Raw genomic sequence first — 72,089 nt, 5'->3', positions numbered from 1 at the left:
GTGGATGCCTTGTCCCTGGAGGGGCTCAAGACCAGGTTGGAGGGGACATTGTAAAATGTGGTCTAGTGGACCATGTCCATGCCAATGGCAAAAGGGTTGGAACTAGATGAGCTTTAAGATCCCTTTTGACCCAAACCATTCTGAGACCTAATACTCCATAAAGAATAAAAAAAAGAATTCTTTTTCTTTTTAAATAAGGGCTAAGTGTGAGTTAAGATGACATTAAAAAAACCAATCCAGATGCTAGCAAGATTAATGGGCAGAAAAGCAAGAAAAATATGGTTTTCCAAAATACAAAAAAGTCTGCTTAAAAGCTGTAGCTGAAAGTCCTTCTTAGGTTTACAGGACAAGTTTCTAACACAACATACTGAAAAAACTGCAAGAGGTAAGCTGTATGTTCATGAGTAATCAACCAGATAAAGACAGAGTAAATGCTATTCAAAAAAAAAGGAAAATGAATTTTTTAAAACTAAAGACTGATATTTTTATATATAGCAATATTTGTATTTCTATTTATTATATTGTAGTAGTAGTCAAATAAAACAAATCAAAATCAATTTTTTGGTAACAAATTCTTAGCTATTCCTCAATAACAATAGCAAAATCAAAATCTCATTAATAAAACTTTCTAAAAGAAATCCGAAACAAAACAGATTTCCCACAAGTTTCAGCTTTTTCTACTGACTGACCTGTTATGCCTCAGCCCTAAAATACTGTGCCTTATCAAATTAGAGACCTAGTTATGTCCAGGGCAAATTAGATATGTCTGTACAGAAAACACCTTGAACAAGAGCAGTTGCTTCAATATATTCTTGCTCTCAGTAACAGCAAATCTCCAAGGATCTCCAACTCTCCAACATCCTTTCCCTTCACTGAGCAACTTCAGAGCAGCAAACATTTCCTTCTCATTCTATGAAGCATGAGAAAGTGTTGAGTTTCCATTTTTTTTTTCCCTAGTCCAAAATTTCATATTTAAATAACTTTTTGCTTCCAAGCCTAGCCTGGGGTCAGGTTATGTATCCATTTACCCTCTAAACCAGTTTTTATCTGCCAGTCATTTGCTTGTTACTTTTCCCTCATCATAAATGCATCTCTGCAGCTTCTTTTATCACCTGGAAATTGGGTACAGTAGGACTTAAAATATTCTCATTCACTTGACGGCAGAAATCAACACAGTTTTCTTCAGAGAAGTGTCCTTTCTTTAATAACACCTCAAAATCCCCTCCAAAGAGAGAAAACAGAGATGAGATGACCTTAGATGAAGGATTCCATGAGTGAGACAAGAGCTGTCTATCTTTCCATTCTGCTTCTGGCAGAGCACAGGGAGACATTCATCATGATGGGTCTGTTGAACAATAATAATTGCTGATAGCAACTAAAGCAAGCAAGATACTACATGGACTAGGTTGAAAAGTTCTGATCACTAAAAGCAGAAAAACAACAGTGCTAGTTTACTTCTTACATATATATTAAATATACAAGAAAGTCTATAAAGAGGCAATGACTGCCATATAATGCTGGCTTTTTTACGATTTCAGAGTTCCATTATTATCCTCGAATGTTCAATGAAGACTTTGCTGCTACTCAGTTCTTATTCTGTTTAAAATATTTCTTTTGTCTTTTTCTTTAGAGGAAAAAAAATTGAGATCAAACTTATTTTTTATTAAATTGTACAAATTCTCTAAAATATTCTTGGAGGTTTTTATTTAAATGAAAAATCTATCAGTGAAGTTCTGCTTTCTTGTGTGTTTCAGTTGTTTTGGGAATAAGTTATTCTTGGATGCTAAGCTATTATTGTAATATCCATCACAGTTTTCAATATGACAAAGTTACAAAACACTGGCCAACAGAAAGGACTTCTCATTTTTTAGCCTTCAATTCTGAGAGATAACGTCCAAAAGGATTTCACAGATATGTCTCATATTTGCCCTGAGGCATCAGTTCATATTTCAAAAATTATCTACTTTAGAAAATTCAGTTATCCCACTGTTCTAGTGCAGAAAGTAGAGAAGAATATTTTTTTTAAAAATCCATTTTGGGATAATTTACCCTTTTAAAACAATGCTCATGAAAGGACATTAAAAATGTACAAAAATAAAATGTTTACATGCACACATGAACATATATAGTTGCTCATACACACGCATGCATCTGAAGTCCTGTTGAAGACTGAAGCTTATAGACTATAATTATAGACCTTAGTTATGATTTATCATGAAAATGTTTTCATTCTGTCTGTCCCATTTCATTGGAATACAGGCACCTCAGTGCCTCAACAGCTGCAGAGAAAGTGCAGAAAATGTGTGAGGTCATTTCTCTGCTCCTTATTTCTCTGCAAATTTAGCTGTGGAGAGAAACAAGAACAAATTTGCTCCCATCAAAAAGAAGATATTTGTAGATACCTTGTCTCACTGATGGTTTTTAGAGGATATAAAAAATACAGTAAATATGACTGAATTAAACTACAGAGAGCACTGGGGAAACTGGGTACAGGTCCACCCCTTGATGGTAACTAGTGTTATCTTAGCTCCATACATTCATGCCCACACATGATTCAGGTCACACACACTTCAGTTGTTTCAGCAGATTTTGGTAGATAGCATAATTTTCAGTTAGACTTGGAGCCAAAAGGTCTTCTCCATTTGAAGGAATGTTATCCAAGCAATGTTGCAGAAAAAGATTAACCAAATAACACACACCAACAATAAGAGGTCAAAAACTACTTTTTCACTTACTGTTAAAAATAAAACTGGTTTTCCACTGTCTAAGATGTATGTAGGAACATACCTGTGAAGACTTCCACCCTAACCATAGAAAAGGTATCTCCATTAAAAAATAATATTGGAAATATTCTGTCTGTTCTATACATGTGTTGACCTCTATGCCTGCTATGAGGAGAAGAAAGAATAAAACAGAAAACAGAAAGAGATAAGAGAAAACTAGCAACAACTTCCTACCTTCTTACTTCAGAATACTTGTTGACTGGTAAAACTTCCTGGTACTGGAAGAGGGAATGATTATTATTTTTTTATACTGAAAGTAATTACTGTATTTTCTTTTAAGGGGTCTGAGATCAGTGGTTATTCAGCTAAGCACATTTATTAACTAATCTGCTGAAGTGATTTCTTCTCCAAGCAGGAGCAGGCTCCAGCTAAAGAAAGGCTGACAGAATAAGTTATTGCCTGACCAACAATATTCACCAGAACAGTCACTCTGCTTACACTTTCTTCTGTTTTATTTGAGAATATTTTCTTAATACTGTGGTTTGGTTGCAGGTTTCTTGTTTGTCACCCATCTACCACCTTGATCACAGTGTCGTGGACAGGTCCAGCCATCCTGTGAACGGGAGCAGCGACAGAGAGGCAGCTGCAATTAAGTCAGGTGACACGAACCAGCAGTGTTAATTGGAGGGGCTGTGACTGCCTTACCCACCCCAAATAAATCCACCCCTGAGTAATCCTTTATTTTATGCCCAGCAGACAGGTTCCTGTGCAATAACTTCTAAAAGAATCTCGGGAGTGTGAGGTAGATTTAAGGATGATGTTTTGCTGGTTTTATTATCATCAAACACTTGCTTTCCTGACCTCACTGGCTTCAGGAAAGACTTTTTATTGTGTAAGATTTTACTCTGAGTATGGGTGGTAGAATCTGATCCAAAGGGATTTAAAAAAACTTTTGGGTCTTCGTATTATTTGAGTCATGTTTTTACTGCTTTCCCTTTTAACACTGGGTTTGAATTCAAGTATCATTTCCAAAGAAACAGCTATGATAATCTGTGGTGAGCTGATTAATAGCACTTACGCAAATTTCAATGACCACAAAGTTGTGAATGTGTCTGAGTGATCTACTTCTTATAAAGTAAATGAGTCTTCTTTCACATATTTAATAATACTCAGAATTCCCTTCTCCTCCCCTTCCTCTCTGCATTCACTCTGAAGTCCTTTCTTTCTCTCATTTGTTGTTGTTGTGGTAAAGTTATGTTTTTCTATACTATTTCCACTCGCCCACAGTTAATCATTTATGGTCTTTTCCACTGCAAACATGCAGAAAACACGTAAAAAGGAAGTCTGTTATCACACAATCAGCAACTGCGATTACAGCTTGATCAGAATTGACATCACTGTGGTTTCATTAGCGATATTAGATAAGTGCAAACTATTTTCAATCTCCTTTTTTTTGTCTTTTGCAATGTCAAAGGAGACACTCACCCTGCCCCAACTGGTTCTGTTTGACAGTGACAGGAGTGCATAAAGGATTCCTTTCACTTACCATCTCAGGACCATTTTACGTGCCAAACAAATCAAATCGACACATCTCTCACCATCTTTATCAACCTGCCCAGGCAAACTGTTGGAAGCATTACAACCTTTGACTTGTTAACTTATTTTTCTCTCTTTACAGCCTAAAGCAACTCTTAAAATGTAGAGGATGTACGTGCAAACAAGTAAGTTTTGCAATATAAGTACTGGGGTAGAGAAATTCTCCCACTGACAAGATCTGATGATGAAGATGATCTTCTCCCCCTGTGTTTCACGTTACATAGTCTACCTACGTTTGGCAGATATACTTAAACCAATTTTTACAGTTAAAATAAAATAAGTTCTCATCCCAGAAGATTTATATTTTAGTCTTAATATTTTTCTTTTGTTACTTCTATAGTTAGAAAAAATGAATGAGAAAAAGTGCTCTCAAGTGGGGAATTCTGGATCCCTTAGAAAAATAGCTTTTTTCCAAGGAAAAAACAGCATTATTAATTTTACAATCTCTATTTTTAATTATAAATCACTGTTACAAAAATCTTCTTCAACGCTGTTAAAAAGAAATGGGACAGACCCTGGCTGCAAATATGATTCTTTAAATTTGTCTTTCTGTATGAATTTTTTTCTGCTGTTGACTTTTGTGAAGAGCAACGCCATTCTGAGTTACAGCAAGAGCCTCTTTTCCTTAGATGTTTCCCACTAGACTGAATAAGGAATGTACTTTCACAGACTCACAAGAAGCAAGGTATTCTTTTTGAGGAGCCTGAGAAAACCCAGAGATCCTGACAAAGGGAGATGAAGCTCTATGATCTGCTTAGAGCAAGGCCTGGGGAAAGTTTTTTAGGTTTTATGGGTACTTAAGAGTACACCTACAGGCATGTTTGGACAGTGAATGTAACAATTCAGGATCTGATGGTTAAATTGAGATATTGTTTGCTGTGACATGGGAAGATTGACCAGGAGAATGAAGATTCTATGCCTTTCCTCATCTCTCTCCTTGGGTAGTTTCTACTGTCCCTGTCAGAGAGGCCATATGGTATTAGATGGAGCAGGTATAAACTGCTGTGGTAGCTATTCTGGGCTTGGTCCACTTGAACTCCAAAGTACAACATCACGAGGAAGGATATTTGTAGCATTGCAAGATTATACCCTAAGGTCATACTTTAGAGACTCAGAAGACTAATGGATGTTCTTGTACCAAACTGGCTGGGAAGTTGAGTGGAATCCCATGACAGGTCCAATTTAAATATGCAAGTGGTCATGCACTAGGCAGTCAGCCTCATCTGTGCTACTTATATCAGTAATAATTAAACTGTTAAGTGAAGAGACTTTGGAAAAGAAGACTGGATGTAAAGTTGCATTAAGTTTTCATTGTATTATTTGGCATAATATTCACAGTGAAATGTCTATTTTAAATCTTTCATAGAATCTGTATTCATTCTATAAAGAAGAGTGAGATGGAAAGTTTCTCCTTTCCATAAAAGGAAGGAAAGGAATTTAGAGAAGATGAAACATTGATTCTGGCTAAATGTAGAATGCAGTCAAACATGGAAATTATTTAGAGATAGACAAATATTCAGTCTGGCTAGGTAACTGTATGCAGAAAAGCAGCCTTCCTCCACATCAGGTCTAAATCAAAACAACAAAACACAGTCCAGTTTCTCCTGCCTTGACAAGGAGAAAGGACATCTGGAGTTTCCCATGGGAATATTCTTTTCTTCAAAATGAGGGACTTGAAATACCAGAAGTATAGAATTCAAATGGCAGAGTGAAATCTACTAAAGGCAAACACTGCAGTCCCAAAAAAAGCACTGGTCAAAGTCAAGACAGCAATACCAAGACCTCTGCATGAGGTGAAATGAGCACACTTCTGTACTCCCATTAACTTTAAAATCCCAGCTGGATATAACACCTGTGCAGACACTGCATCTCTTCCTTACTCATATCTTTCCATAATCACCTCCTTTCATTTACCTATAACCTTCTATTCTCATCCAGACACACCTATTCTTTGATCTTCATTCAGGTCTTTCCCCCACTCACATACACTTCTCATTAGCAGAGGGAAGATGCATCTGACAAGGAGAAGGGTTTCTGTCTGCAACGAGAGTTCAGCTGTGTGAAGGAAGGGGCTGGGTCTTTGGAAAAGGAGATTAAAATTTTTTTAACAATACAGTAGCTTTGGGAAACAGATACATGTCTGAGTGGGGGAGGAGGTGGGAACAGTTAAGCGAGGAGAGCTACAAAGATATTTTCATACAGGTAAAGATAAACACAGTAAAACCATTGAAGTCTAATTTTGGAAAAACTTCTTAGAAGCCATTCCCGGCTAATTATTCTCTAGTAATAAATGAATAGAATAGTAAATGTTATTAGAATAATTTACTATTCATCAAGAATAAAAAATGAATAGAATAATTCATTATTCCCACATCCTTGTTCTTTGCAAGCTCTGGCAAGCTAACTAGGGCACTAGGAGGAGTGTCTCAGGAAGAACAGGGAAACAATGAACTCAGAACTTGGAAAAGAGGTTTTACTTTTAGGTGAAAAGTTCACATATCTATCAGCATTTTGTAATTGCACTACTGAGATGAACTATTACATTTGAGCCATATTCATCTTGCCATACTGTGTAAAACCAACTTAGCTAGCTATTGCATAGAGAGCCAAAGTTATGGAATAGGACTCTGATCTTTTCATACAGACAAAATTTTTTTCAGTGATTTTTTTCTGGTCATACTTTTGTTGGCACAAACAGGCTAAGCAAACTGATATGGCATTTGGACAGGTAAAATAAATTATAATTAACATTGCCCACATCCAATTCTCTTGCCCAGTTTCTTGGCTCCCTGTATTTTATATAGATATATGATGTATATATTTTTTTTATTTTCAAATGTGCATAACACACAAAAATAGTTTCTTCCATCAAATAATGTATAAATCCTTTCTTCTCTCATGCTCCCCAGACAGGTTTCTCTGTATCACAGGCCCAGTTATGTCCATAGACCCACCAGGTGCTGTTTCCCAGAGCTCCATTGGCTTCATGCTCCATTTGCTAAGCATGCTACTCTCCACCAGCAGCCAAAGGTTACAATGTATCACATCAACTGAATTTGTCTAGGACAAAATCTATGTGTGTTACACAGATTCACAACAGTAATGCTTCTAGGCCTTTCTGTTTAGAAATAGTTAAATGTTAAGAGTCACGAAGGTGCTCTTATTAAGGGAAATATTCTGGTTTTTACAGGGTCTAAGACTTTTGTATCAGCAGACACTGCTTCTGTCAGACTCAGTTCATTTGATAACATCTATGTTTCTAGAGCTTCTCAGCAAGTGAAGCTAAATCCATTCATAAACAGTTTAGCCCAGAAACATACAGTGAAAGATTTTTTTCTGTTTTGGGAATACTTCTCTCATACGAAGGTAATATTGTGCTTTAGGAAGGGTAAAACAATAAACTGAGTGTTGATCAGCTTAGGGTAGGGCACTGAGTATCCATACAACCTTGGGCAAGGTAATCTTTCTATGACTCAGCTTCTAAGATGTAAAATGGAAAAAAAAATCTTTATCTTACTGCATATCTTCCTTTTTTGCTGTTGCTTTAAACTCTTAGTTCAGTGGGTTGAAGGCTATCTCTTGACACTCATCTTGTAAATGGACAGTTTTGAAAGATTTCTACAGTCAGCACAGCTCATCTATGTTCTGGGATGTGTCTGTGTTTTGCAATCTGTTTTACATAGCAGGTAAGCATTAGCTTTGCTCCATTCTCAGACCTCACTAGACTATGGGAAGAGATAATAGGCAAGCCTAAGATAATTCATATGCATGAACAATTTTAAAAGATGATAAAATTTTATTTATAATATACATTGATCATTTAAAAAAAAAAGGAGAGGTTGGAACTCAGAGATCAAGCTTACATCATAATTCTGCTGTAACCATATATGTTGGGTGATATTGCAGTGTTCTGCCTTTTGCTGTGTCTTTATTTTTATAACTTTACTGAAATTTTAAACTCAGGGAAAGCTGTCATGTCCTCTCTCTAAACTTAATACATAATAGTGATTCAAGGAAAATCTTTAAAATGTGGCATAAGCCAAAATTTTTGGACAGTCCTGGCCAAACCAGGCATCTGATAATTGCAACTGAAAAAGGAGAGACAGCAGAACGATGTAAAGAAGAGGTTCAAGAGAATTTCTAATGCAGAACTTCAAATGCATGTGAGAGGAAACAATGTTTTTCCAGTGATTAGGAGATGAGAACATATTCAAATACTTTTGGTACCTATAACTAAGGGTTGTTTCTTATAAATGTTGCTCAAAAATTCTAAAATCTGTAGAGATGTTCATGAAGTTTCCTAACAGAAGAGCTCAGTTTGTCCCAGCTATAAAAATTATGTCTTTTGAGAGTAGCATGTTATTTTTTATTTGGTTTTGCAAAGAAACCTGCTCACCTAAATTGCAGAATTTTTTCCAAATTTGAGAAATATTCCTATTCTAGACAAGGACAAAAAAGTTTGTTTGTTAACATTTTCATGTTGACCTAAGACACAAAAGCCATTTCATGTTAGTCAAGATACTCTGCTTAACAAGAAAAAGAAAAAAGAAAAGAAAAGAAGAAAAGAAAAGAAAAGAAAAGAAAAGAAAAGAAAAGAAAAGAAAAGAAAAGAAAAGAAAAGAAAAGAAAAGAAAAGAAAAGGAGTTAACATAAAAGTTGCTCTAAATTAAAGTCCTTTTTTACTCTAAAATGTAATTTCTACCTCTGTAATGTCTTTGTGTTTTTAAAATGTAAACATTCTTTGAAAATTTCTAATCAGCAAAGTTCCTAAGAAGAGTATTCTGTAGTTTGTGAAATGTCACCTTTTGGTAAAAACAAAGTTGGGAGAAAAAAATTGAACTGTTTAGCTCATTTCTCTTATCTTTCTGCACATTCTGACCTACACTTTTTATTCTTTGTTTCACCAAATTTTCTTTTTAATATTACTGTTTAAATGTAAACATAATCTAGTTGATGTTACCCCTAATTTTGCCACTACAGGGATATAAATTTCTTGACACTTCCTCTTAGAGGGGAGGGAGGATCAGGAGAAGTTTCTTGCAGAATCACTGCTTGTCTTGCCTAACAGTTTTTATTACTCACCTAAATACTTGAAAATAGTAGGGAATATAAAATAATGCCAAGAACTGAGGAACATCTCATGAATTTAAGTTGATTTAGATCAATGTTCTCTCAGCTAAAGAACTCCTGATATGAATTTACTAATTAACCAACACGGAAAGAATGAGAAAATGAAAGTCTCTCACCCTGTCCCTGGGGGAAGACGATCGACAAAAAGAGGCAAGGTATGAAGTGTGCCATAGGTGTGGTATGCTTGCAGGTGCACTTCATGCATTCATAACACCTGGGAAGGCAATTCCCATAACTTTCTTTTTGGAATGATTCTCAGAGTATTTGTGGTTAAAAGTACCCACAAACCTTGTGGGAGAGAGTGGGAAATTTGAGCTTTGACAGCTGACGGTCAGTCGCTACAAACTCAGTATGTTGCACATTGCTCAGTGAGTATCTGAAATCTGAATTAAAAAATTAAGGTTTGGGGTTGAGTACTGTTCTTGCTAATTCAAGTTCCAGTTTAAAAAAAAAAAAAAAAAAAAAAAAAAAAAAAAAAAAGAGACGCCTCTTTACTTTTTTTATGGTTTTGGCTCTGATCATGCAGGGATGATGTGCACAGTATTTTGTTGTCATTTAAGAAACACATGCCATTTCTACTTTTCTTTCTTCTCCTTTTTAATTTTAATCGAGATATACTTTGCAGTCTTCAAATCTGCAAGCAGTAAAAAATAAGCACTACACCAACTTGTTTATCACAGTTATCAGTGCACTTGTTTGTGTGAGATTTCCTGTGTTAACAGAAGCGAAACATACCATAATGGGTGACAAATATATGTTTTGAAATTTGTGCAACTGGGATTACTACTTATATTTTGTGCAACTTAATTTACTATGCACTTGGGAAAAAAACACCAAGGAATCCAAATCTAAGGTGAAACAATATGCCTGTCTATATGGCTAACTTTTCACCAGAACTAAATTTAATTGAGGAAAAAATGAACACATTTTGACACCTGTAACTACCAGATAAATATCCATTAGCTTTGAGAAGAGGTCAAAGGTTTTCTTCAAAAACTTCAGAGGAAAATATCTTAAACTTTTAGTTTAAAAGCACAACAACAAAATAGGTAAACTATTTCAATAACTATTTTAATCTGTTGTTTGGGAATCAAGCAGTCATTTTCTTCTCTAATATCTCTGTATACTCACCAGCAAATCCAGCATATTTCCCAAATACATACAACACTCTCCCTACTAAGTGGTTTCAATAAATATATCATTTTTTAAATGCCATAGGTTTGCTTATTTTTAAGTAATTGGAAACATTTTTCAAGTAAATATTTTCTAAAAGTGCTCATGTTTAATAATTTTTAAGAGAAGAGGTTTCCCATCCCACCTCTATTGCTTTCAGTGCATAGCAGAAAACACTTTCCACTTGAAAGTCACCTTGACCTGGATGCCAGCAGCCTTCTGTCCCATACGTCACATGTTATTTAACAGTGTCTCCACAATATTTTGCCACTTAGCTTTTTTGCTTCCATGACCAAATTCCCTTATGATTGCTTCCTTTTAGGTTTAGCTGGGCTTGTTTGATCTACCACCCACAGAAAAGACATTCCTAATACAGGCTGAAAAACTGCTGTCAGTCACCTGCATATAGCCACCCAAGGATTTTATCTCCAAGAGAGAATTTGGGAGTAAAGTATCCTTCTTACCTGACTACTTCTAACCAAAAACTTCCTAAGTTAAATCAGTGACAGCAAAGTCAAAAGTCATTGTAGGCTTCTTTGCTAATCATCTGTGAAATAAATAAATAAAATTTTCTCAGACTCAAAAAATACCTTAAGCCAGATTTTCTATTTTAGACATGAATGCCTCATACATTCTTGCAAATATATGATATATGTATGCAAATCAGATCTTTACATCTGCCTACTTCAGGGTGTAGATATTTCTCTATATATGTGCAAATAAGCAAATAACTCTGACTAACACTGAAAAACAAGTAAATTAAAAAGATATCTATGTCCTTACATCTGAAATGAATAGTTTTATACACGTTATCACCTGTCTACTGGCCAACATTAAAAATTGGTTTGTGGATTTTAACCTAGGAATAGGATTTATCTGGGGAAATTCCTAAATCAGGCTGTGTTGTTGGGGCTCTAGACCACATGAGCAAAGGGGAATCCTGACTGCCTTGTCCTAGAGAGAATTCAGATCTGTGATATCAGACTAAAAACCAACAGCACCAAACAGCAAATAAAAGCAGACTTGTTCTGATCTGTGAATTATATAAAATTCTTTTCTGGCTAGAATGATTACCTGAAAAGCCTAAGGAAATAGATGTAGCCATAATACATAGGGTCAGTCAGGGTGCTCAGAAAATAGAGTTAAATATTTCATAAATATTAGAGTCTTCAGACTTTTTCTTAATGAAAATTCTCAGAAAAAATTACACCTTGAAATGGGAATAGAAAAATCTTCTGTACATGACAGGTGAGTGGACAAGTGCACACAAAGCTATGGAAGCAGTCTTTCATTTTCTCCAATAATTGCTTATACTAATTATATCACCTGCTAATACCAAGCAAATCACTGCCCAGCAACAACCTTGCAGTAAGGTATTTTCAGAAGACAGTTCTGTTTTCTTTAAGATTTTCACTGCCAGTCAAAACATTACCAAAAGGGACTAAGTTCTCCCATCAAATTTGTGAGAAAAAGAAAAAGACTCTCTTTTCCCTTTATAAAATGCAATCTGAACAGTGGAAATTGCTAATATTATTTCTGGAGAACTCAGTAGCCTTTCATGCCAGAGAGTCTTCTCCTACTGCTGTCTGCTTCTTCTCTCTTGTTAGTAGTCCCTTAGCCCAGAAGAAATGACATTGAAAAGGTAATAGAAATTAAAATCAATTTTCAAAACATTTGAATAGTAAAAATGGCATTTGAACAGCAATACAAATAGAAAAATGCTTCTGAGATCTATCAAATTGTGGTAAAGGCTTTTTAATGAGAAATGGTATGTCTCTGCGCTGTTTCATAATTCACTGTGCCATTCTCAGTGCCTCTATAGTTTAAATACAATAAAATTTTAGTAGGATTTTGAATATTCCCCAAGTTAACAGGTAAGTCAATTTAATACCATAAAAATAGATGTAACTCCAGAGATTTTAAATAGTTTAATCAGGTGTAACCATTTCTTCTAAAGTTCTGTGATATTTTCTATCATGCTAAAAAGCACTACAGCATAGCCAAGTGAGTGGCTCCAGGCACCTGCAATGACTGATTGCATTTCATGTGCCTGTTGCTGAGCAGTGAAGTCATTCTGCACGAGCCAACACAGGTTTGGGAAAGTCTGCAGAACCTCTGCACTAAAAAAAAAAAAACTGCTCAGGTTTGGCTTTTGTGATTGTACTACAGCAACACCACATACTTTCAACGGGAAAGGGAAGAGACTTTCTGGTTTTAGGTAACTTCTAGGCAAAAATACCACTCTCATGTGTACAGCTGAAAGTTTGTCATTGATTTAACATGAGTACCCACCAAAAAAAAAAGTACTTATTAATGCTTTGATTTGGAGAGGAAAACCTTGATCAGTTCACCCTGCCGACCTGTGATGGAACTACCACAAGCCCCTTTATCAGCCCCTTTATCAGCTTTATCAGCTGCCTGCCTGTGCTGATGGGCAATAGAAAAATAAGACTTTAAACCATTTTTCCATTTGCCCTGCAATATGTTTTGCAGCAGGCAGGAGCTACCACCATTGCTGCTCCAGTCCTTAGGCCATACTCATTGTTCAAGGCTCACTAAATACAGATCTGTTTAGGACTTTTTTTCTCTTTCAAATTTAATGACTTTCTGTTTATTTTGTATTTTATTGTGCACCCTCCTACATCCCCACCTACTATTTACCCCATGTGGTAACACAGCAGAAAAACAAGGTTTGATCTTGTCCTGGGAATTTATTTTATGTTATTACTAGTTTGCATTTATTAACTGAGTCCTGGGGGAGGTATGACATTGACAATATTTGTGATTTTATTGTAAGTTTCACAATAATTAGCCCTCTTATTTTGTGGGGAAAAAAAATAAAAGAAAAACAAAAAGGGGAAAAAATAAAAAGAGAGAGCTTAGGGATGATAACATCTCAAATTCTGGAAGGTTAGTCTAAAAGAATACATGTGCACACCTACACAAAAGCAGACATATTGCTTTTAAAAATCATTCAACTTTTTAAGCTGATCTCATTACTTAAAATCCTGACTTGTGATTCTTAACACTTGTGTGGCAACATGGGGTAGTTTAGTAGAAATTGCCTGGTGTTTATTTCCTTCCAGTGGTGATAAAATAGAATAGAGGGATATATGCAGTAAAGTTAATCTGATTCCTATTAGAAATCTATTTTTTTTTCTGTATTTTCCTCACAATTCATTGTTTATCCCTGTTCTAATAGATTTTTTTTCCTTTCATTTGCAACCTAAATGAAGGTAGGATGTTAAAGCAATCTTTCCAGAAACCAAATCCATGAAAAAAAATTTACTTTTTGCTTTGAGTTGCTCCATCTTTCCCTATTCCTATTCCAGCTTGGAAAGCTCTAGGTTTACTGGGCACTAAAGCCTCATTATCTCTACTGAATTAAAGTTAGCCTTGCTTTTGAAAGGTTATTATACAAAATGGTGGATAGCCATATTTTTACTCATACTGTTACCTCTTCAGCTTCACATTTAGAGTTTTTTGCCTTTACCTCAACATATTATCTTAACTACCTTTGATGAAACAATTTTCCAGCTGCTGTTTCTTTGCTTCTCTGAAAAAAAAAAAATTGGGGCTTGATTGGCATTTGTAAAGGAAGGTAGATTTCAAAAAATGTTTAAAGACTGAAAATGTCTGTTATGTAACTAAAAAAATCTAAAAATGGAAACAGTTTTTAGTTATTAATATGGAATTTTTAGAGCATGAAACAAATGGATCCTATCATGCATGAATCAGTATGAACTACTGAACATACCTTTTTATTCATTGCTGCATAAATATTCTGTGACTGATTATGATTTGTAGTGAATTAAGGAAAAAATATCAAATGTCTATAAAAATAGAAAAGGATAGCCTGACCTACTGGTAAGTCTTGTTTGTATTATCATGACATTCCCTGATAGCAATAAGATGAGAGGTGTTGACACTGATAATGATTTATTAGTGCTGTGGCTTGGTGAAAAACTAAAAGTTTGACAGAACACCTAGAAAATACCATTTATCTTTTCTAAAAGATTTACCCATGTCTGTTTGGATACTATTTACACACAACTACATTTGTAATTTTTGTCCTGATAGCTGAAGTGATGGGAAAGTGACTAAAAAAAACCTTTAAGGACAAGCCCAACACACTCTATATCAGCTGCACAGAGCATAAGTGTAACATCCACTGAGTATATCCATGGGACCTGCCTACTCTGCTCTGTCAACTTTCTCTTGAGAGCCAAGATCAGCCTTAGACATAAGCTAAGGGAAAGTGCCCCAGGGTGAAGGGACCTTGTCTGTATCTCTGCTGCTTGACCCAGGCACGGGTTGCTTCAGACATGCTGATTATTCAACAAGCCTCTCTAGCACCCCTGAGAAATCTCAGGTAGCCCTTGAGTTGTGCCCCACTTGTGAAGCCCTCAGGCTGTTTGCCCTAAGTAATTGTCTGCCTCTCACCATTACCTACCAGCTCTTCTGTTTATCAGGAAAATGTGGGAAGGAAGGAGGGAACATGAATCCAGACCCCTAGGCTATTACCCTCCACCAGTCTCCAAAGAACTGTCTATACCTGTATCTGGCAGCATGCAATAAAACAGCAGAACAAGTACCTGCCCCACAGGCTTAGCCTGCCTGAATCCCTCACTGAGCACAGTGGCCTTTCCCACTGGAGAGGGGACAACCAGCATATCCCACAGTCACCCTCCATCACTCTCTGCCCGAGCATTCTCTGGAAGAAAGCTTTGAAACTTGGTGTTTGAACTGCAAAGCCCACCAGACTCCTCAAGGGAGAGATAGAAAACCCTCATAGAGCTTTTTTGGGGAAAAAGAAGAGGGAATTTGTGGCAAGCTACCTGCGAGAGCACCAAGTCAGAAGATAAGCTGCTGTCTGCATGAAATTGTGCCAGCATGGCCACTCAGATTTAAAAGAGGGAGGATTAGGAAAGTGAGTAGGATAATACAACACAAGGTTATATCAACTTCAATTTCAGTTTCTCAACTATCAATAACTGCTCTTGTCTCTCAGCACATCCCTGGCTTTGGATGCAGGTGGACCTCCCACCACTTCAGAAGCGACGCACCTGAGCACACCTCCCCTGGGTTTTGGGAAAAGCTGGCTGCTAAGCCCAGGCTGAACACCCACACCAGGGGCTTGTGGCTGCCCACCAGCAAGGGGGGAAATGTCTGCCAGCCCAGCTGCGCCTGCTGCTGTGATCCATCATCAGCTGAGGCAGACACCTGCGAGGGAAGGCGGAACAGAGCCATCCAGCACCAGGGCAGGGGACCAGCAAGGGCGAGGAAGGTGAGGAGGGTGAGGAGAGCCCACCCCCCTCAAGGCCAGAGGACAGGGTCTGTCTGCATGGCTGCCCCTTCTTGTCTCTGGCTGTGTTCAGTCACACGCATCGGCTGTCCCTATGAGCCATCAGGAGAGCTCCCTGAGAGGGGGTGGGCAGGCCATCCTGCCCTGCACATGGGGTGGCAATACCAACAGCTGTGTAAATATCCAATGTAAGCATTTTTATGAGGTGTTTTTGGGAACATTTTAGGCTTTCTGGGTTTTGAAGTAACCAACACTGCTCTGTGGGGCAGGTGACACCATCCTCAGTCAGGGAAAGGGAGGAGAGTGCTTCTCCAAGCACCTCAGCCACATGGCACTGAAAATGTCCCTCAGGACCACAGAAGATGGAGGGCAAGGACACCCAGGACCAAGGACAGCAGGGCAGCCATGCAGCTTGGCATCAATGGGCTGACTGTGGATTAATCTACACAATACAGAGGTAACCACAGAAATGAAGGTATTAAACAAGAAGTGTGGAGGCGTTCATTTTTTTGAGTATGCACAGACATGGTGAGAAAATATCTTCTCTTTCAATGATGGGTAAAAAAAGCAACATAGCAGGTACCATGGAACTGTATACGAAGTTTCCTTATTGTTTTACCCACTGACAACTTTACATATGTAACATAATATGGTGTATGCACTTGCAAAACATATATTTACATCATTAGTCATTCACAGAATAATGAATTAATTAACATCAGAATATTTCTGATATCAAGATGAAGCAGTCCTGTTTGATTTTTATGTTTAAAGGGAAATGCATAGGTCAGAAATTAGATTAGTCTCTTACTTTCACACATAGATTAAAATTTCAATACTTTGGGGGAAAATCTCACTACCTCAAAAGAAAGGCATAGAATTCCCCCTTAACTAGTCTCATTTATCCTTTGCTGTTTTTTGATGAGTGTCCTACTGTTATCTGCAGAGCATCCAGCACCACCACCAAAATTCAAACCTTGGACTTTCTTTTGTGATTCCTCTGTTAAAAAATATAGCAGTGGAAGAGGAAAAGGTGATGAAGAGCAGCAAAGAGGAGCTTTCCACTGGTAGTTCCATGAAACAGTCCCATGAAAAATTATGCCAGGCTTAAAAATATATGTCAACACTTTTCTACCACTGAGAGTGAAAGGAAGCACCCATCATCTATAAATTTCTACAGTAAGAAAAGTGTGGCACATATAGAACTCCACAATGCTCCATGCACATATTCCTGTGTAGTCAACCACCCTAGCTGTGACACCATGCTACTGTTTTGGGGTTTTTTTTCAAACCTTCTGTAGAGAAGTTTCTTTAGTGCAGCATATTAACAGTAGCCATCAATTCTTCTGCTCAGGCTGAACTCTTGGAAATTAGTAACTTGGGAAAAATAAAACCCTGCCAAACAAAGAAATCTGTTGGTATACTTAACAAAATGTAACAGAACTTTTCTGCAAATCAAAGAAATGCTATTGCAATTGCTAATGAAACCCTAAAAGGAAGGCTTTTAGAGTGATAGGCAGAGCAAGTCTAGAAAAGGAAACAGAGAGACAGGAAATGAGCATAAGTGTTGGTTTCTCTTGGCTTATGATCAGGGTATTTAAAGAAATGTTTTCTTTCCTGAAAGTCAGGAGGAAGAAAAAAAACGGAGACAAACTAAAATCAGTTCAGACAAGGCTTTTAGAGCATCATTTGCTCTGAAACATACGACACTTTAGGGTGTTGCTATCTTGAAATAGCTAGATGAACCCCAGACTTTTTCCCTCTGCCTAGTTGTTATCTTAGCTGGGTATGTTTTTTGTAAGGACAACACAGCCCAGTATTATATGTGTGAATGATGTGAGTCTTCATACCTGTATCTAGGTGGATTTAGAGCATTAGCATTAAGGTAAGTAGGTTAGAAAGAGTGAGCTGAGTTTTGCCTCCAAAGTGTTTCCTTAATCACATATTTCTGAAACAAACTATTTAACTGACTTAAATAAAATCAAGGCTTTAAAATCTCATTGGAAGCTAAGTGTTAAAGACTACAAAATGGAATTTCTTTAAGGGCTCATATGTGGAATTAGTTCAAAAACTTCAGGAAAGATACAATTTGCTACATCTTCTTGTTAGAAGTCCATTTTCAAATAAAACACAGATATTCTTATCCTGCATAAAAGATGATTCTGCCTTCTATTGCCTTTTTGTTTAGATTCCATGTATTTATCTTACTTTTCAAACTCTAACTTGAATTCATGAATACTATAAAGGAAAAGCTTACAGATTTATAAATTTCCCTGAATCAGCTTTTTCACGATTCCCATGTAGATGCATTGTATGTGTCATCACTTCAAATTATTACCCTTTGTTAAGGGTATTTGTTCTCATACCTTTGTTTATTTAGACACCTAGAATTACATACTTGGATTTTTTTTCAGAATCAAGGGATACATGCTAGGTGCCTCTTTTGACTGGAGTTCAGTAATCTCCTGAAGTTCCCAGTTCTGATTTCCCTATCTTTATTCCAACAATTAATCTTACTCTTAGTCCTGATGGTTAAAGTCATCACCTAACTTAAAGCACTTTTACATTATTGGAGCCAAATCTAGGTGATGTGCTCTCTTTAACACCAACTCCTGACCTTACAGCCCACCTTTCCTTTCCCTGCTCTGTATATCCTGAAGAACTATTTTTGCCTAAAGATTCTGCCTTTGAGGTAGATAAAGATCCAAACAACCGCAGAAAGCTTTGTAATGAATGCCAACACCTTGAACTACACTCAGAAACTAATTAGCAGTTGATGTAGTAACAAGTCAAGAAGCTGTTAATTCACACTAAAAAAAAAAGTCAAGTTTCCTTGAGTAATTCATTGTCAACACACTCATTTATACAGATGTTTACAACTGGCACACATACTTGGTATGTATGTACACACATCTGTCAGGGGCTGGATATACACACATGATGAAGTTCACAGGTGATACTACCTCACTAAAGTACAACAATGTACCTTTTTATGAGTAGGACTGTCCCTGGTTTAAGAAAGCAGCATGTTTTTTACTGGGAAAGATTACAGGCAATGGACCCAGTCACTGCTAGAATCCTGGAGGGGTGACTGCTTGTATGTAGTTGAGAAACACACTTGCTCGAGATCACAAATCCAGTCTTTATTCCCAGCAACCAAAGGGAGTCAGTCTTCCCTCACATCTCTTTGAGAAGAGATCCTCTCCATGAGCAGTGCATGCCAAATGATATGGAGATAATACATAACAGGATTTACTGCATTAGTATAGAAAATAGAGATTGGTCATGTGTTCTCATGACACTCCCAGTAGGTTATGTAGGTTCACTCTGCTGTAGTATTTCACTTACAGCACTTTTCCTGGTTATGATTTCATCTAGAGCACAGGAGTGTTTCTGATAGGTCCCAGGCACTGCAGCTGGTCTCCCCAAGTTGCTCTGCTCTGCTGCCATGCTCCCTGCTGCTTCATAGGCCCTAGGAGTTTCGGTGCAGAGTGCTCCATTTTCCATTCAGAAATTAATGCAGTTGCATGGCTTAGGATCAAGACAGATGTTTCCCATGGCTTTTTTTACTTCAGCTGTGCTAGCACCATTTTCAAAGAGTAGTTGAGCAACACGGACAGAACACCAGTGAATGTCACAGTCTCCCTAAATAAATATAAACAATTGGCACCAGCAAATATATAGTCACGTGATGATGGCCTGTGCCTCAGGACACTGAAGGCTTACAAGATCACTGAAAACACACATTCCTCCTCCCACATTTTTCCTTCAAGTAAATGTACTGGTATATTGCTTTCAGATCCAGCCAGCAAAATCTGTCTAGTGCTGCAGGTAATCAGTCACAGATCTTTAGGATGTCAAAAGCCAATTTTCTAGAACTGTGCTGGGTTTCTCCTGGAGTGTTACTAACAGAAATCTGTGTATGAGCTCCCCTCTGCATGAAGAACCACATGGAAAGCTCTCAAGAAATATTTTGCTTTTTAACTGTAGGTAGCCTGCTGCTATTTTTGCTGAGGGCAGATAAATCACCACATTTTTTTTAGCAGCAATGAGCACAATTCTGAATACTGTTTTCCTACACCATAAAATCCAGCACAGATGTAGTTATGAAAGTGCTCATATAGTTAGGGTTATACAATTATGCTATAACCACTGTTCCAACACAGACCTGCAACCTTCCATCCCTTGTAGTTCAGATACACAGAGCTGATGTTTTGTGGTATTGCATGACTTGGTTAATCAGTACTAGTTTACTATTCATATGGATGTTCTAAAAAATCCACTTTTTTTTTTTTTTATGCAAGGAATACAATTTCTGCTGTGATGACATTAACACTAAGGCATTCTTGTTTACTCCAGTCATCCATAAGATCTCAATTATCTTTTGTGACTTTGGCTCATGAAGCCTTTACTGGACACTTGCACAGTGATACATAAGAACATATCAGACCAAACACCCTATTTCTGACAAATCTGGGTTCAGCTATTCTGGAAAGCTTTTAAGAACAAGACAAAACTGACATACTACTTCCCCTCCCAGATCTGAAATGTCTTAATGCTAGAAAAATGTCAATGGAGACTTATTAGATACATTTGTCTAGCTGTATTCTGAATTTAAAAAATATTTTAATATCCACAATTTCCAGTGCCATGGAGCTGCAAAATTTAAACATACACTATTTGAAAAAGTATCCCCTCTTGGTTTGATTTCAATCTTTTATCTGCACAGGAGTAAAGGTCTTTACACCCCAAGTGGATGTGAGATTAAAATTGTCTATTTGAAAGATTTAGAAATAGAGGAAAGATATTGAAGCTAGAAGTGGAAAAGAAGTATTTTTCTGTTGTGATATGAATTTCCTTTTCTTTTGATTACTAGGACAGGACAAAGGAAAACTGTTTATGTATAGGATGGAACAATAAATAAATGTCTGATGCCCCTAAAGGTTTTACTTGGCATATTACAGCCCAGCTGGAGAATTACCTGGCACAGGATTTACATATGGCACATATGATACAATTTCAGACATGACCACTGTACACTGGGATCATAGAAGGAGATTCCATCTCAGCTGTAGCAAGTTGTTCCCATCTCAGCTGTTGTTAATCCCATCTCAGCTGTTTAGGCAAGAGGCCTTGTTATGAGTGTTAGAACATTGTCAGGACCATATAGGACCCCCAGCTAAAAGAGCTGACCCCAGCATCCAAAAAAGTCATGTGGAATACCCTAGGAAGGTTTTGACACCTATTAGTTGTTCCATGAGGAACATATAGCCCTTCACACTTTGCAGCAGGTCAGTCTAGACCACAGCTCAGTAAACTTATTTGCAAACTTTAGTATCCCGTGTTAAACTGTAATAAAATTTGCAACAAATAAGCACTCAATGTGAAGAGAAAGAGTGAGGACTGAAGTTAAGCAGCCACAAATATGAAGTGTACCGTGCTTGCCACAAACACAAATTTTACAGCGGCTCTTCCAAACTAAAACTTAATTATTTTGTTTTGTTCCCATTGAGAAACTGGCACATAGATGTTTTGTAAAAACAAATAGGTAGGTCTGTGGCTTTTATCCTTACTAAAGAGTTATTCCTGTTCTACTCCAAAAATTAAAAAATCAAAAGCAACATATGTAGAAGGGCATATTTGTCTGTATGGCTACCTGTATACTGGGTCAATACAATATTCCTTTTGTACATGTTAGCATCATTTGTTTCCTTTGTTGATACAATGATTTTTTTATTGTTGCTGTCAGTAGCAAGGGTGATAATGGATTTGTTATTCATGGAATTATCTATCTATGACTGGGAAGCAGACCTGACTGTAGCACTCGTATTTCTATAATATATCTGTAATTATGCATTCAGGAAATTTGACAGCAAAATGTCAAAACAAAAGCAGATTTGCTCTGTTGAAGGTGCTTGAAGACAAACAGTGTTACATCAGAAGCTTGTATCTGGTTCAGACAGGCTATTTACTGCAACAAAAAAGAAAAAAAATAGCCTTTTGAATTACTTTCAGCCTTCCATACCTCATGTTAAAAGGTTACTGTGGTGACCTGTCACTTACTTATCAGCAGCACAGAGGGCAAAGATGAACAGGAGTCACAAAACAAGCAAGAGAAAACAATCACTTCAGAAGAATGATTTCCTGTGGCTTTGAAAAGTGAGGGTTTCCTTCAGTAGCATTTAGTAGTTATGGCTGAGTACCTCTCTTACTTTACAGGCATTTCTAACACCCATGTGAGGCATTATTGATTTTCACACAAGGAAATGCCTGCTTGCTTACTGGAGCTACTGTAGTGCTCGGAGGAGGTTGTACCAAGCTCCAAAAAGAAGCAGTGATAAAATCCCTCATTTCACATGAAGGGCAATATAGTCTTTTCCCTTACCCTCCAGTATCTACAGTCTGACAGCTTCATATGGTGGTGTCTATGAATCACTAAACAGGCAGTGGGAGTTAATTCCATGAAAAAAATTAGGTGGTGATGCATTTCAGTCTGTGGTTGAAAGGGGAATTTAATTGTCACCTGAGAGAAAGTTAAAACCAAAATAGTTCTGCTCTCCAAAAGAATTTAGGCTTACTCCATTCCATTTTTCAAAAATAGATTATTTCATTACTGTTGTTTGCAATGACTATAACAAAATTGAAATTAGCATTAACATCAGGCTGAATTTTTTTGTTTAAATCTTTTACATAAGTGATAAGAAAAACTAAAGAGAAAATCAGGGTTTCTTGCTACAGACACAGGTGTGACTTCTGTACCTGTATTGAAAGCTTCCAGCAGACCCATACGTAGAGAGGCATCTGAGCATTCAGTCTGGAAAATCTATGGTGGCTGTCACACAACACTCTCCCTCTTCACCTTCTTAATTCTTATTTTGCTTTTGACAGTTGGTAAGTCATCTTTTTAATGGCTCACCACAGTTTTAATGCACAACTTCAGACCAAATTGTTTGAAACCATGACTTAATTCATGGAATCTATTAAAAAATGTGTTGACAGCCTTCATTCCAGGAAGAAAATGTTAATTACTTGTATCACAGTAGCACTCAAGATTCAGGCCATATTGCCCTAGATTATAGATATGCATACTTCTTGTATCTGTTTTTTTGCTCAGAATGAAATTGACTGATGTGAAATACTGCCACACTTATTTTGCACAATACAGAGCTAGCTGTTATTATTATATATATGTATATGAGGAAGGGTGGCAAAGGCATGTTAACTGAACTGTTTAAGGTTGCAAAGAGGTCTATGGCAGACTAAACAATCACTTATTCACTTTCTCTGGCACAATAAGAAAGAATCACCTTTCCAGAGGACATAATGTCCATATGACACTAAAGAAAGTATACTATGGAGAAACAGGACTTTTAATAACAAGCATTTCCTACATGACAGTTTTTATTCTGAAGCTCAATTTTGAGATATCCTTGGGTTTGGGTCTCAGAAAAAAAAGTACTCTACAATTCCACCAGAACCAAAATGCTTCCAGCTGGGTTTTGAAAATCTGGGCCACCCAGATCAGTGGCCGTTTGTGAACATTTGCTCTTACAACTGTGATTTGACCTATATAAGCGAGTAATTCAGAAAATGTCTGGAGTCTTATTTTGTTCAACAGATCTGTAACTGATATGGGCTAATGAAATATCATTCACCATAGTTCCTAGCCAGATTCACAACAACTTCTTGGTCCATCTGTTCACTGAAGACACAGCATTTTACATATCTCTTTGTACCCATATTTGTAAAGTCTGTATTTAACTTACTTAAATATATTTATGATCCTTTCTCCATCAGAAATACAGAAATGAGTGCATTCAAGAAATAGAAAATAATATAGGTTGGGTACAACAAAAACATAAACCACCCACTTTGGAAAAAAAACCAACCAAAAACCAAAAAACCAAAAACCCAACATGCTTGAATCTTTACTGCATAATCTTTTCCTATTCAAAAATACATATTTATGTGAATTCAATTCAGAGTTGTTCTTCTACCAATAAAGAACTACACATAGCTAAATTGAATAGCACATGAATAATGAATAGGCTAAATATTGATCATTCAAAATATTCACTAAGTGCTTAGAAATTTTAACTACTTTAAAAGAAATACAACTTTGTCTGCTAATGACATCTTCAGCAAAAGAGAAATGAAATTAATAGGTAATAGGATTTTATGCAACTTCTCTAGATGGTTATTACTACACTTTTACATACATATTTTTCTTGCAGCTACTGGTTACGTTGGAAATGTTATTATTTTTTTAAATAAGCTGTTCACTCATTCATTAGAATTTCTGATTATCAAGTTGTGTTTTTTTGTTTCTAAGGTAAAGTTAAAGGCAATGGCTCTTTAAACTAATTTTTTTCACACAATACAATTTAATGCATATGTAAATGAAGCCCTAGCATTTAATAAAATGTGCCAGGTCATAAACACTGAAGATTTTCATTGGTTTAAAGGATCTTCATGAGAGAGTTAAGTTTGTCTTCATCACTGTAGCTGTTTTCTTTTATTTTCTTAACTGCCAGGAAATGAAGCCTGATTATAAAAGACTGATGGAAAAAAAAGTTAAAGGAACCCACATTTTATTTATGAATTTTTAAAGATAGATATGCACAGGTAACTCTTATAAAGACTGGCTAGGTATAAACAAAAGACTACATAAATATATTTATTTGTCATTAAAAAAAAATTGAATCCCCGAAGTGGTAGTGTCCCATTAATATGCTTTTCTTTCTTTTTTGAGTAAAAAGCTGTTGGTGAAAAGGGGTTAAACACAGTTTCTAAATGAAAAAGAGTTTTATTGTGTCAAGTGTCAGGAAGTGAGTAGAGGTGCAAAGGAAAGAGAGAGCTAGAGAATAAGATCGTTAGAGCTGATACCATGAAGTGTAACATAAATTCAGAGATGACAGAGCAGGTGAGGTCTTTGAAATGCAGCCATCACAATAATGTCACCTACAGCTGAGAATCCACAGAAGAAAAAGAAAGGAGAAGGAGAAAAAAAAAAAAAAAAAAAACGGGGAAAAAAAGAGAAGAAAAAGCATAACCGCAATCCAAATGTGATCTAAATACAGAGCAACAGACTTTACTACAGAGCAACAGACTTTACTATGTGGAGCCTACTGAAGGGATTTTTAAAAACAATTTCTAGTAAGCATCGAGTAAAATAGTAATAATATCATGCAGACCTTTCATAGGAAGTATGTCATCTCTCCTTAGCAAGTAAGTTGCTTGCAGTGCCAGATTCTGTCTTACAGAATCAAATGAGATACATAAATTGCATGAGCATTTGGGCCTACACATATTGTTACTTTGACTGTTCCTTTTATCTTGTCAGATACCACAAACTTTGACAACTTTATTTGTACTCACTCTGATAAATTCTCTAGTAATGCACATAAGTGTACATATTTGCCCCAATAGAGAACGGTAACTTATGCCAGACACACTTTTATTTTCATGTGAATCTTCTTCATGGCTATCCAAGGAAATGATGTCAGGAAATTTTCCTTCTATTAGTTTCTCCTAGTGCCACAGTATTTCAACTCATGGGCAACATGTTGCTCTTAACTCTCTGAGCTATGCTCATCCCATTAGTTTTGCCTGAGGGCAAAATCCTGCAGTCAGGATTACTCAAAGATCATAGGAAAGAGAAGAGGAGTGTTTCCTCACATAAGGCTAAAAGCCCCTTGTCTGGTTTAATATGCAAGGTGGGCCAAGATTTCAGGTGGTATAAATCAGTGTAGCTCCTGAACAGAATTAGCATGTTTCAGCCAAGGAAGTGGGGCTGCACGTGCCACACTTTCATACTATAGCAGAGATGTTTGCTACACCAGGAAACAGAGTTGGTGCTACAGCAACCTTGTCAATTAAAGAAAAAAAAAACTTAAAGAAAAACTAACACTGCTAGTTAGGACTCCTTCAGTCCAAATGTTGTATCTAGTTATCATAAGAGAACATATAACAAACCATATTTCATCAAAGACCAAAATTTACAGGGCTCATACAAGATTCATTCCTGTTTACATTACATGTCAGATTCCTAGCAATTTCTTTTGCTGTGACTGTACTAAGAGCTACCTTGGATCTTATGAAATCTATTTAAGTTTCAGAAGTCAGAAGAGGACTATGAACTTTTCAAGAAAAGGATTAGAAAGAAAGGCACTAGAAGTCAGAGTGAAAAACATGCACTGTCTAGAAAAACAGAGAGCATGTCAGACTAGTAAAAAAGAGAAGCAAGGCACACTGACAAACTCAACAAGGAAAAAAAAAAAGGCTTTTCAAATTCAAACATCTGTGTGCTACCAAGCATTCTAAAAGTAAAAGAGTTTTAAAAGTTTGCCAGAATAGGAAGTTACTTGGAAAGCTTCAGTGATTTATATGGCATTTGCTTGGATGAGAAAGTCAACATGGGACAATACTCTAATAATTAATATTTATTGTGCCATGTGTAATCAATTATTTCAGTAGCATCTTTTTTATTATACTTAACTATAGCTTACCTATAATGGAAAACAAGAATGAAGGGGTAAAAAAAGTTTAAAAATATAGACTTTTCTAAAATAGATTATTTCTACCTAACTGAAAGTTTTTTTAAAAGACATGATGAACATAAGAGTCTTTTTAGTTATGCTATGAGACCAAACAGAAGTTGACTACTGCAGGAGATATTGGTATAAGGCTGCAAGCAGGTCAGTGCAGTAAGTTCTAGTTTGTTTTCATTGATGATAACTAATGACAAAGTATCCTAATTTGGAGAAGTTATATAACAAGCTCCTTTGTCCTGAAATCTAAGCACCCAATCAATCAGTTGGCTTTGTAACATGTTGTCAGAGAGCTTTTTAAAGCAGGTATGTGAACTGAGGATATTTTAGACCTTCTCTCTACACAATACTCACCTATTATTTGTGATACAGTTCTTTTTACAGCTATCAACAGAAAAACTTGACAGCTTTGAGCAGGAGAGGCTGGACTACATGATCTGTAGAAGTCTCTTCCAACCTCAACTATCCTGTAATTCTGTGATCTTTTCAAAGGAAGAGCTGTCTTCTTTTTAGTATGCTCCATTTCAAGCAAAGGTTCAGCTCAAATTTAAATGGTCTAAACTCCACTTTTGCTCTTACATGCACTGTATTTTTGATAGTGAGATGTGACAACATGGAGTTACCTTGCAGGCTTTTTATTTCTGTAGGACTTGCACTACTGCATTTGACTTGGCAGGGGAAAATCACAGAATAACTGGAGGTGATTCTTGGTTTTGAAATCCATGCCCTGAGCCTTTTATTTCTGTTGTTCTAAACAGTATTTCTATTGTATTCAATGTCTACCTTCATTCTTATTTGTATCCTGCCATTTTTAGTCTCTGTGACTTCTGTAGTAAATAACACTATTTCCGTGCTGGCCAAGAGGATGGTCAATAAATTTCCAAGTAACTTCTCAAATTCTAGTAGAACAAAGCAAAAAAGATTCCCAGTCTTCCTTAATTTCCCAGATATGCTATGCACAGATTTAACCCCTGACTGGACCTTTTCCACTGATCTTTCCTATTGCAGCTTTTTCTAATGCACAGACTTCAGATCTGGTGTATGGCAGGAGTGGGCACATTGGCTCTCTAGTGTCAAGGGACTGCTTAGTGACAATAGAACATTTTACAACAATACACAGGGGAAGCAAAAGCTTGATCCCAAATAAAAAGGATAAAAACACAACTTGGTTTAAGAAGTTTGATTTCATAGACAGAGTGCTGGACTTTACGCAGGATATAAGGCTTGTCTCACAGCAAGGAGGAACAAGAGATGTGCCCTCAGTACCCAGGCCCCCGAGTACAACTTCCTTCTGTGTGAAAAGAGGCTCAGCAGGAGGATAATACAGCTCTTGCAGTTTCATGATTTCTCACCAGAACTGACAAATAATGCTTATTTCCTAGTGTTCACTGAGGTCATCACCTGCCTGCCACTCTCCATGACCTCATTTGTAGCAAATCTCAGCTAAACCAGCAGCCCAGGGAGTCTCCTGGACCAGGATCTCGTGTGGGCAACAGCCATTCCCAACTATCTGCAAGCACATCTTCCTCTTTACAAAGGCACTGGATGCTGCAGTGCTGGGTACCAGTGACAGGCTTCAGCTTGACAAATGCACATAAAGCAAGGGACATTCACAGAATTAGTTAAATATTTTCAGTAATGACAGAAATGGATAAAATAGTGAAGGAGAAAGAAATAGAATCCTCCAGAGTGTTTTATAACTTGACTAAAGGTATCATGGATAGCAGGGACTTTACAGGCTGTCAGCATTAACATTAGCAGTTTTTAACCATGACCTGAGCTCTGACAAGCTGTTTCCACACTGTCAGTCTCTCTGCTTGAGCTGGCAAGTCATATATACTAAAACTGTCCAGACTTTATCTGTGCAGTTACTTAAAAAGCCTATCTGGTGCATTTGCCTGTCCCACCAGTACAAAGAGAGCCTGGAAAAGTCTGAGTGACCTGTTAATCTGAGCAATCTTATTGGATAGTTTAAAACAAAATATCAACATGCATCATCAGGTTGGCTTGAGACTTCTCACTGCCTTTCTATTTCAGCAGATTTTTTTTTTTTTTTTAGAAAATACCTCACTGCTCTTTAGTGCAGGCATTGAGTAAAATACTATTTATTAAAGAGATAAATAAAAGGAATTTCCCCACTCAACCACTAAAACATTAATTCAAAAAAATTAGTTGGGTAGAGTGACAAATGATTTAGAGGTATGTTCCTGAATTTAAGAATCATCTGGCCTTTTTGCTGTGCCTGTGGATTCAGTAGCCCTTTTAGAATAGCAGCTCAGGACATGCTGCTAGAAGGAGATCTGCATGAGTTACATCCTGGCAATCTTACCAGATTCCCAATCAGCACAGCAGACTAGACAACAGGGAGCTCAATGCTTTTCAATCTAGCTACAGCACATAACGCTTAAATACTTCTACAAATCTCAAAATCCCTCTGTTTTGCCAGTTTATACCAAAGTAAATGAATTCCTTCTTTCTTTAACCCTACGAGATTCTACAATAAGAAATCTGCAAACTAAATGAATGTGTGAGTGTAAACCTGATGCTAAGCATGACATAAATGAACTGCTACACATGAGGCACTGGAACTGGTTGCCCAGAGAAGTTGTGGATGCCCCAGCCCCAGAAATGTACAATGTCAGGCTGGATGTGGCTTTGAACAATGGAAGGTGTCTATGCCCACAGTAAGGAGATAACCTGATGATCTTTAAGGTCCCTTCCAGCCCAAAACATTCTATGATTCTATGATTGCTACATACATAGACTGGTTAGTAGAAAGAAAACTTTGGAGCACAGAATTTTATAAGCAGAAGTAATATGTAGTAAACTCACAGTGTTCTTTAATTAAATGCTTTAAGCAGAACTTGCTTTCTAGGAGACTTTATAAATAGAAAAACAATTGCTCTCTCATGTAGTGACTTTACATTAAGTCTCCACTACAGAAAAGAAAATAAAAACAAACAACAAATCCCCACAATGATAAATAAGAAGCAGGAGATTATGGCAGGCAAAAGTTATGGAAATGTACAATGAGGGGAATCATCTGTATGATTCTATTGTCTCTTATAATGGTTTAGAGACCTTTATCTGGAGGCCTGGAGACCTTTATCTTCCCAAATATCCTCATAAGAAGAAAATGTCAAGTAATTCTCACTGTTAATAAAATTCTGAATATTAGGTCAACTGCACAGCAAGTTCCTTCCTTCACAGTCTTGGTGAGCTCACTGCTGTCGTGGTAGTACATATTTCCATAGGTTTTGTAGAGACAAAATATATTTTCCTTTGTGTACTTCCCCCATATAAGTCCTAGCCAGTCGCACAATGGAAGAGTTGGAAGCTTTCTTTTGAGCCTTGATAAAGCAACAATCTTGGAATTGTTTTCTAAATTCTAAGGCTCTTTTGATACAATCTCCAATCTAGCTGAGAAAATTTAAAATACAAGACAAATAAGCTGCTATTGACATTTCAATTACAGGTAAATATAAAGAGGCAGGATCTGATCCTCCTCCTATACAGACTTGAATGGTCCTCATGGAACTTAACTGAAGTGATTGGTTCAATGCAATTTTTTAAATTAAAAAAGGTTTCTCTCATTCTTGTTTCAAAAATGTTAGTGAGTTGTGAATTTGAAAGTGATTTACTTTCTCTCATATCTAGTGGACTCATGGCATTATGGGGTTTTTTTGTTTTATTTTGTCCAAATGGTCAATGAGCACTACCAGTTCCTACACTCACGTATTTTAATGGACTTCATATGCTGAGAAACAAGTTGTGAGCAGTTTTCATATCAGAATTTCCTATGTAAAACAGGTAAATTCTTGTTATTATCATTTGAAAACATTGTCTGAAATATCATCTGAAACTGGTACATTCTTGTTATTATAATTTGAAAACATTGTCTGAAATGCAATGCTTTGTAAACTATTTTGAAAGCATAAGTGAAAATTATTATAGAATTGCCAAATTACAAAGCACTAATTGTCATCTAATAGAAAAGTGACACCAGATCTAAAATATCACCACACCTAAAAGCCTAGCTCAAAATATTGAATCTTGATTTTCATTTCCTAAATCTAAGTAGAAGTTAATAGTCAGGAAATTGATTTGTCTGTGGACTGGAAGGCTTCATCAAATCATCCATGAAGCAAAACATCCAGAAATGCAATTCTGAAGACTTCAGGGTTCCCTCTTAATTTGAAAATCTAATGTTGAACTCCATATGTAAGTACAGTGGAATGCAACAGAAATGAGCCATTTAAAGCAACAATGAAGAAGTGGGCTAGAGCACATATTCAGACTTGTCTTGAAGCACATTCTTAGATATGTTCCTCTGAAAGGTAAGTTACTAATTATTGTAAAAGTCTTTCTGTCTTCAGCCACCCAAATGGCACAGCAAGCAATTGATAAATTACTAAGCCCATGTCTCTTCACATGGAGATTTATTAGCAGAGGAAGGTAGGACATGCAAGGTTTGTTTTTGTTTTTTGGCTTTTTTTATGTTTTGTGTAGTTCATGTGTAAATCTAGTCAGATCAATAAGCTTTTTTTTTTTATTAGTTTTACTCTGCTTTTAATTACCTCTCATTTTTTTTCTTCCTAGGTGTACATCTGTGTGTTTAACTTCTTAACATGTACCCTCAAGGAAAAGAAAAGCTAGTGACCTCGAAAGGAAACCATTGAAAGGGGAAAGTTTTAGATTCTCCAGTTCCTTCTTGGGGTCATTCCAGAGTAAGTAAAAAGGTCCCTTTTCCGAGTGGGCTGCTCAGCCATCAGACTGCTGTGAGGCAGCAAAGCCAAAAGATCACAGACAAAACAGCAGCTGATGCTGGAATTGGTCACAGCAAACTCTGCACAGGGGAGGCCATGGTTCTGAAAAGTGTCAAGTGGCAAACGCTTTGAAATCTGTACTTGCTGCTTTGCAACAAATTTCTTCCCAAAATCTCCTCGGTCAGAGCTATGGGGACAAACAAAATTCAAATATCAGGCCAACCTCATCAAATTGTAAATAAAAGTGCACCAACAGGCCAGCAAATTTCTGTGCCCTGAATATTGCTTTTCAAGTGAAGGACAGTAATTAGCTGAAAAATGCAAGGTTGCTGAGCTGTTCTTAAACATGCCTGAATTTATTTATAGGGAAGCAGAGTGTGTTCTATATCTCAGTAGTGGCTTAAATTAATGAGAGTTCCTCTAATCTTTTCCATGCTGGAAATAAGGTGTTAATAGTTCTAAAATGAAATAGTACCTAAAACACAACTCAGTCATTTTCTTCATAGTTCAAAGTTATTTGCATAAGATATATCACCCTTTGCAAATATTTACTTTGCTATAGCCAAAGACACTGCAAATTATATGTGATGGGTTTGAACTCCTGTCTTTCACACTTGTCTTTGAGTCTGTGTCTTTCACTCTCTCTTGCTGGGTTCCAGAAAATGAAGACAAAAAATAATTTCTTTCTCAAATAAGATCCAACATGGACTTCAAAGTGAAAGACCTGAATTCTACCTATAAAATTTGATTACAACCTGATTAAAAAGATAGGGGGGAAAAAAAGAGCTGTATTCATGGGCTCATTACAGGCACAAAAAGGGGATGCTCATACAGACCATAGAGAATTTAAAAGATTTATTTATGATGTATTACTGTAATTTTTAATTTAGACATGCAAATTTTTTAATTTGCACTGACTGCTTTGCCTTAATGGTTTTGATTAATACTTGGAGGTAGTGTTTGTGAAAGAGATTTATACTGTGATTCATCTGCAAAATAATCAAATCATTACCAGCTAATGACAAAGCTGTGAAAAATGATATAGATATTGTGTAACTCCCAGCTATTGCAGTGCACGTGAAGGTGCCCAGTTCTTTCAGTAAATGTGGACTTGTGTTAATAACTGTTCTGAAGTTTGCTCTAATTTGGTAACAAAAAACATTGATCTTAATAAAGCTGCATGATAAAAGTAGCAGTGATTAACATCTCTGAACCCTATATTCTATGAACCTGCTGAAGTTGGAGATACCCCTTCTTTTAACCTAGAAAGGAAACCTCATATAAATTTCTACCTGTCTGTGACTCTTACTTCAGCACTCTCAAACCATAAAGGCTTGTCACAGAGAGGAGAGTCTTCAACAAAAAGAGTAGGTAATACATCATTAACAAATAAAAATAAAAATTACTGACTGTCAGTTTCTAAGCTTTTGCAATTAGAAGTTTCTTGCTCCCTATCATGGAATTCTCACTTCATCATCTTTTCTGGGAAATATCTTATTGTGACACTAGTGAGAGAATCACTTGAGTTCTAATACATGGTATTTTTTGCAACATGAGTGCATGGTCACAGACACACATGCATAAAAATGCATGCACAAGAAGTACAAACTCTTAGAAACATCTCTGGATGAAGAAGAGGCAATTGCAAAATATCCCCATAAAATTAGCTACCAAAATATTCTTTTGCTTGAGTTCAAGCTTTTTATGGATTTATAGCAGAATTTCCCTTCTCCTTTTTTTTTTAAAGCTTTTCTGAAAGAGCAGATCTATCAGAACTTTCTGCTGAAAAACAGGAAGAAAACAGGAAGAGAAACTAGTTGCTTACCAGCTTGTGAATTGATACCTCTAAACCAATCTAGATCAACAGATGTAAACTAGAGTAGAGCTATTAAAAACAGTTAAGCTATATGACTTTAAACCAGCTGCTACTCTGGTCCCATTGGTTCCATCAATCTGAGGACGCAGCCTCACTTCAGGACTTAAATTCAATTTAACTGCACACTGCTGCTTCTCTCCTTTCCCTTGCCAAAGCATACCTTACTGATGTTTCACTTGTATCCAGTGCTGATTCAGTTCAGCTCACTGATCTGACAGAAGACTAACAAAAAAATACAGTTAATTTATTGATGTGACTCACTCTTCAGCTGTGGCATTGCTATAGCTGAGTTAAGGAATGTATGGGAAGTGGGGAGAGTGTGCGTGTGCCTGTGTGTGCGTGGAGCAGCCTGCCCTTTGGAAAACAACCTTATGGTTAAGCCAGGTGAGGCAATAAAATCCCCTGTGTTACTCCATAGTGCAGCTGGGGATCTCAAGCAAAATAAGAGTCCCACAGAATACACCAACCTTCTTTAAGTTCTCATTTTCTAAGCAGAGCCACTGTCAGATCTCTTCATGATCATAAATCTATTCTTTGATTTTTCTTACTGCATGACTCATACTCTCTATCTGCCTCTCCACAACAGCCTCTAAGATTTCAGCAGCCTACGTATGGATTAACAGTAACATCTTCTCTTCTGCCAAACCATCCTATAAAAGTGCTTGGTTGTCTGATAGAGTGATTCAGCCATTATCACTTGAGTAATCAAAACTTAGCCAGCTCCCTGCCTGGGAGGGACACCAGTCTGGTGTACACACTCAGTTTTTCAACCCCATGGCTCTGTACACCTATGTTCCCTTTTCTGATCACAAATTTCAAGTGCCTGAGTTTACATACCAGCTTAGATGACTCACAGGTGAGCAAACTCAAGCCTGACCTACTACCTGCCAAATAAATTCTTCCTTCATGGGCAGAGTTCAAAACAAAGTCAGCCTTGGCCACAGCTGACTTTCTCCATCTGGAGGGTGAGCCAAATTCTAACTGTGAACAGCCAGGAAAATTGAGCTTAGATGTGAGCTTTACTCTAAATTAATGCAATAGAAGGCCTGTGAATACCTAAATCCTGTCTGTTGAACTAGAACCATGCCACATTCAAGATCACTTCTCTCTAAAGCACTCTCAACTGTGAACAGCAAGTCTGTCCACTTTACCACAGAGCTCAAGACTCAACTGCACACTCTTCTTTCCTCAATGCCCTTTGCAGAGCCCCAGCTGCTTATTCATTCTGCCTCAGCTTTTGCATTACTGTGGTTGCTCCTACTCTTGTCTCTGTTCTGGGAAAGAAGAATTCTACAGAAAAAGGCGCTTGCAGGTAAAGTGGGGCAAATGAAAGCAGGAGGCAACCTAAGATTTAAAAAATACCTACACAAATATGTTAAGAAAAAAATGTGTGTTCTACATAAACACTCAGTGAGACAATGTGAGTTACCTGTGAGATGCTGTGTGGTGGCTCCCTGGCTGCATGCTCCTGTATCCCCTCAATTAATTCTCCTGAGAATGTCTTGGAGTAGAAAGTTGTTAGCAGCAAAATGTCACCTCTCATTCTACTTATCTGTGCTACCAAATAATAAATTAGGTCTAATTTTAAGTGTCCATCACACTGCTGATTAACACTTTCATTGAAGCCAGTGAAATGTCCTGCAATTACTGAAAAAGTGTTCATTTTCTCTCATGAAAATGGGCCAGCCTGAAACTGCTGATCTGTGACTTCATGAAACCCATTGATTTCAATACCTAGTAGTGATTTGGTCCAGAGGAGTGCATGCACTATTATTTTTAGTCCATCCAACCCGTAATAACAAGAAGTATTGCCATGCAAATTCATACAGTACTGGGGCTAGATCTGCAAAGTGATTTGACAAATGCCAAGTGTTGCAAATATTCCAATACCTAACTTTTAGACACTGTATTAGAAAGTTATGCAGCCTGGCTTGTCTTGTTTGCATACAGAAAATTTGGCACCACTGAATAGAATTCACAAAAGACAACAAGATAAGCACAGAACTGCTGAAATAAATACTGACAGAAAAGGATTTGGGCTGCACTGCTAAAAACACCATCAGATTCTACCTGGTCTGGTTCCTTGGCCCTTCTGGAAATAAAGGCCTAAGCAAAGAGCATTTATGCACTTACTCATGTCATAAAAATTAGGTGCATTATAAACTCAGTAGTTCAAACTTAGATACCCAGTAAATCCAGGCACTTTCAGAGTTGACAAGCACATGTGCTCCAAGTTTTAAGAAACTCAGTCTATGTCCCTTTTGAAGTTATTTGCAATTGCATCCTCAAACAAGCTTCTGGAGTCTGACCTAATTCAATGCCCACAGAAAAGAGTAAAATTCTTAAATCCACCAAGAAAAATTAGGACTTAAAAAATATATATAATAATATATACATTTTAATAATCGATAATGTGCATTTGTGGTTTCTTTCACCAAACTTTTTACAGCATTTGGGTCTGTAACCATTTCTTGGAGGATTTTTCTAGAGGTAAATATTTCATACATCAAGACATCTTAAAACTAATTCAATTTTCATCTTTACCACAATGGTCTCTACCATGTATTCACCATTAAAAATAAAGAGAAGAGAATTCAGTAATATATTACTAGGACTTAGCCTCAGGCTAAGATGCTTTAAAGAGGGCATATGATTATTTATCTAAGGTGGTCAAATTTAATGAATATTAGAAGGTTTTTTCTGGAAAAAGTACTTTACCTCCAAACACATCCACTTTCATTAACTTCTTGCATGATAATTTGACTTGTTCTTACTGATTTCTTTTTTACAAAGTTTATGTTTTGGTTCCTCATCAGACAGCTGGACACAGACACACACACACATATATATATGTAAAACAATACTATTATCCTTGATACAGTTAATTTGACACATTAAATGGAGTTTCTAGGGGTTTGAAAACTATTTATCTGCATCTAGTATGCTTTATATATAATAATACCCCAACCATTACAAAACACAACCGGTAAAACATTGTGCAAGTCTTGAAGACAGCTACACTGGAACACTTTAAAAAGAACTACTGAAGCCAGTAAGAGCTGCAAGTTTCCAGAGGGCTTCATTAGGCAAGACACTTACAAGACATGGATATAGAATTTATGAGGCAGGGTGATAGTGGCAAGGGACCAGAAATGAATTGTGTCTTCTTTAACATAATCATGTAGGTATGAACAATTCATTCCACATTACTGCTGATGCCTTGAGAATAGAGCTTCAGTCCATCTAAAAACCTCAATTTCTGTTAGTGTGATATCTTTTTACAATTTGAATAAGTGATTTCAAAAATTTCTGCTAAGTATTACCAGGCAGATCATGATGAGTTTATACCACTGATGCACAAAATCCACTGGTTTCAGTCTACTCGTGGATGAGTGAGTCTGTGTAGCAGATTTGTTTCTCATAGCTGAATGATCTCCTTTTGAGTCTGCAAGAAGTCAAAATTCAGTTTGAAATTTAGACTTTTCTCAGATATATCGTAAAACCACTAATTTACAAATGATTCACACTGAAAATGGCCAGTTCTGAGTTGTGAAAGTCTAACTGTCTTCAGGTAAAAGAAATATACCATGAAAAGCTTGCACCTTTAGTGGTTTTTCCAGCATGTGTGAAACCCCAATCACTTTAGTTTTGGTTTTCACTACCAAAAGAAAACAAAAAAAGAAAAAGAGCTAATGACATCGTACAATTTCCCTTTAAAGCTAAAGGCAAAAGGCTCTATTAAATTAACAAACACTTTTGAAGCCTCGGGTTTTTTTCCTTCCAGAAGTACAAGTTCTCTATTATTGTAGCTGGTTTGAATCTGTCTGGAGAAGCAACTGCATACTGTTGATATATTGATATAAGTGTTCTGGAGAAAAGTTCAATACAGCAGGGCACTACTAGCACCAGCCAAACTGCATCACTGCTGTACTAAGATCCTTGCAGGCATATGAAACCTGCAACACCTCCTGACTGCAGAAAACCAGTGCAGCTACACACAACCTTACAGTCAAGACTTCATTTGGAAGATTTTACATAACCTGTGTGCCACATGTCACCAGGCTCCACAAGCCACCAAAAGCTCCCTTGCGTGCTCTAACAAACTTGTGACCATATGCCAGTTTACAGGGATGTGCAGTCCTGTAAGGAGAGGAGAGGAGATGTTCTCTCCAATAGCAGATTGCTGAGATTTAATAAATCACCCCAGTGATCTTAGCAAGTAAAATCACCCCAAAATTCAGAGAAAGGCAACATATTCCTGCCAACCTGACTATGTGGGTAGTGGAGGGAGAGAGAATGAGCTCTTCCTAGGAAGGGAGGAAGCAAAGAATTTTCTTCTTTTGAGAAACCAATAGGAACTCTGAAATACAGTCTGCAATATGAGGAAGATGCACATAAAGCACAGTTCAGTCTTAGGTCAGTCACCCTTGGTTATACCACTTTACTGCATACCCAAAAACTTGCATCATAGTTTCCCTATTCCAGAAATTCACTGATTTAAGCATACAGACTCTTTTAAAACTTATCACATTCAAGTAATTTCAGTTCTTTACACTGTTATTATATCTGGAAAAATAACTCCAAGCATAGTGTGAAATATTCTGCTAATATCCACTCTATATTTATTCACAGCAAATTTAGAACCACAGTTCTTATGCCACAAAGACCTTTTCAGTTAAATAGTGTTCCTTGTCTTTAACACTTACTCCTGGAATAATCATCCTATCCCCTCCCAACCTTTGTTTGTCTAGGCTTAACAACCCATCTAATTTAATCTCTCTTCACGAGAATAATTCTCCATTCCCATAAACATACCAGTAATCTTTCTCTGCTTATGTGTTAAGGTCATCTTTCTTGAACAGAAGTGACCATGACTTTGCATAAATAAAATGACACCTTGTCAATGCTATGAACAATGAAATAACATGAAAATGCCTAAATGGTAGGACATCTTACAATTCTAATGGACTGTTGCAATAGATTTTCAGAGTTCCTCTGCATGGCAACTTATAGTCATTACCCAGATAAAATAGTATTTTCTCTTTTTTTTTCCACCATCTTAACTGATAAATGCATATTCTGTTCAAGACCGAGGTCCTTAAGTTCCTAGCCTTGCAATCTGTGCTGGTAAATTTCATGCCATCTCATCACTTACATCAACAAAATCATCTGGTTTTCCTTGCCTGATGGTCCAATCCTTTGTTAAGATGATCCTTCCCCATTTTATGTTATCTCTAGGCCTCACAATTACACATTGACTTTTCATTCCTGTATCTCCTATATCACTAACCAATAAGTTAAATGGGATCATTCTCAAGGCCAATCATGAAAGCACTTGTAATCGTCAGTTCATTATTCCTCTGATAGTTCTCTTGTAAAAAATAATTACTACCATCAACAATCAAGTTCAGCCCATTGTCATTGTCTATGAAATCTAATCTAATCTTTACATGGGACTTGTAAATACGCATATTAAAAAATTCTTGGTCCAAGGCTTATAGACTGTCAGTACAAAGACTGGATGTTGTCCAAATTCTACAATTCTGAAGTACAGAACAATAATTTTTGCTTCTGCTAAGATATAATTTTTACTGTTCTACTCTGATTTCCTTTGGACATAGTTTGTTTTTTTTAGATTGAAATTGTTCAAAACAATCATGCAGCTCTGGAAAATTTTCAACTTCAGAAAGCTTTTGAAATGAAACATATCATTGAGTTCTTTATATATACAGAATAATGAAAAAACTTCATGCTGCTCATGCAGAAAGAGATTGGGAAATTTTAAAATTTCAGAATGATTGCTCAAGGACTCAAAAAAAATTTAACCTCTAGAATCAGGTCTACCAAGTACAGAGACTTTTGAGGGAAAAAACAATGATCTGCATGGCCTCAGAGGAATCAGCAAATGACAAGAATCTAGGAAGAATAACTTTTCTAAAATCTCTCAGTGAATTTGCACAGAAAGAATGGTTGTGGTGGATAGGCACAGAGAAGAGTAGTAATCTATTATTATCCTCTTTAGTCATCACCTTCATTGAAAACGGAGGGAAAATATTTATTTCATCGTTGATCCAGTCCTTGGTAAGCCTCACCTCCTTCCTTGACACTCCATCATCAGCATATAGAAGAACTAGCTCCAGTCAGGTGGTTTATATGATTATGTTTATATGATTAACAAGCTTTAGACACTTATTTTCTGTGCTAATTCAGAAAGACTTGAGAATAATTTAATTTGATTTCTATAGAGACTTTCTATAGAGACTCTCAAACATCTTAGAGAGTAGAGTTCACAAACTGTAAATGCTTTGTTAATTCCAATAATTCTTTACTCTTCCTTAATGGTTTTTCCACTTAACAGCAACATCACCCTCTGAATTTAAATAATTCTGTTTCTGATAATGATTCAAGTTCCCAAGATCTGTATCCTACTTCTCAATCTTTTAACTAACTTCCCCATGTATCCCAAATTTGCCTTTCTAAAATCCCAAGCTTTGATTGCAGCCTTCATCATTGTAGTAGTTAAGCATCTCACAACCACAGATAAAGCTACCTTATAAATTTCTGTTTCCTCTCTGCAAGAAGAAAATAGTTTCCCTGTTTTATAGAAAGACAATAAGGTAAAATTAGTTCTTTGCCTACAGAATCCATGGCTGAAATAAGACCCAAATCCCATTCCTGAAAGCATCATACGTGTGATAATTCTCATTCAAATTTAAACTGAATAGGGGACAAAATTATGCACTGGGTACAAGAGTAGTCACCTAAATATGAAATATAAACGCTAACCTACTCCATTTCTCTTAATTGTACTCCACCCATTAGTACAAGGCACTTTTTTTCCCCGTGATACTTGGTGCCTCTTTAACAAATATAATTTTTACCTGCTTACGTAATCTGAAGCAACTTGAGACCTCAGGATGCATGCCAAGTGCTTCAAAAAGCACGTATGTTCAGATCAGAATGTGTACAAATGAAAGCATGCTGATACAGTTGCTGATGTATTTCTGTGTCTATTTCTTGCATAATATCAGTGCTTGGGCTCCCCTCACTTCTTATGAAGGTATAGTCCCTTGGGGCCATGGAGATAACAACAGCAAACCCAAACCACCTGGAGACAGTATTTAGAAGATGATTAACCCAATAGTGACTCAGAATGTTTGAAACAGAAACAAGAAAGCAGCAGGAAATAACTTGCACTGAGTAACAGGATTGAAATCCCAGCCCTATCCAAGTTAATGCTTAATGCAGAAATTCATTCTTGAAATTTATGATCTTTCTTGAATAGTTCTAATGTCATTTATGACAAATTTTGAGATGAGAAAATGATATGGGACAATGTAACAGCATAAGAGTCATGCACAAACCTGTTTGCTTCTGTGTACTTGCATTTGTTGGAAATTTATAAAGATTTTTCTTAGTGATAATAGGAATAAGAAACCTGTAGAAACTTACCTCTTCTTCCTTTAACGCTGACTTGAGGGTTTGGGGTTTTTTTTCTTGGAACAGCCATGCAAACTGAACAACTGAGGTGGGAGAACAATAAAACTACTCATTGTGGCTTTATTTATTGCAAAAGCACCAAACAAAAAGCCAGTGTCAATCAAGTCTTACTATCTGTTGCTAGGAGAATAAATTAGGAGAAGCTTACAGCAGTCAAACTCGAAGGATGTTCCCCTAGTGTGGACAGAGAGAACATGCTCAGTGGAATCCACCTGGCTTCATCAGAGCTGGCAATCTTCCATACTACCATCAGGGAGTCATTTGGATTCAGGTTTCTGCTACTTGAGCTGAGATGAGGTGGAAGGTCAGAGTCTGAGTGGGCTTAGGAATCGTAGCTAGATAGTCTCAGTGGGTCCCAGCTCAAGGGCCCTGAAGAGCCTTTGTGGACAACACCCATGGAGCTGCAATCTCTACTGAGCAGAGTCACAGATCAAATTTGGTTTATGCATTTACAATATTTTCTTATCTGTATTTTATCTTATTTGCACAAGCAAAGTTATGTATTTAAAGGAGACCTGAGATTTGGGGGAAGAGGGCATGTCTTTGATTTTTTTAAAAAAATAAATATATATATATATTTTTATATATATATATATATATATGTGACATACACAGGAAGAGTTCTGTAAGGGAATGGACAGCAAGAGGAAGCTACGTGGGAACTTTTAGTATTTTCTGTTGTCATCTTGATAAGCCTTAAGTCAAGAATCCATCAGACTCCCTCTGTGGACAACCTTAAACTGAAGCACAATTGTGCCTCACTGTAAAGTCACTGGGACTGCTCATGACAATCCACATTTAGGCATGCATCTAAATGTGGTGTGGGACTATGAAAATTCCATTTATAAAATCATAGGAGGTCCTGGAGTATGTTAATAAGTGAAATCCTTTTGGTTTTTTAATTTGTTTTTTTTTTTTTTTAAGTGAAGTCACTGTGCTACTGCTATAACATTATAAAGCCTCCTGGATTGGTGGTCTCTGACAAAAGTCTGGGGGAAAAAAATCCTTCAAGGCAGCAGCATCATACTAGGTAATGTCAAATTAAAAATAAACAAACAAAAACCTCCAGTAGCAAAAAAACCCCAAACAAACCAAAACAACAACAACAAAAACCATAGCCAACAAAACCACATTTCTCCCCATTTTAAGCAAGATTTTTATTTTCTTTTTTTTTCCCACTAAAACTATTAAATAAATATGCTTGTATTTTTCCAGTGTGCTTGCTGCAAAAAGTGCAATCTATTTGTACAGCAGAGAGAATGAAGGACTTACTGCTTAAAGGCACAAAAAGGGTGTGTAATAGGATTCTGGCATCTTCCCAGACAGCTTGCAGACAAATTCAGAGATGAACAGAGAAGTATCCTTTTTGAAGTATATTTGGCCAAGGTCTCATTCACAAACAGATAAAACCAACACATTTCTGCATGATAAGGGTCAACAGAATAGCGTATTAGTTTGAGAAGAGAACCCATCTGCAATTTTCTTACATAAAAATATACGAGGACACAACAGGAAAGCTGTCAGCATGACAGTTGGAGGATTCTGCCAAGGAGCCAGATGCTAGTGTCAGAAGAACATGTTCCACAGCTTGGCATCTGGGTTCTCTCATTGCCCTCCAAGAAGGAAGAAAAGGAGGAGTGATAAGATATGCCTAAATGAATAAAACTACAAGCAATTCCACCACCACCCCCAGCATGCTCAAATCGCTACTTCTTTTAGAAAATCCTCAGCTACATGTTCTCCTACATCTTTTAAATTAAAATGGAAGATGATAAATTTAACCCACTTGTGTTTTAGTATGTTGAAAAAGCCTTTGCAGTTCTGAATACATAAGTCTCACATGATTTTAACTGCTCATGTGTGTAGCTGTGCAATTTATTTTATTATTTTTTGTTAGCTTTCCACAATTTTGCTGCAGTGTATATTTCCAGCTCAATTTTTATCCCATGTCATTCTTGGCGCACATAATACCACATCTATGATTTAAAGTTAAGAATAATTACAGCTTTATTCTTTCTCTGAATAGTTACTAACTGAGAAAAGCTGAGAAATATCTAGGGCAAAAAGCTAAGGGTCGGTTTAAGAACCAACAAGTTGATGAAGAGCCATAGGGAATCACCTCACTATGTGTGTAGGGAAGAAAGACTGTTCTTAGGATAGCTTCGAGAAAGACACAGCTGGTGCACTGCCTCCTTAATGATTCTGATCTTAGAGTAGCAAGGCTAAGGCTGTGCTCAGTCCCAGGTCCTTTAGTCAGGTTCCCCTGCTGTGGGCAATTAAGTATCATCTTGCATCCATGTTCTTTCCCCATGATATCTGAAAGAGACAGCCTTGACTTGATTGTCAGGTGCTGCTGGATGTCTTTCTTCTGCTGACCTACTCTGATTAGGGAAGATGGAATGGTTCCCTTCATTAAGTTGGTTAAATCCCATACATAAAGATTTAAAATACTAAGACCAAACTCCTGATGTTTCTGACATTTCTGTACAGAGACACTAAGGTAGGAATCATGTACTTTCACCTGTCCTATGAAACAAACCAGCTGCTCTCCTCTGAGCTGACAGAAGCTTCTAAGATTAGATATTTCAGAATTGCAAGTGAAATTTGCCCCCATACCTTACTCTGGATAGACATGAAGTAGCCACGTAGCACTGATATTCTAGAAGGCATGGGAATGACTTCCACCTAGGAGTATTCATAATTCAGACAAAACAGCAGATAACTGATCTCTCTTTGCACTTATTTAAGTGCATTTTAAGTCACCTTCAACACCAGTCCATCCCCAGAATCTTGAGGCAGAGGAATGAAGCAGTAGTACTACAATTCACAAGTTTTATTCCCTCTACATACAAAAATGTCTAGCTTAATTGCTGGTATTTGTTCACAAAAGCAATGGTTGATCCCTTTCAGGCATTCTTCCTACTTCTCTTTCAACACAGCACCTGCAAAAATGATGAAGGGAAATGTTTTTTCAAGTAACAGAGAAGAATTCAGAAAACAGTATTGTAAGCCTTGTCTCAAGTTGTCTTGTTGTTAACAAACTGCCAGAAGAATCTGTTACAATTCACTGTAGGGACAGAAGGATAAGGAAAGCAAACTATCACTGCTACTATAATACCTACTCTTTGGATGCATAATAAGATATGCACTTAAGACAAAATCTTATGTTGTTTGACCTCCAAATTAAGAAAATGCTATCCATACAAACATAGTCAACGAAGACTTTAAAATCAAACCCTTTGTTGGAAAACTGAATCTCTGTATTTGTTTAGGAGTAAACTTGCTCAGCTCAAATAAAAATATTATTTTAGTCACTGTCTATACTTTAAAATTCATTTGGGATCTGAAAATCTGAATATTCTTTTTGCCTCTTCCATCAGAACTGATAATGAAGCAACTGCTCTTAGAACTGCTCCAACAATGAGATAAGGAACATGAGGTGAAAGAGATCCCAGATCAGTGTTCTACGACTGTCACAGAGCCCACAGTATAATAGGAAAATTTACCTTCAGTCAAGTAGATACAGTGCAAAGGAGCGTATGGGAACCAGCTGAGGAAAAGGTCCATTTCTGTAATAATACTCTTCTATTTTAATTTAATTTGTTGGTCCAAATTTTGTCCACATTAAGCTCTTAGCCTTACTTTATAGCTGAGTTTAACTCATTCTTAGAGAAATTATGTCTCCTAATCTCCTAACTCACTCTTAAAAAAAAAAAAAAATAGGAAATACAGATCATCTGACCTTATAATTAACCTCTTCCTGCTGAAAGCAGAAATAAATCTGACCCAAAAAGGAGAAAAAAATTAGTCATTCATTGTTTCCATTGTCGTGTTTGACAGAAAGCGACATATTAAAAAATGTTACCAAGTCCATTTTTTATTTTAATCTCCTTTTTCTTTTTATGAAGTGAAAAAATATCTGACCTTGTCAAGCCAAGGCTGCTGCATTCTCTTTTAGTTTACTGTTAGGACAGGAAAAATGCTGATCTTGACACCTCTTAGAAAGACATCAATAAGAAGTCTAGATCCATCAACTTTTATTGCCACATGACCACTAGGACAACCTTGTGAAAGACTTTTTCACACAGAATATGCAGTAGAAAGATGTATGTAAATGACAAAACAGCAAGAGCCTGGAAATGCACAAGAAGTAGTGCTGATCAAAGTTTGAGGACATTTGCCATTGTAGGATTTAACTCTCTGTGACATGAAATATATTAAGAGAGCCTCAAACAAAAGCACAACAAAGCAGAAATGGTCTGACTTAGAGGAAGTTAATAATTGGGTACAGTTTTGTTTTCAGTGAAGTACTAGGCTAACGTTTCTTGCTTCCCATTATATCATCCAAAAACTTTTTCCCAATACCTCTGTGAAAAAAATATCTTACCAGTGGCCAGAACAGAACTCTAAGTGACTGTGCAAATATTGTGGTGGACCTGGTGGACACGAAACACTGTGCTGGGGAACCAGGGGGGCTGGACTTTGAGTGGACTCAAAGTACACTCAAGGGCACAGGCAAGAAGTTTGACTGCAGGGTAAACAGATCCTCAAGCAAAAACCTTCTGAGTGCTGCTCATGAAGGGTTACCGTATCCCTGAGCTGGGATACTTTGTACTCTGAGATCTGGTCCAGGAATGTCAGCATTCTGAAAAAGCCTAATATGATGTTTCCATTTTCAGACTTTTTGTGCCAAAACAATTCAGAAGTATTGAAAATCTCATAGGACCTCCAAGCCACCCAGTAATGCCAAAGAGTTCTGCTGATGTACAACAAAGTTTGTAGTGACAGACCACCCCAGCTTTTCCAGTACTCGTCTCAAATTTCAAATCTTCCCAAGATCTATCCATGACATCCTAAATTGATTTATTTGTTTCTACCGGCAGCAGCATTGTACATTTTATGTGATAAGTTATGAGGAAATTGATTCAAAAGAAAGTTTTAAATTCCAGTGCAGTTCCTTCGTTTCAAATTACCAAGAAATGAGTAAGGAGAAAAAGAGAGTATGAGTGCTTGCTTCACACTTTTTATGCCACTTTCATTTACAGGAGGAAAATTTCATTGTATGTTTAAAGCCTTTAAAGATATATATTACTAACAAAATAAGGATTTTTACAATCAGTGAACATTTGTTCCCTCCTTGCCTCCTCCCTCCATACCCAAACCCCAGCTACCACATACAATTTTAGGAGAATATTTTGTTGGCTATAATTAAACTATGTGTGTTAATTAGGATTAGATTTTAAATGCACTGCTTGGGAAGTAGAAAAAATACAGGACCTGAATGAGCCCAAATTGAGATGACACTTGAATTTACACAGATGTTTCCATAATCCTAATTTCAAATTGATTGTACTTCCTGAACAGTAAGAAGCCACTTTGAGTTATTTATTCAGATATGCACTACTTTTTTTCAGTGGGTAGAAAAATGTCCAGTCCCATTATTGACCCCTTAAAATAAATTGATATCAAAGAATATTTTGACTGGCAATAAGTCCCACAAAACCAAACTATCCAGATCTGAAGGAGGACATCTGTAAGGATATACAGACTCTCTAGTTCATAAAGATTATTGCAGTTGCTGTTGAACAGAACACAGGAGGTTGATCCATCACACCCATATGTGACACCATATACTTACACTCCTGTGCTCACAGTGGAGATCTGTAGAATCTATCATACAAAGCCAATGCAACCGGCTCTGCACCAGGAAAGCCTAAATTATTCATCATGAAACCAAGTAGAGCCTGAGGGCTACTTTGACTTAATGGCAGCTGGCAGTGTCCCCAAGAGACTAAAATAGCAGCCATTAACCCATGTGCTCATTTGGTGTTTTTTCCCTTCTCTTTTATCACAATCTCTAAACCAGTGTCAGGCAGGGTTGGCATCTCGCTCTCTACAGACATGAACTCCTCTTGCCTGGCAGCTGATGGAGTCTACTGGAGGAATGGCATGGCACAAGAACAGCATGCTCCATAGACAGATTCAACACAATAACTTCATTCACAACATTGCTATTGGCCTAGTAACGTTGGATCCAGATTTACAAACTGGCTGCAGAAAGGAGCTTATCACTATTATTAATGTATGTCCTTCTGGTCTGGTCAGGCCTTAGAATTTTTGCTGAAGGAATTCATGTAATTTAAAGCTCAATCCAACCTGATTTGGGAATAGTCCTAAATGATGGAACTCTTAGTTTTTTCCTGGCCACATCTGTGGCACACAATGTTCCAAAAACATCAGAAAGGATATGTCTGAGCAAGTTCTTCATTTTCTTTCTAAAAATTTCTAAAAGAATTAATAACTTTTAGCAGTGAGTTGAGCTGGGCTTGTGCAGACAGCTTTCATACAAGCTTCTCCATACTGCTGTGCCAGTGATCTGTAACATAAAACCGAGTATGTGAAAATTAATCTCTTTCCACAATGAAAAAAAAAATCTATTCATTTTTTCATGTTGAAATCTTTTTTTCAATTTCTTTCTCCCACTTCATCATCAATTATAAAGCAATGTTGGATCAAATGTGAGTAACCGGGTTGAATTCCACCAGCTTGTGAATAAAGAACATGATAAGACAGTAGCATGACTGACTCTGGCACAACTACTTATTCTTCCATGTAGTGCATTTTTGTTTTCATACTACACTATGAACATTTTTTTTTACAAATTTAGGTCATGCTCCACCTTTGGCCCTTGTATGTTTATGTATCCTGAGCATAAAATCAGAATTGCATCACTTAAATTTGCAAAAAAAAAAAAAAAAAAATCAGTGGTACCTTTGTGCAGCATGGGACATTGGGACCACATCATACAAATAATACCCTGCACGAAAGTAACAACTACTCTCAAGGGGAAAGGAGAGCAGGAAAATCCTACATGGATCAGCCAGCCTTTGAGGCAACTGCTTACTTCAGAAGCAAAAAACTTCAGGAGACCTTATGTGAGTCATAGATGAATGCTGTCTTTGGATTTGCATTTGAAGACCCAAGCATCTTGAGTCAGTTTGGAGCAAACCAGCCTTAAATCTGTATCTGAATTGCCTGGCGAGATTCTGCCTCTCTCCTGACTCAAATCAGATTGGGAGGCAAAAGTAGATGCTGGGAAGAAGAATTCAGCATCAGGTATGATTCTCACCTTCAGGTTAATGCAATGCCAAACTGCAGTCCTACCTGTAGAAGGGCTCCAAATCAGAACCCTGTAAAACAGGAAAATACTTCTCAATAACAAGTATCTGCAACAAAAAATGACAAGGTTTTGGGTTTTTTTACAATCTTGCAGCTTCCTCTCGTCACTAAGAACATGAATGGCTCTTCCCAGTTTGCCTCGGAGCAATTATTCAGTCTAGAATAATGAAGACAAGAAGCTCTTTAGCAAATGTCATCATCCATTGTTCACCACCATCAGCAAAAATGGCACCTTTGACTCGCATTCAATTGATTAAAGTTTAAGTCCATAAAAGCTGCCCTCACATCATGTTTAGTGTTACTTATTTCATTAAATGTCAAAGTAACTGGTAATTAGTTCAACAGAATTACTAAATATTATTACTTCATATAAAATGCTCCATAACCTTTCTGCACATCAAAGCCCGTGATTTACACCAAAATCATTGCAAGTCAATGCTTCCACACACCAGTATAAAATCAAGATGCCATACTGTGTACTCAGCTAAAATGAAATCCCTCGTGTTGATTCCTCCTCTTCAGTTTTTCTGTGTATGCACTTCAATATTTCTGAGAATTTTAGTCTAACCCTATCTGAATCTGGCCTAAAATAGAAATCTGCAGTTCTACCAATTCAGGCCACAATAACAAAACACCTTTCAGTGCTCTTACAATTGTAGACATAAAAGCCCTATCATGTCTTTCACAGTCAACCTATATCAACTGCTGTGGGAGTCACATGAAACCCAGGTCAGAATTTGGCCTACAGATAAGGAAGTAATGCCAGCAAAGTGTTTCCACTGAAAAGTCAAAACAAGTTTACCAACTAAACAAAGTAGATTTCCTGAAAATGACAACAGGTATAGGTGTAATTTCAAGAACAACTGGAGGGTTTCATCAGCCCTCTCTTTTTTTCACTGTCTTTTGAGAAACAATTCGTTTTATCAGAAACTGCATGTGTGTGCTTGTATGTGTGAACAAAGAGTCACTACAGAAGTGAAGTGTTAACCAACCTGAGGTTTTTCTCTTTTGTTTCCTGGCTGTGTAAGCCTGTTTTTTTTTTTTTTCCTTTTATTACTGTAATTATAAAATTATGGGAGGGAGTGGTATGTTGACCATCACATGCAGGATTTTTACTGCAAAATTTTAATAGTGGTTTTTCACGTACCTAAGTACAGCATGTGGCTGTAAATGCTCAGTGTACACATGCACATGCAGATTTTAGTGCTGTGGTGTATTTGTATGTCTGTGTATGCACACATATACACAGAGCAATATGCACACACACTTATAAATACATTGCTGTACACCTGTGGTAGCTGCAAACAGCTCGATTAGTTGTACAGCTATCTGTTGCAGGCTGTATTGAGCAATATTCCATAAACACATAGCAAAAGCAAAGCAAAACAGAAGTCTTTATATACATGGTTCTGTTAGTGGCTTTATCAGCAAATGCAGTCCAGTGTTAGATAGGTAAAGGTCATAAATACTGTAAAAATGCAAATTTTATAAAGCCTTTTTAAATCTTCTGGTAAAAGATGTGAAGAATTGCTACCCCTTCTCAACTCTTCATTTACTGAACCACCTCTGGGGCTTAAAAATACTCAATCCATGCCTTAACTGACAAGCTCATATCTGCTATTACTTAATATAGTAAAATGTATACTTACTGCAGATTAATCTAACTGATTAATACCTCTAAGGAAGGGTTCTGGTTGGTCTGTCTTGTCTATGTCTGCCTGACAAACAGTTCCAGGAAGGCTATTTGTATTTAAGACTTCTTACTGAGAAGTTGATCTTGGTGCCATAATTTTCTTTCAGAAAAAGTAGAGTTTTTTTTTGTTCTTAAATTAACAAATCAGGAAGTTGCTGACTTTCTGGAAACTTCAGCTGAAAATAATAAATCCACCAAAAGAAAAACAGTAGTTTAGTTGGAAAAAAAATATGTCTGATTTCACAGAAAACGGAGATTTGACAGATACTGACCGTTTGAAGTAAAGTTACAGTCTAACTCCTGACCGAAATACCTTGCTTACATATTAAACAAGCATCTTGGAGGAATGAGTCTCAGGATACCTTGCATAATTTTGACACAGTATGAGAAACCCAACTAGAATCTCTATCACTGGCTTCCTGGAGCACCAGAAAGCTCCTTTTCACCAGCCAGCTCTGCCCCTTCTCCTGTCCCACCTCTGCCCCCAGCCCTGCCTTCCTCAGCCCCCTCTCTTGCCTAGGAAAGCTGAGCAGACTGCTCCTCAAAGTTTCTGGATAGACAAACTCACCTGAGTGAGTTTTATACCTAGAACCACAAGGCAGAAACACATTGTCAAACCTGCTCTTCGGCTTTGTCAAGGAAAACCAGGGAGTGCTGAAACTTTGTCTTGCTTTCTCCTTTTCTCTGAAGCCTGCATTGCAGGGTACCTGTTTGCATCTGCCTGGTGGCATCTTCCTCTTATTCAGAGTCCACTTCACTCCTTGGTCGCAGCCTCATGGAGTGAAAGCTGGGTTTGCAGTATGCACTTCTGGTTGCCTGTCTTCAGACAGCTGAAGTCAGATTCCCAAAGTTAATCACAGTTTCCTGGAAAAATGTAGCATTAATTTTAAATGCAAATTATTGAAATGTACAACTAGTAATTCATATTTTCTAATTAATAAATACTGTGTGCATGATGCATTAGTAATGCTATTAAATATTTATCTATAGCTGGAGATATTGTGAATTATAATAAATTGTGAAAGGATTCTATTAGCTTTTTTAAAAAATAAATACAATTGAAATTGTGATCAATATAATGAATACATGACATTGAAATTCTTCTTGCCACAAAAAAACATGTCTGTTTATGTGTTTTATGAACAAATCTCATAAAAATGTTAGCAATATTTAAAAACAAAATATGTTAAATAAAAATAAAATCTACTATGGAAAGTAAATTTAAATATTTAATGATATAATTAAGTCTTATTAATGTAATGTTCTTTATTTTTTTAGATTAAAAATTCACAAGAATTGTCATCCTCTTTCATCTTAATCAGATGGTATGTTTGTCATAATTATTTGTTATGTATTTTCATTAACATTTGATGAATATTAACTTTGCAAAATAGAACAATCTTTTTCCTGAACAAATCTGCTGGAGCAATATAAGGCCAAGTGCCCTGTGTCTCTGCTGCAGCACCACTGAGGAGGCAGCAGAGCGACAGGATGATTCTCACCAGCTTCAAGGACTTTTCCCTCCAGCCCATTGCCAGGTGCTCCCTCATGCATGAAGACAAGTATGCTAAGTTTGGGTTTTCATGTCCAATTTGCATTTCTGCTCATCTGGGTCAGACTTTCAGCCGTGGCAAACTGATATAACTTCATAATTATCCCAGTTCAGAGAAGGCGAAAGCACTAAATCGCTCCTCAGTCATCCTCTCCTGATGCTGCCTCTCCCTGTGTGCCTCTTCAGAGCCCAGCTCACCCTCCAGCCTCTGAAACAAGCACAGGGAAGATTTGGAGAAAGAGATGTGAGACCCTCAAGAGTGTTTATGGCCTAACTTTGCCCTGCATTTCAAGTCTGCTAAGCATTACTCCTCTGGAAAATGATGACATACAGGCAGCATTCTCCCTGGGCTGTGCACATTGCCTGTGCAGTAGGGGGGATGCCCACAGACATTAAAGGCAGTGGAAAATGAGATCCTCTCTTCTAAGGGCTCTATTGAGCTTCGGAGTCTTTTATCTTGCACAACTGACATCAGTGGGACTACATGTCCAGTAACCCATGGAAGAGTTTTGATGAACTAGTGGCCTTTTGCATTATTTCAATACGTTAAGTTCTGAAACATCCACAAATCTGCACAAAACCTTGTTACTTACCTTATCAAAGCCGCTGCAATAGCTTCCCATGACTGTTAAAATACTTTTGAGTTGAATAAAGAGAAAGCTAAAATATTAATAGAGACTGGGAATTTAAACATCCAGTCCACAATTTCACCAGAATTGTTTACACAAAACCATGGCATCAGATTATTTTTAAAGACTTGATTTTTTTCTCCTTTTCAATTATGATGGATAAAATAAAATTGAGTGACTGAAAGAATAAATAGATAATTAAGTATTGGGATTTTTTTTTTTTATATAGAAGTCATTAAAATGACTGTTTCCTTCAACTGCTTAATTTAATTTCTCTCAAGCAGGTTTTTACTCGTTCTGCTCATAGTAATGCACAGGTATCAGATGTGTTAATATGACACCTCATGGGTCACACCCTGCACTTGAAGAACCACTTTAACCTCTTCATTACCCTGTAGACATTACCTGCACTTCTTCCCATGGGGCTGCTCCCCCTGACCTACAGAGGTGTGACTTTGTGGAAAAGGATGCGTCAGCAGTCAGGAGGCATCACAGGGTTCATCTTTTCTCTCTACCCTCTGCACAAGTCTTTGGAATACTTCTTCACTGCTGTACAAGCAAGGCAGGTAATCACAGTTATGTTTGTAAAGCCAAAGCTAAAGCATTACTTTTTTATCTGTTGCCATTTGTTTATATTCTGCCCCTTGAAGTTAATGGAGATTAGGCATTGCACAGGAACATTTTTAAGACAGAGAAAATGCTCATTTCCCCTGCAAGAAATCCCTCTCTGATAGACACATATGAAAGTATACACAATATTTTAATATTTTAATGAACTAAATCAAGCACTGAAATTATCTATATCCTAGAGAAAGAGTCAGTTACCTGAGGACTTGTTTTATGGTATGATTAGGGCTGAAAACAAGTTTTATTTGACATCTTGAAAAAAACAGGTAGAAGCAATATGGAATCAGAGGTGTGATGAGGGTCACAGAGAGAACAGTTAGTATAAAGCACAGGCCAGGGGTGAACAGCAGTCAGGAAGCAAGTGGGGGACAGGATCAGAGACAGGGGAGCTAGAGCAGGAGGAGGGACGCCAGTGTAAACTTTTCATGTTATCCACACAAATTCACAGTGTAGCTGAGTCACCAGACACAAAGGGAGGCCATGATTTCTGGATATATTTCAGGAGAAAACAGTAATAGTAACTTTGTGATAAAAAATCTTCACTGGCCACCCTCCAGTTATGAAATCTGCATATTGTACAGGCATTTGTGAGCAGAGACAATAAACCACCTCGTTTTGTTTCCCTTTACATTCAGAGACATTTTTCCAGAGTCTGCTGTTTAGAGCAAGAAGGTAAGGGTCAAGGGATTAGAGTTCCACCCCAAGTTTGAGCTACTGGCTCACTTTGTGACCTGGAACAGGAAAACCAGAGAGATGGCAAACTTCTCTCACTTCCCCAGCACTACCTTGTAGTGCCTCTGTGCCTCCTAATGTTTAATGGGAACAGGAAGCATTTGGCGGGGTTCTCTCAGGTCAAGGAGGGAAATATGCTTAAATTATGAAAAGTTAATTGTCTTTCTGTTTATTATATGTAGGTGCAACGACTCTACAGGCAGGTTTGAGCATTCTTTGCAATTAGGTTCAGAAACAGTCTTTTGACTCAGCAAACCTCTGAAGGTAAAAGCTGGTAATTTTGTGTGGACAGAGCATGTACCTAACAGGAGCAGGACTACAGATCTCTGTAGTTGTTGAATCTCAGCAGCTTTTCCACTTCACCTGCCCTTTGAAAACTTGCAGGTTTTATTAACATAAAAAAGCCTTAGGAAATTTTCTGGGCTGTATTTTATGGAGAATTCTGACACAAGATACAAATCTTTTAACACCTTCTCTGAGGCTGTTGAGACAGCTGACAAAAGAGGCAAACTTCACAATGGCTGAATCCCTTACAATCACTTTAATGCAAAACCAAAACAGTAAAACAGATCTACAGGCACCGAAGTGCTTGTGATCCTGTGGGCATCAGTCAAGGAATCCTTGCATTTAATCAAACCTTTACTCTCAGGCACACAGGACAAAACTTGAATATCAGCCACAAAGATAGTGGAGGAATAAACTGTGTAGCACAATCACACTGAGTATCAATTCCCTGACTTTCCTATTCCGAAGACATAAGGAGAGATAGAGAAGGGTCTGCTTTTTCAGTGATGTAGGCTTTTTCTTATACCTGTGCTGTTGATTCATCCTTCCCATTCAGAAACAAACTTAGACTGAAATTGTAAGCCAGCCCTTGTTTAGAGTAAACCTGTTGCTGCCCCTGAAGCTTTACCAAGAAATCTTGTTTACAAGAAAGAGATTAATAGGATTTATAAGGGGAGATTAGGAAGCAAACTCTCTATTTCTTTTTCTTCCTTGTGCACCAATTGTGAAAATAGAAGTTATGCTTTCCTTCAGCTTTGGTCCTTACAAGCAAATTAAAATATAAGGCATAAAGTAGGCTGGCTACTTCTGTGGGCTATTAAGCTGTACTGTCCAGCAGCAGAAGAGGAATACACTATGCTGTCCATTTCCACAGTGAAAGTGGGTACTCAGAGAAAATGTCTCCTAGAGGTTTTTTAAGTGTTGCAGCTCCAATGTACCTCCAACAAGGCAACAAGATACAATCTAATCTACAGTGAACGATCAGTGAGGTAATTAGAGGAAAAGAGATGAACACAACTATATTCCCAGGCTTTTGATGCTGTCTTTGGTGGGTATTATTCTCCCTTTGACACCTCTTAGATCACCCATTAACCATAAAAGGAGCCATGCCCATCCACTAGTTACTAATAAAGTCCATTATATGATTATATTTCAGAGACAAATGTTATTGATTATAGGCACAGAAGAAACAATAATCACTTTTTAGCTGAATGATTTTGTTACCACTTCATCTGTAATTTTATTATCGCTTCACCAAAAAGCAACAAAGATGCTTAAATTAATGAAAAGCTTAAGGTGTCTCAAGCAAATTAATACGAAAGAGAATTCCGAAGAGAACAATGTCTTTATTGAGGAGTAGAATGGCAGTCACTAAAGTACTTAACTGCTACAGCCAGCTCAGTTTCCAGTGTTGGTAGCAGTGAAGGAGTTAATACTTGGGTGTTAATCATACAGAAAATTTCCTTGTGACATGAAGTGCTTGTAGATAAGCAGTAATATGCCTTGTTTTACAGGTTTTCTGTAGCTGGGGCAGGGTCCCTTGCTGCACAGCATATATTGAGAAAGACGGATACAGAGAACAGAGGTAATAGCTTTCCATGTCGCAGCAATATAAACCAGACAGTTTTTATAAACTGGAAACATGGCTTTAATAGTAGTTCTATACAAGAAAAATCTCTCTGAAAACAATGATATAGATGGGAATTTTTTCCCCTTCCTAAGCAGAGGTGAAAAGGAAAGCCAAGCAACCCACATAAATCTATTTTCAAGCCTCACGGGAAACCCCATAGGTGTATTATGAGTCATAATAAGAATTATTTGTTGTACTACTGTATGCAATCAATCAGCAATTCAGACATAGAAGATTTTTACCCTCTGTCTCTATCAGATAAACCCCATAACCCTTTGAGAGGACTTTAAACCAGATGTAAATTGATGTGGAGCATGAGCAACTCCCAATACAGCCATATTCAGAGTGACACTTCCCCTCCTTCAGGGGTTCTCAAACTTCTTCCACTCAGAATATCAAAGCTGCCAAAACAGGAAAATAAAAATAAAAATAAAAGTCTCATCTTCCCATGCTCCCAACTGCACAATCTGATGGTTTCTGGACAGGTGGAAAATCCTGGCAGAGGAGTGAGAAAAAGCTGGGGGTTTGTGAGCAATGCGATGTCCTAGAAAATAGTGAATGGCAACGTTTTTCAATGAAGTCCTGCTGAGGAGACATGATACTGGCAGTATGTGTGTGTGTGTTTATCTGTCCTGAAGCCACACAGGCTTCACGTGAAATATGAAGTGGAGAAAATATTCTACAGAGTGAATAGTGCAGTAGGAATGGAAATGCAGAAAACATAAAGAACGGTAATTTTCACTTTGCCCTCTACCCCTTGCTTGTCCCAGAATCTCACTAACAGTTAATTATTATAGATGTTTTTATGCAATGTCCCAGAACAGCAAAGTTGAGACTCCTTATAAAGGCGAGCATATTAGATAACACACTCTCTGCTACTACACATTAATTTATATTTTCCCTGTGTAAACCCCACCCCAAATTTTGTCATGATCTTCTACAGCACAGAGAACATGGAAAACACTGAAAAAGCAAGAGATTCCATGAACAACAGAACACATTGTGTGGCTCTTTATGGGTTTGGTTGAGTTTACCTAAACAAAAAGTGTGCACAGTCTTAAACAGAGACTGTTATCCAGGCTCTGATTCATCCCATTGAGATCTCTGCATTTTGGGTAAATGTGTGTGAAATTTGTCAGAGGACTCTGAATCTCAGACACAATATCCTTCACATATCCCCCAGGGAAGCCCAGCCAACCACAGCAGCAATCTCATGAAGAACCTTCCCCAGTTCATCCCCAAGGGCAATTTCATAGCCCACAAATTCCACAACCGTCTGATCACATTTACATTTTTCCAGCTTGGCAAACAGGTTATTATGGTGGAGGCATTTGAGGACAAGTTGAACATGCCAACTGTGTTGTTTCTGGGCTCCCAAAATAAATGTGGGTGTCATCCAGACAGGCTGCTACATCCTAGTCTAACATCTTCCTCTCAAAGTTGTAAATAAAATGCTGGAATGTTGCTAGAGCATTAGAATGGCAAGGAATAGGACAGGATTTACCTGTACCAACTGCAGAAAGAGATCTGCTCTCAGCGGCCTGCCTGTCAGATGAGTTTATGTTCCCTGAAAAGGCATGTTTGTTCAAGAGCTTTAAATAGTTAATTAATAAGATGCAGAGGCTACTAACTCTCAACTGTGATTAGAGCAGGGCTAAGTCACTTACAAAAAAACTTCAAGAGGCCAGAACCTTATTTGATAAAGTCATGGTTATCCACTTAAGGCATCAAAATGGGAATTCCTTGGCAATCCTTTAAATGAGGTAGTCCCATGTATCCCCAGCTTCTGACTCAGATGGCAAATATCTTCTAGAGCCAAAAAGCACTGCTTCAGACCAGAAGTTAACAGGTGAAGCATGGTATCTGCTCTCAGATACCACAAAGACTTTAGTACCTCACAGGCAGTTAGTCTCATCAGGTTGTAGCTCCAGTGTGGGGCACCAGCCATTACATAAAAACTTCCAGTTGGTTGCATCCTGTTATGAGGGAATCCGAGTCTCTCACAAATATGCCAATCAAAAGAAATCCAAGGGTAATACTCTGAGCTGAACCAGAATTTGTGGAAAGAGCAGTGGACGAACCCAGAATTGCTGAGCATGATGGGGCATTATGCAGATTGTATCAATTCAAACAGAAGTGATTTACTTTGGTTTTGAATGGTGAATCATGAAATGCAGGTCTCAACATTAACAGGCATGAGCAGAACCGAGAGCTATCAATTGACTCTAGAATCACACTTGAACTGAAAAAGAGCACAGTGTAGACTGTTTAGAAATCCAGAATTCAAAATATATTGAAAAGGTTTCTGGATATCCATCACTGGATGCAGAGGGAAACAGAATGACAAAGGATGAGGAACAGGCTGAAGTACTTAATGCCTTCTTTGCCTCAGTTTTTAACAGTAAGACCTGTTGTCCTCTGGGTACACAGCTTTCACCTTCCTGAGCTGGAAGACAGGGACAGGAACAGAAAGGATACCCCAGAACCTTCAGTGGTGACCTGCTACACAATTTAGACACTAACACATTTTTGGGGATGAATGGATCTCACAAAGGTATTCAGGAAGCTGGCCAAAATGCTCACCAAGCACTTTTAATCATTGGTCAGCAGTCCTGGCTTACTGGGGAGGTCCCAGTTATCTAGAGGGTAACAAATCAACACCCATCTACAAAAAGTGCAGGAAGGAGGATCCAGGGAGCAACACCCCTGCCAGTATGACATCAGTGCCAGGGAGTTTATGCAGCAGATCTTGAATGCCATCACACAACACACATAGAACGACCAGGGGATCAGGCCCAGACAGCATAGGTTTGTGAAAGCAGGTCCTGCTTGACTAACCTGATCTCCTATTACAAGGTGACCCACAGTGGATGAGGGAAAGGCTGTGCATGTTGTTTACCTGGGCTAGGTAAAGCCTTTGATACCACTTCTCCTATCATTCTCCCAGAGAACTGGCTTCTCAAGGCTTGGACAGGCAAACACTTTGCTGGGTAAAAAACTTCCTGGATGGCCAGGCCCAGAGAGTGATGGTGAACAGAATTACATCCAGCTGGCAGGAAATCACAAGAGGCATTCCTCAGGCTCAGTGTTGGGGATAGGCCTGTTAATATCTTTATGAATGATCTGGGTAAGGAGAATGAGTGCACCCTCTGCAAGTTAGGGACATGGTTTGGTGGTGGACTTGGCAGCAAAAGGTTAATGGCTAAAGGTCTTTTCCAACCTTAATGATTCTATGATTCTATGTTGAATTTAGCCATCAACCAAGTCTAGGTGCCTGATCAGAGTAAGGTTTGTGAAAGAAAGAATCATTGAAAAATTTTACTGTGATTGAAAATCAACTTCTTATAGCAGAATTATCTATTACACATCTTGTGCAAGAGGATCTACAAGGGCTCACTGTTTACCCAGTGGGTGGCACTCCACTAACTTGAATTTTGGTGTTTGGCAAGTTAGGGAGTCAATGTATCAGTCAAAAAATTACAGCAGCTGTCTTTCAGACAATGGATTGCAACTGCCAATGAAATTAAACCAGCTTTCATCACATACACAGAACAAGACAAACTTTAACTGAAAAAACAAACACCAACCAACCAACCAACCAACCAACCAACCAACCAACCAACCAACCAAAAAAGCATGATTCAGATGAGCAAATGCACTACCATTCATGCACTTTATGTCCTTCACCTGCCTTCCTGTTCCTAGATCTTAGACTGTGGCCCTTAACATGAAAAAGCTACAAAAAACCTCAATTTATTTTGGAATTCTAAGCATTTGAAGACTAGCAAAAATGAAGTCACAAAGTGGCAGTGATAATTTAAGATAAACTAATAGGCAAGTCAGTATGGAAAATAAACAATGAGATGTGGCTACTGTTTCCACAGATGGACCTGTCTATAACCTGTGGGTTATAGACAACAGAGGCTTCCCCCAAGTTTGCAAATATTCAACCCCAAGCAAAAATTTCCCTTCAGCAGTTTTCCTCACCACCATAATCACAGGTTCTTCTTAATCTTCTTCTTAATCACCTCCAAAAATACAGGTTAAAATGAACGCCATTTGAGGCACTGGCAACCACTTACAAAAAAGAGGCAACCACTAGCTTCCCTTGACTGTATGCAACCCCTGTTGAAAAAGAAGCCCAAAGTTGTGCTGCCTGTTGGCCCCTCAGCACAGCATCCTTTTTTTGGCTCCCTGCACTTTCATTTCATGACTGCTTTCCAGTCACAACAACAATCAATGTCCCTTCTGTCCCTGTCAGCCCTCCAAGTTACTCCTTGGGAAGGTGTCCCTTGCTGGGAAGTGCTGCAGGCTCCACCACCCATTAGAAGAGCTGGTGCCACAGTGCCAGTTTTGGCCAGAGCCTACCGCAACTCAGGCCCACTTCCTAAACACCTTGCTGTCTCTGCTTCCCCTAACATCTTACTCTTTTCTCTCCTACATCTTTGGCAATGTCCTATTAAGGACTGTGCATGTGAATGCTCATGGGATATTTAGCTTGCTATGGAACACACAGAACAGTAATTATTTCAACCAACCCATTGTTTCAGCAATACCTAAATTAGTACGCCACAGAGGCAATATACCTTTAATACTGACCCAAACACTGGTTCTGATTGAAAGCTAACACAACTCCATCTTTCCAACAAAAATCACCAAGAAAACAACACTGAAGTTTGTGAATTTTATCATGCAGTAGCAGCCGTAGAACATGTCACTGCTGTTACCAACTTTTGCTGAATTTAGTGGGGCAAATTAAAGGTGAAAGGTTTCATTTTTCAACCAAAAGCCTAATCTCTTCTGAAGCAATGTATCTTCATTATTAAGATTAAATTCAGATCATCCCTTTTGAGGCCATTCTGTCTGGGCAGTCCTGTGGTGCTATATTACTCTATTGCTCTGCAAACATTTTTTTTAAATATTCTGTTCCTTCATTACCACCACTTCCTTACTCTTGGGACAACAGGATCTTTTCCCTGATATTTTAAAGCATTAAAACAGCTCGAGGGGTAAAGAAAAGATTTTTCATGTAATCTTTGAAAAGTTTAGTTGTCAAGGAGACCAAGACCTTAGCGACCAGGTATGGAGGCCAATTCAGCTCACTAACATGATTGTGAAAGAAGGTGCAACGATGCCAGTATACCTGGAGGCAAACATGCTTAGTGTTTCAGGAGCGTCTTGCTTCCTGACATACCTTTATTACACAACAAAACAGTGACTCAGATTTTCTTCTCTCTGGATGGTATCATCTGGTGAGAAAAACATGGTTAAAGGACCTTACTTGGATGATATATTGCCTCAATAAATCACTGGATTGAGGTATGCTCTGGAAATGTCATTCACAGACTGACACTTTCCAAAGAAGAACTGGTCCAAGAGCACATTTTATATCATTGCAGAATAAATGACAGTCAAAAAGTAACAAATTGGAAAGATGCTTTCCTAACTCCAGGCAAAAGGGACACAATCAAATGAGTCTTTCTCTGATATTACTTCTGTTGCCAGGATAGGGACATGTCACACAATGCCCAGGCTGAGACAGAGAGAGGTAGATGCTTGGTATTTTTAATTTTCACAAAAGTCAAATTTTGTTTGCAGGTTTTCTGTCTGTCCATAGTCTGTTTGCTAGCATTGGGACCTAGAGAAATGGACAGCTTTTCACAGGAGACAATTCTTTTGTAAGGTTAACCACTAAACCAAACTATTTGTAAATATTTTAGAAGTTAATACAGAAAAAGCATTTGAAGTCTGAAAGAGCCATGGACGTGCACCTCAAATACACCTAAAATTGAATGAAACATAATAAATAGTGAATATAATTTAAAGGTGTTTTGTGATAAAATGCATAGATAAGAATGCGCAAGGAACATCAGTATAAAACTCAGGAGCCCCTAGAGATCACTGTCAGAACCAGAGTGAGTCAACATCTGTGTCAATGATTTAGAGAATGCAGTGTCTGGATAATAGCAGGGCCTTTTCCAGATAGTCAAGTGCCACACTGACCATAAGGAACTCCAAAAGCCAATCCAGGGAGTGTGCACAACACTCAGGGGCTGGTGAGCTTCCATGTGGATCTTTGTGATCTTCCTGTATCAAGGGAAGAATAACCTAGACTTTGCTTACCTGATGCTGTATTCAGAACAGTTTCCATTAGTGGAGAAGCTAATGGAGTCATCAATAACAGCTCTTTGCAATTCTGAGTTAAATTTGCAACACCATTTATAAAATGCTGGGTGTCATTAGGAAGGACAGTCCCAACAAAAACCAAGAAAATAATTTTGCCACTGGGGACACCTTGCTCCACCCATATTTTTAATGTGCTTGCAGTTCTGGTCTGTGCATCTTAAGACAGAACAGAGCAGGAGACAGACTAGAATTAGAAAAAAAAAAAAAAAAAAAAACAAAAAACAAAAACAACACCAAAACCACCTAAAAAACAGCACAGAGAAGAGAAACTAAAGTGATAGAGAGGGTGTACCAATAAATTTACAAAGAACAAAGAGAATAAGGAATCTATATATGAGAAATATATGGTGAAATAGGACAAATTGTTAAACACCGTACTACCATGTACTATTTGAAATATTGTCCTTTGTATTTTTCGTTTAGTTTTTTTCTTGGTAAGTGCATTTCTTCCAAAGTCCAAAGGTGTTTTCCAACTTACTGGGTCATTGTTCAGGGATCTAGTTTTAAGTGTACTTTAAAGATGAAAAAGTGCAGACTACAGCAAGTTGCTACTTTCATGAGTGCTAATAAAATGCCTACCTAGCAACAACTTTTTGTTTGAATGAAATCACTCTTCTGTGTACACCACAGCCTTGCAAACCAGCACACTTGTCACATCCTGCCCAGCAGCAGTGACCTGAAATAAATATAAGGAAAATTAATACAGCAAAGAACACAACCACCAACACTGGTGGATGTGTCATTAAAACAGACACTACCAAGAAGAGGAAAGGTGTATAGTAAGTTTAACTCATGGTAAAATAGAGAGAGAATAGCTACTCTTACTGCAAGGAAAGAGCATTTCTTAGCTGAGAAGCTTTTTAGGGTTACTTGGATCCCCTGAAACACGTTGAACAACTACAGTATGAATTCTCAGTCTGATCAGTTCCACTCCCTTAATGCTTCCTAGATATTTAGCATTTGTACACCAATACTTACATCTCTGGTTCCCACAAGGCAGCTTCCATGCAGAAGTTTTAAAGTAATGGCAGATAACAGACTAGTCCACATTCTATTTAAGAGTCCCATTTTCAAAAGCATTGAGTTAGCTTGCACTTGTTTTGATTTTGCTCTTATTTCAAGTACTTTTAACTACTGCCTTTCATTCACAGCTTTAGGGTATCAGCTAAAGCAGGTCTAATTCTGTGAATTGTTTTGGTAGACAGCTTCTTGCAAGGAAGAGGTGGTTCAATCTAGATTTTTTGTTGAAAGGAATTGTGGTTGTTTCTTGCTCATTTGCTAGTTAGTTTCCATATTGGAAGTGAGTTGGGAAGGGCAAAACAAGAGCTATTTTTAATAACAATTGCAGGATATTTTTGTTCAATAACACAGAGGTTGATCAAGCCAAGCTCAGCAGCACTGTGTGGCCAGTCAAAAAATTTCCCAACGGAAATCCCAGATTTATATTTTTTTAATCCTTATGAACTTATGCTTTTTGCGCCTCCACTAGTGTATTCAATAAGTTTATTTTGTTCAAAAAATGACCACTCACATGTTTTGACAATTTCCTCCAAAAATTAAAAAATTCACACACAACATATTTTTATGACTAATAGACATGTTCATGCAATGCCCCTTCTCTTTCATTTCCTGTCCAGTGATCAGTCTAGCAGAGATCACTTAGACTAATACCTTCATTTTGTTTTGAAATGAGCATGCGTTTTTGTGGAAAAACAACAAAAACATTTATGGCTTTTATGCTACTTCATTTTTTTATCATAGCAGCAAACAGACAAAAGAGCTTCTTAACATTTAAAGCTCTGGGTAAAGGAGAAAGTCTAAAACACACACAGAGCCACTTGTTTCCTCATTGAGTCGACATGACCTTGCACATGAGTAGAAGTGAGGAAGGACAGGGCATACATAGGTCTTTTAAAATAAGGAATAGGATTCTACTATAGTTGACAATCCCAATCTTCTTAAGAGGATAAAAAATGATATTTCAATCCCACCTCTGTTTAATTTTCCTCCCCATTTGGGGGACTAAATGCAATATTGTTTTTTTGATCCTTACTAATTATTCTCCTTTTTTATCCCAGCCCCAAATCAATTGGAGCATCATAGCAGTTTTCAAATTAATTATTAGATTTTTTTCCCTTGACTCATTTCTGACACTTTTATTAGAAAAGTGATTGATATATTAACACCATTAATTACTTATTTGACCCATTAATTTTGTCTATCTGCACAGACCTAATTGAAACAGCCTACACTGATTCTAGGATCTCATTTTGCCGATCGAAAATTAATTTTCAGGTACTCTTGACTGCTGAGTCTGTGTGATGGTGAGAAACACTGTTCCCACCTCACACATCTGTTTAATATTCCCACACCTCTTTCTCACTCCCAAAAAGACATTCAGATTCTGCCCCTGAAAGATTTCTATGAGCTTCGTTCTCTTCCCTCAATAAACAAGACTACCTCAATAGGCCTCCATAAATGACAGTTCCCGTTCATTTGACATAATTTGCCTTTCCACCATCAAGCTAAATTTCTTCAATAGACTTTTAATTATTCTAACCCCATTATCTAATGCTATTATAAATGTTTAAATAATATTTGATATAGTTCTGGTCCCACTGAAGTTAATGGGAATATTGCTGTTGCCTTAATTAAGATCAAGATAAAATTTATATTGTTTAATTTGTCACATATTACTGTTGGGTAAAAACAACCTAGTTAGTATTCAGAGGTACTAAACAGACCCAGCTCCCAGACTAGAACTGGCAGGGCCTCAACACTTCTCAGGAGAAGTCTGGGAGCCTGTGCTGCACAGTGGGCGAGAAGAGAAGGGGGCAGTCGCAGGGTCATGCACTCTGCTGCGTCTCGGCAGCCCCAGAAGGCTTCCCACGCTCTGGGATGCTCAAAGCCTTTAAATGGAGCGCTCGAGTCAGGATTTGTCAAAAGACAGGAAAAACACAGAAGTGAGAAAACGGAGAAAAGCCTTCCCCGATGTGAGAACAAACCAGATACATTTTTCCAAATTATTTGATCAAAAATCTGGACAATTTTAAGTGAAGCATTTTTTAAAATCTTGGTCAAAACACACTGTGTGCATTGATCAGATCTGGTTCAAAAAGAAATACATCTTTCAAACCAGAAACTAAATATTATTAATATGAAGTTTTTTTTGGCTGGTGACCATTTAGCTTTCATTAAAATTAAAAAAAATAAATTACATGCTTTTTTCAGCAAAAGCCATGGTTATTCTTATACTGTGAATAAAGTCATTCACTTAAAAAAAACCGAACATAGAAACTAGAATTTAATGTTTCTTATAGGTCTAATATTGTATTCTGCTCCTTGTACAATGCCAACTTAAGCAGAAAAAAACCCTAAGAACAGATTAATTTGTGACATCTTTGTTATGTTCACGGCCAAGACACGATCACACCTTCATGATGAAATCTCACGGTGCATTACTCCCAGGCTTCTGTGAAGGTGCCTCTCCTGAGGGTCTGGCTTACCAGAGTGACACATTCCATAGAGACATTTGAAATTCCACTGAGACCTCAGTTCTGTCACTGGGAAAGTCCCCCAGACACTTCCTCATTTCTCTACATACGTATTCATTCCCACTAGGCTGGTGACTTTTAGGACTATAATCAATAAAGGCTGCCCAGGGGCTTTTTCGGCTCCTGTTTTGGGGAAAGGGTAAAGCAAAAAAGTTTGCATGGTCCAGTTTTGGAAGTGGAGTTTTACAGGGGGTGGCTTCTATGAGAAACTGCCAGAAGCTTCCTCCATGTCCAAGAGAGCTAATGCCAGCCAGCTCCATGATGGACCTGCCACTGCCCAAGGCTGGGCCAGCCAGAAATGGTGGGAACATATTAAAACATAGTTATCCTGCAGATGTATTTGCAGCGAGAGAAAAGCTGCAAGAGAGAGAAGTGTGACCTTGCAGAAACCAAGGTCAGTGAAGGAGGGAGAGGAGGTGCTCCAGGGCACTGGAGCTGAGTTTCCCCTACAGCCCATGGTGAAGACAATACCACGGAGGACCTCAAGGATGCAGAAATCCACCTGCAGCCCGTGGGGCAGATTCCAGCAGGTGAATGCCTGAAAAGAAGCTGTGAATACTTGGGAGGCCCATGCTGGAGCAGGCTCCTGGCAGAGTCCGGTGGACCCATGGAAAGAGGAGCCCACAATGGAGCAGGTTTCTTGACAGGACTTGTGACCCCATGCGGACCCATGCTGGAGCAGCCAGTGCCTGAAGGACTGCGCCCCGTGGCAAAATGACCCACACTGCAGCAGCCCATGGAGAACTGTTGCCTGTGGGACGAACTCGTATGGGAGAAGTTTGCAGAAGGTGAACTTCCTCCTTTCTGTGGGAGGGACCCCACACGGAAGCAGGGGAAAGACTCCTCTTCCTGAGCAGCATTAGAAACAGCATGTGATGAACTGACCACACCCCCCATTCCCTGTGTCCCTGCACTGCTGGTGTAGTGCTGGGAAGGAGGGAAGGGTGGGTGCAAGGTGTTTTTCAAGATTTATTTTACTTATTCTCCTGCTCTGATTTTGCTAGTAATAAATTCAGCTAACATCCCTAGGTTGAGTCTGCTTTGCCCATATTGGTATTTAGTGAGTGATCTATCCCAGTCCTCATCTCAACTCTTGAACATTTTGCTATATTTTCTCTTCCCTGTCCAGCTGAGAAGAGGCTTTGGTGTGGACCTGGCATCCAGCCAGGGTTAGCCTACTATAATATTGCTGCTTCTTCAGAAGGCAGAGGAGCAGAATGGGCTATTGAAAGGAACCAATGGCCCAAAGAGAGGGGTTTTTATGGCTAGCTCCTCTAGTTTCACCCTGTCCTTCTCTCACTGTTTGTAACCCATTTGTTACCATGCCATTTACCAGCCTCAAAGAAAGCCAAGTCTCAACTTCTTCCCAGAAGTCAAGTGGAGAGAGTATTGAAACTCTGAACACAAGATCCCTTATCACTGCAGCACGTCTGGATATGATGAGCACAGCAGCAAACTCTGAAATGCAGGAAAAAAGGTCATAGGTGATTTCATTTTAAAATATATGTGCAAACAGAAAGGATGAAATTCCCCAGTGGGCTCATTTGCTGGGATTTCAACATGTATCCAGAGCTACCAGGCCTGAGCCCTGATAATGACTTTCTGGTTATCAAAATCGGGAATCCTGAAAATACAGTGCTTCAAATTCTTAAGCACTCTTACTGATTTTTTTTTTTTTTAATTAAGATTCTGTTTCATCCAGTTCTTCACCTCCTCAGGAGTCTTCCAATGTTGCCCTCTCTTTCTAGATTGCTGGAAGCATCTTGCCAGTGAACAGGATCTATTCAGTGAATTTGGAAGTAAGGTTTCTTTGTCACAGAGCTGAGATGTGATGTCCTACAGTTGGAGGCACTAAGACGCTACATTATGTCTCCTTTTCATTGATTCACGATATCCCACAATGCAAAGAAAAGCATCTAGATGCCTACCCTACACCACTGAGGAATTTGCTTTGGGAATTTGCTCTCCAAGAGCTCCCAAATGATGAGGCTATCTTTTACTGCCCTTGTTCAAGACAAAGGTGAAATGTCTTCAAACTGGTCCCTAGAAAGAGATTTCTAGACCAGTAACAGATTTCTGAATTATTGGTAGGACCTTGTAGTCTGAACTTCCTATATGACCCCAGAGCTAGAAACTCATTCTGCAGTTTGGACCTTCACTTTACATTGGAGTTCCCATTGTTTTTTCAACTGCTATACTGATTTGCCCCGTGACGTTCTATTTCACTGTAACATATACTCAGTAATTAACTCCTGCTGCCCAAATTAACCTACCTATTACTTGCTTACATTAGTCCTAAACATCAGTGTAGCAAGCAAATCAATGAGGAGTCTGTGTCCCTCTGCTAGACCACTGATGTCTTTGACTGTAACTAATGACAGTGCTATGCTTTCATCATCTTCCTAATCTTATGGTTCTATAACTCTCCTCTAGCTTGATATTTATTTGTATTGGAAGAGAATAGCAAATGCATACTACAAAGTGCCTACTACAAAGCAATACTTGTATATAAAAGCACTTTCAGGCATTTAAAATATTTACTGTAGGTCATCAAATATATTCCCTGCTGTGAAAGATCGTCTTTGTTGTTCTTAGGCTCTTCTACTTTTTTCATCTTCCACAAAGAGAAACATCCTTATCTGTGCATACCCACTCTAACACAAACTGTAATCTTCAGCTTTTATCTGTATTGTTCTTAGGGAAAAATACATCATTGCATATGAGCAGAGCTAAATCTGAGTAAAATATGTTGCAAATCTATTAATCTATAGCAGTACAGCTCTTAAACACATTCTGGGCAGGTTTCAAATATCTGCATTGTTTGTCAGAGCCATAAACAGCTTGATATGGAAATCAAAAGCTTGATAAGGAACAGGGTTTTAATTTATTTATTTTTTAAAAAGCACATAAAGAGGTATGTTCTTAATGTCAATTTTCTGTCATGACACTTTAAGAAAATCTCAGAGTATAGCAAGACCTGACTAAAAGATAACACTGCTTGGGCTCTCCAACTGCAAATGTGCATCCACAAAGATCACACGCCTGGAAGCAGCAAAAGATTATCCTTCATTCTCCATCTCTCTTTGCCCTTTGGAAATGCTAACCTACTGTATATAAAACTGTGCATAGCCTGCCTGGTGAACACCATCACCAAACACCTTCAAATGGTTTTCCTCTGTGTTAATTTGCTTCTTGGCAGGCGCTATTTTTAAATGCTATTGCATTGCACTTCCACAGTTGAGCTCATATGTAAGATCAGATTTTGTATTCAAATATTCAGCTCAAGGAAAAAAAGAGATCAAAAAATACGCCTGTTCTATGCATATTGATCTCAACTGCCACTTCCCGACTCTTAAACTGAGAGCTAAACCAATCTCCCAGTGACGTTAACTCAGGTTGCTCTAAGCTCAGTTGCTTGTCATCAGCCCACATAGACAGCTGGGTGTCTTGGGATGGAGGGATGTGCTGCTGGCCGTGAGCAGAGCTGCAGCAGTTCTCAGCATCAAGCAGGACTCAAGCTGGTGGGGTCCCTCAGTCTTGGCTTTGCTGGCTTACTGCCATCAGACCACAGCCACAGACTGGGCTGCATGACAAATATTTTGATTATTATATTATTACTTAAAGGAAACAAGGATGCAGAGCCAAACCCAAGAAAATAGGAAGTTGTGCATCCTGAAGCTGCAATTCTGTTTATAGAGAAAAATGCAGTTTTAAAAATTCTCGTGTTTTTGTGGGATGCTTCAAGAAAACTGAGTTCTTGCCAGAATTATTCAGATTGTGGATTTTGAATATTTTTCAAGTCTAGATATTTGAATATTTTTCAAGTCTGGTCTTCAGTTTTTGTGTCTGTAACACAGGCACACAGCTTAAAATACCCAGTCTTTAAAGTGTAGGTGTTTAAGAATAGGCAGGTTGGACAAAGAATTCTTGAGAGCCTGCAGAAATGATTTTTCATTGGGCACCTATCTGTTGGTAATTCACCTGAACTTTCAAAAATTTTTCAAAACTGTTTTTGGCTTTTTTATTTGGCCTTTAAACAAAATCTTAGCAGATTATATGCAAAGCAATAAGTAGAGGGTTTGCATTATTGATAAAAGAAGCCTCATCTCGGTGGCAGTTTCTCTAATCACAACACATGTACTATAAATAATGGAAAGAAGGACATCTACTGCCCTCAAACAAATAAAGCTTGCTTTCTAACTTATGGAGATCACTGAAAGACAGCTACATACAAAGTTTGCTCTCAAGAGTTTTCTGTGGGTGATTAATCAATAGGGAAAGAGACTAATCCCAAGTAGGCTTCTTGTACCATAAAAACCCATCACACCTTCCTTTCCTAAAAGGCTCAAAGAGACAGTGAAAGAGAAGGGAAGGTAGTTAAAACTGACATTGGAAAGAAGTGTACAAAGTAGGTAAGAGCTTGCACAGCTGTAAAAGCAGATCTAAGAGAAGACAACCTTGATTTACTTCACACATGCAGCTCTACCTGAAGTCTAAACCAGTTCAACACACCCAAGTGCACGGTCCTACCTGGGTCAGAGCAAACCCAGGCACATTCACAGGCTGAGCAGAGAAGTGATAGAGAAAAGCCCTGAAGAGAAGTACTGGGGGGTGATGGTTGGTGGAAAACTCAACATGAGCAGGGAGTGTGTGCTTGCAGCCCAGAAAGCCAGTGGAATCCTGGGCTGCATCAAAAGGAGTGTGGCCAGCAGGTCGAGGGAGGGGATTCTGTCCCTCTGCTCTCGCAGAGACCCCATCTGGAATGCTCTGTACAGGTCTGGTGCCCCAACAGAAGAAGACATGGAACTGTTGCAGCAAGTGCAGAAGAGGGCCATGAAGTTGATAAGGGGACTAGTGCACCAGCCAACAGTGGTAGAGTGGATAGACTTGAATTGCTACCTGGATATTTGAGGAAGCACTGTTTCAGCTATTACTTGAGCTACTCCACTACATGTTACTAAAATGAGAAACAGGTAGGTTAAACCTATGCTTAATCCTAAAGGTGCTGAGCAATCTAGTCTTAAATGAGATGTGACTTAAGCATTTTAGGGGCCTGTGAACTCTTTGTCTAAAAGAGGTGACCCTTTGTCTAAAAGGATTAAACCCTTCCTTAACACCACTGCTCAGCATGTTCACAAAAGGCAAAGTTCACAGCAAGAGTTCTTTAATTAAAGAAGAGATCATATTAGCAAAGAAGGCAAGCTTTTAATTGCAATTTCACAAACATTTAATAATATAAAGAGAGTATTACATACCAAATAATAGTGCTGCCATGATACTATTAATCATTGTGTTCCTTTTTCCTGAAAAAGAGCAGCATTCAATCTCAGATTAGTTATCTCAGTATCAGAGAGATGGCAACTCATTCAAATCATGTCCTTATTTCATGGCTACGGAAGCACATCATTTTGCTAGAAAAGTGAAACATCAAAAACTCAATGTGCTTTCTTTTTCTTTTTAAGCATACAATGGACTAAATTCTGACCTTGGTTACACCCATATAACTTCAGAATTGTATGGATGAAACTAACAACAAAATAGGGCCAACTTTGTGAGCCTTTCTACATATGTTTAATTGAGCTAACCAAGCGGGACAGGGTTTTGTGCACAAAGGACTTTTGTATTTGATTTTATTGTAAAAAAATTTTTTCTCCATCTCCGCCTCACTCCTTAAAAAAAAAAATAAATAAAGATGAAGCAAGCAGGAACAATGCTAATTACATTTTGTATGCAGTAAGAATGGGCAGGAGGATGGGGAGGCATGGAAAACAGGCCCCTGCAGAAAATGTGTGGAGGATGAAAACAAAGTTCTCCTGAGATGGATAGAAGTTTCAGTTCCACAGGCTTTGAAATGAATGGTTCAGATGTTGTGAACACAATGGATAGTAATGATGATTACTTTTGCCAATGCCTATGGTACTGTTATAAGCTAATTATATTAGTCATTTACGCAAAGGCAAGATGCCTTTGATAACTACTATTTGGAGCAACAATTCAGCATGTTGAGTCACTGTTAAGTCACTCTTAGAGACAGACTCCAATTCAACTTACACCCAAATGAGTCTTCAGCAACTTTGTTGGACACAGCAGTTTTACTCTGCATTTAAACCTTTATAGAAACATCCAGTTCTGGCTATCTTTCTATATGCATTCCGGTTTTATTTTTCACAGTTTGTCTTAATCACCTAATCCACATCTCATGGGATTGCATTAATGCACATACTGTATCTGAAGATACCTGATGACCATAAAAAATATTAGTCTCCATTTAGCTTTATCTATTTTGACATTTACTACTCTGATTCTTTGGAGCCATTAATTTCTCATTAAATGGTAGGGAATCCAGACGTATTACTCAGTGGGGAACATAAGCACCAAAATACTTTTTGTATCACTGAAAAAAAATCCTCCTTTAAATCTCCCTTGAGGAATATAACTAAGCATCAGCTTTTCATGAAAACCTAAAAGTGCCCATCTTATTAACAAACCAGGGTCATGCCCACCAATCCCAGCAAATTCCCCCAAGGTATGAACAACTTTTCAGAGACAGAAAAAAGGAAAATGTTAATGCCTGGTGATTTTAAAGGACATGTCTCCAGGATTTTCTAGATGTTTCTGCATCATTAGAGGAAGACAGATGTGGCAACCAGCAGTCTATTTTTTTTTTTTTTATTTTTAAATTTATGCTTACAAAGGCCTCTGCCAGCAAAGCTGTGCTCTGCCATAGTATCTCGGTAAGCAGACCATGTCCTACCACCCTAACACAGTTCTGTTATCCACAGTGAAATCTTTCTGTTGGAAAATGGAAGGCAACAAGTGAAGGAAATATCCACCAACTTTGTGCTAGCAAATAAATCTTCATCACAGAAGTCAGTTTTCAAATGGTGGCAGCACATAAAAGGGCACTTACTCAAGACAGGACCTTTTCTAAGGTCTGCAAGTCCACAGGTCTACAAGGCCATAAGTGTCAGAAACATCTTCTAAATCCAACATAATTTATGGCTGCAATGGTAGTAAAGAGAAAATTCTGAGCCTTCCCAAGTTAGTGTAGGTTAAAAGTCAATGAGAGAAATGGCAATCTTTGTGCCCATTTTGAGAACTGCACATACATTCCTCTGGTTTTGACTGATCAGTCTTCCTAAGGATAAATACTCCAAGGCCTTCCCAGCCAGGAGCTTAAAATTATCCGATCCTTAGATTCTTAGCAAATAAAGTCTGATTTCTGCCCTTCAGATCATTTGGGATTCTTTACATATTCATTTATCTGATTTTTCAATAATTGTACTACAGTTTTTAGTTGAAGGAAAAAAAAATTACATCTGTGATGAATTTTCTTTGTTTTCAGTTTGTCTCCTAACCTTTGACATCTTAATCCATATTAACCCAAAGCTTTCAAACCTTGC

The 72,089-nt window shown here is 37.8% G+C and overlaps 2 long non-coding RNA genes across 2 annotated transcripts; both read right to left on the bottom strand.

Moving 5' to 3' along the window:
• Window positions 1-42,478: 42,478 nt before the first annotated feature.
• LOC132327177 (uncharacterized) lies at window positions 42,479-47,342 on the bottom strand. The gene is made up of 2 exons (XR_009486460.1): window positions 44,126-47,342; window positions 42,479-43,561 (listed from the first exon to the last, which is right to left on the bottom strand). It is a non-coding gene; the product is annotated as an uncharacterized LOC132327177 (long non-coding RNA).
• Window positions 47,343-47,350: 8 nt separating this feature from the next.
• LOC132327178 (uncharacterized) lies at window positions 47,351-51,243 on the bottom strand. The gene is made up of 3 exons (XR_009486461.1): window positions 50,994-51,243; window positions 50,199-50,355; window positions 47,351-47,809 (listed from the first exon to the last, which is right to left on the bottom strand). It is a non-coding gene; the product is annotated as an uncharacterized LOC132327178 (long non-coding RNA).
• Window positions 51,244-72,089: the final 20,846 nt, after the last annotated feature.

The sequence above is a fragment of the Haemorhous mexicanus genome, chromosome 1 (genome assembly GCF_027477595.1).
Source record: "Haemorhous mexicanus isolate bHaeMex1 chromosome 1, bHaeMex1.pri, whole genome shotgun sequence".
Lineage (NCBI taxonomy): Eukaryota > Metazoa > Chordata > Aves > Passeriformes > Fringillidae > Haemorhous > Haemorhous mexicanus.
Note: the sequence above shows the minus strand (reverse complement) of the source record. Positions and strands in the feature narration are given on the sequence as shown.